This window comes from Numenius arquata, chromosome 6 (assembly GCF_964106895.1).
Source record: "Numenius arquata chromosome 6, bNumArq3.hap1.1, whole genome shotgun sequence".
In the NCBI taxonomy this organism is placed as follows: domain Eukaryota; kingdom Metazoa; phylum Chordata; class Aves; order Charadriiformes; family Scolopacidae; genus Numenius; species Numenius arquata.
Genome location: NC_133581.1, coordinates 25263608 through 25335456, shown reverse-complemented (window position 1 = coordinate 25335456; position 71849 = coordinate 25263608). Strand labels below are relative to the sequence as shown.

At 44.8% G+C, this 71849-nt stretch overlaps 1 protein-coding gene across 12 annotated transcripts; it reads right to left on the bottom strand.

Annotated features, from left to right (window-relative positions):
* Positions 1 to 18719: 18719 nt before the first annotated feature.
* Positions 18720 to 54743, bottom strand: WT1 (WT1 transcription factor). Of its 12 annotated transcripts, XM_074148839.1 has the most exons (12): positions 54106 to 54496; positions 49742 to 49864; positions 49394 to 49496; positions 43912 to 43989; positions 41994 to 42022; positions 37243 to 37252; positions 35425 to 35441; positions 33595 to 33686; positions 32067 to 32217; positions 25334 to 25423; positions 23605 to 23688; positions 20080 to 20201 (listed from the first exon to the last, which is right to left on the bottom strand). In XM_074148839.1, the coding sequence occupies exons 1-12, from the start codon at positions 54494 to 54496 to the stop codon at positions 20080 to 20082; spliced, it is 1290 nt and encodes a 429-aa protein (XP_074004940.1). The 12 variants fall into 12 exon arrangements, with proteins under 12 accessions (XP_074004938.1, XP_074004939.1, XP_074004935.1 ...); XM_074148834.1 differs by lacking the exons at positions 35425 to 35441; positions 37243 to 37252 and adding an exon at positions 40566 to 40584 and having other exon boundaries at positions 18852 to 20201; positions 23596 to 23688; positions 33595 to 33697; positions 41991 to 42022; XM_074148835.1 differs by lacking the exons at positions 35425 to 35441; positions 37243 to 37252 and adding an exon at positions 40566 to 40584 and having other exon boundaries at positions 33595 to 33697; positions 41991 to 42022.
* Positions 54744 to 71849: the final 17106 nt, after the last annotated feature.

Sequence of the window (71849 nt, the reverse complement as noted above, 5' to 3'; positions counted from 1 at the left end):
GAACAAGGAGAGCCTTTTGCACAAAAGTGCTACAGTAATAAAAATAATTTCTGAGTTTTTTCAGACAGTAAATTCTTGGTTTACTAAGGAGAAATATCCAGGTTTGAAAGACTTGATGACATTTCCTGAAATGTTATTAAATATTATTTATGTTGATAAACCAGAATTCACCAGAAGTTCATTAGTACCTTTTCAGGCTATGAAGATGCATTTGGTTTGTTATATGTGGAAAGGAACAGCAGACTTTTCCAGTGCCCCTCTTGTCCTACTGTTCCTTTCATATTTTTCTCCCACTCTCAGCTTCACTTTTTTTTCCATATTGCCTCTTAGAGTTTGAATAACTTCCCATCTGCCACATGCCAAATCTCCTTTAGATCCTTCCTTAAAACCTACTTCCTTCACATAGCCTACTTACGCTGATATTTTCACCAAGACATCTACATTCATTCCCCATCTGAACTATTGTCCCATAAATCATATTTGTCTTGCTCAGATTGTCAGCGCTAAACATAAAGCATGTCCCGGACATTCTAGCAGTCATTCCTAGTCTGCTGCCACATGAATGATAGCGGGGTCTTGTATCAATTTCTGTACATTTCCCAGCAGGACAGAGGAGAAAAAATAATTCAAAGAACTTCACAACAGCCCTCAAGGCTTGTCTGTATCACACAGCTGGGAACAAACATTTCTTCCTCCTGTGAACTACAACTCACAACATTATTATTTAACCAAAGGTTAAATGTAAGTAACAAATGTTTGATCCTATTACACCCGACAGTTCCTTACACATATACAGACATCTCAATAGATATTTAAACGTGCCTTTCTTCTTGATTCTGGAGGTGAATGTTTCAAATGACACAGTAACTGAATCTGAATAGAAAGCATAATTATTAGTCCTTAACAGTCAATAACAAGATATGAATTGCTGAAAATTTGATGAGAAAGATCTGTGAACAGTTTTGAAAATGAATTTTGTCAGGTCATATCTAGTCAACAGCTCTCTATTTCAATTGTGAAGATTAATGTTTTTTCCATGAAACTAATGCCAAAACTTTGACTCACTGGAAATAAAACATTAGTTTAAAGAGCTACTCATTATCATTTGTTTTACAGTAAAAAATAAATTTCATGAATTGAGATATAAACCATTTTGTCACATAACAGTATGTCGGAGAAGACATGGAAGGTGACCTGTGTACAAATAGTTCATCCATCGTTGCCAAGTTCCCAACTACTATAACACTTGCACAGTTAACATGGAAAGAGAGAAGTTTAACTTACTCAGACTTTTGACTTAGGTTAGCTTTCCTCTGTAAAATAGAAATTATAGTGCACACTTTTCAGGAGTATGGTGATGACTGACTGTTGTTTTCATTATCTCCAGAGTGTGGAACGCTGCCCTGTATGCTAACACCCGCTGGCCTAAGCACCAGCCTGGATACACACTCAGTGAGATCTTCTGGGCCACGACACCTTTATGCATGTGAGTAGAGATTTCTCATATGCAGAGAAGTTCTCAGAAAATATCCTAGCACAGGGCAAAGAGGTTGTACAGGTTGTAAGTACAAAGTAACGAGGATTTCTTGGAAGTACCTCTGTGCCTTCAGCATGTATGTGCCTTCAGCTTGTGTGAAAGACACTAACAGTAGATCCCAAGGTTATGTTCTTAACTGCAAAGACTTTATTCCCACAAGAGAAAGCAGCAAAACTTGGTAGGTTCCTGGCAGTTCTGGGAAATGATGGATGGGAATTGATGGTGTTCAGCATCTTGCAGTATAAATTCATGTTTGTTTGAAATCAAAATAAAAATCTTACTTTAGCATTGAAAATCTATATTGAATATCTAAATGAGACAAGAAAAAGAAAACAAAGGAATGATTTTTCTTTTTTAATATATAATGATATTGTCAGTGCTGGAGTATCAAAAAATCACACCAGGAATTCTTGCAAATTTTCCAAATCCTTAACTTCAACTTCTCCTTTATTTCTCAGAAAATCCTATGGACATCAGTTGTTATCCTGTCATGTACTCAGTAGGACATAGCTCGTTTTATACTGCATTTAAGGCTTTATTCTCTTTTTTGTTTGCGACACAGTGGTTTTGGTCAATTTTGCTCTCAGATCAGATTATTTTTTCAGATATTTTTTCTCTACAAAATATTTAGACTCATTCTTAACCTACTGAGATCTGGAACCAGTATTCCTGGCTTTAGAGATGCTCTAAAGTGACAAAGCTGGGAAAGCACTGGCAGATGGTGCCTTTGCAAGTGGGGACAGATGTTTTGCACAGGCTGAGAAGCTAAGGAATCCGCAGAATTCCTAAACCCCAGTGGGTTTAATGCTTCTTTCTCTCTCTAAAATACCAATACTTTGATGTGTGTCCCATTTCCTGGATTCACTAGCGCTGTGAATTTTGGGATCTTTGCAGACTGTTTAGGTTTCACTTTGAAAAGGTTGTGATTTGTCAGAGAACAGAGGAGTAGCTTCAGAAAACAATACATATTCCTTTTGGAAAACAATACATTTTCAATGTGCCCCCACTTGGCCACTTAAGAAAAAGAAGCATTCGCAGTTTCTAGCTACAATGGGTAAGTTGGGCATACATAAACCATTGTGGACTCTTATGCCTCTTGTTCCATGTCCAGAAGTGCTCAGTTTGCAAACGGGATCCTCATTTTTCTCTACTGCCAGCTTTCCAAGTTCAGTTGGATCTTAATATTTACAGGAGTGACTTTTCATGTTTTTCACATTATTGCAGAGACAGTCACTGTTCAGGTACATCTGTGAGAGCTCACCACCTTCATTTCAACCTCTCCAGTTCTAATTCAGGAATGCACTTCAGCAAATCCATCATTTTTAAGCAGTGTGTAGACTACACGCACATTCAACAGTTTTCTGAATGGGAATGTTTTCTTATAGATCACACAGCTGGAACCTACTAAATACTTATTGTCATGCAGCACAAGAAAGTATTATATCCAATCTTCTCAGGGTTAACTGTTCTAGGAATAAAATAAACAAAGAAATAAATAAAACCATTGTTTAGAAATAAAGTTGCTAGATACAACTGAAGTAACTGAACAAGTAATTTTACATTGCTGTTTTGAAAGTCAGGCTGGACTTGAACAGCTGAGTAAAAAACAGTAGTTACCTGAATGCAGACATTAAAAAACTGGGAGTTAAGAATTAATTTCAAAAAGACTGCCTCAAAGAGACAGTAAGATTTTGTTAAGTTACACTTGATGTTCTAATAGCCTGAGCAGTAGTGAGTGACACTGTTGTTAAGAAACCCGCACTGTTGGATACAGTGCACTTTTAAATCCCATCTGTGCTGTGTGTGAGGGAGAGATCTAATGCCTGGCCCTTAGAGAAGACGGTTTCAATCAAGGAAGATACTGTTTACATTTCAGAAGTCTGCATATTTTTACAAAAAACTCGTATTTTTACAAAAACCGTCATCATCTGATGCTAGCTCCACAGCATATGTAGTTATTCACCTCCTAATTAGAGCAAAGATTTTTAGGATCCATACTTCCATCTCTTTAAAAAGTGCCAATACTCAGACTTCAGGAAAGTCAAAGTATTGTGTGTCCAAGGGATATTGTACTGAGCACATTGCTCATTTCTAAATTCAATAAAATCTCCCGTGTTGAAGCTACTCAATACTGCCACAGGATTTCCAGTCTAGTAGTAAAGTTCAGAACTGTTATCCCAGCAGTCCGTTCTGGCTTGCTACATGACATAGAAAATATTTCTTGTGACTGATTAGCAATAGATTGTTTTTATAACAGTGTGTTTCTGTACACATGCCCTCCTCCAATATCCCTTCCCTGTTCCCAGGACAGACACCAACTCAGTAGTCACAGACTACTATATTACATCAGAGAGCCTCATTAAATCACTGTAGACACAATTATCTTTTGTATCCATCAAACCATGAAAGGTTACCTGAGTTACTAAAAAATTCCAGGCGTGTCTTCCTAATAAACAACAGTATAGTGATTAATTGCTAAAAGAATCTGGTGCTTTAGGATTAGCTTTTATTTGGAAAGTTTAACATACTCATTCACCAGACAACTGAACTCTCCACTTCTCACTTTCTCAGGTCACCTGCAAGTACTAAAGATTTATGTGAGCAAGAAATATTGTTACTTTTTAACATGGTGATGTTTTTTTAAGCAACATATCTCAGATAGAAATTTAGCCCCATGATGCATACAAAGAAAGAGACTTTGCCTTGAGAGAATTTGGTATGAACTGGGTCACAAAGGCAATTAAAAGTCGTAAACCAGATGTATTATGTCTGTTCTATCCTTTTCATTTGTGTCAACGGGTGAAATCGTAGCATGGTACGCCCTGGTTCATTTTGTCATTCTAAAGCTAGAAATGATGTAAACAAAAAAGCAGCTCTCATTTTTTTAGTACTGCGAAAGATAGTAATTTTATTCCGCTTAAATCAATGATAAATTCAAAGCTGAAAATGCATGTGTATTTTTTAAAGATTCTGATTCTATAAAGTGCATTCCATAGTCTGGATTTGCTTTAATTGTGATTAATTTGTTTTCTTTTATATCCCACAGTATCTATAGAGAGGATGAAACATATGTAAATAAATCACACCGTTAACACCGTGTTTTCATTCACCTGTGGAATCCTTCATAAGAATTACTAGTTCACTTAAAATGCACACTTTAACCTTCATGCAGCTGACCTGGGCTGAATATGGTTTCTGCTTCCATGGAAGATCAGTTTTAACACAGTGAAGTTCGTAAATCATGTATGTGGTTGCTCAGTAAGGAGTTACTCAAGTTAATTATATTTCTGTTGGTTTTGGCAAATAACTAGTGCTACAATATTTACTTTAATAAGCTGCAGTAAGCTCTCAGCCTCTTTAAAATCACACTCTCTAGAGTGCAAAACTGTAAACACTGCAGAATGAGGATTCCACTTGAAAATAGATACATTACTTATTTGTCAAACGTCTTGCAAATGGAGGAGGATTTGCTATTCTCACTAAGGTATCTTTATAGGTAACTGCTGGGAAACTGTTGCAATATCTTGGTGGTACTGAGCGGCTGATGCTGTGGCATCGTTCCTAAATAAATGCTGTCTTTGAGAGCCCACCCACTGGGGGAGAGGGAGTAAGAGTCTCTTCGGTCTCTTTGCTACCATTAGGTACAGATCAGGGTGGAGTTCATAAAACAAACTAGCTTATATATCCCCTTCTCTTCTCTAATCCCAAAGAGCCACTGTGTCTGGCTGCCCAGGAGATCTGAAATGCAGGATGCTGTGGCACAGAGGGGTTAACCCATTCCCTCAGGTTTCCTATATTCCCCGTGACACCAGTCCCTGAGGCAGAACTTATCAAAATGGGTAGCGATTTCCATGACTGCGCCTCAAAAAGTTCACGTTCATTAACCATCCCATTCTTTATTCAAATGCATTGTTTGGGTCATTTTTGTGCTCTCATCTTCACCTGTGGGACTTTCAGACTCATGCCTGAAACAGTTATCTGCGTTTTGTGGAGGGAAAAAAGGCCATGTGTTGTTACTAAATAGCTTACTTTCCATAGCCAGACAGAAATGTGCCTGTAATTTGCTTTATACTGCCAATACTTTTTGTGAGAGGAAATTGTTAGGGCACTGGAAGTTATTTATTTTCCACTATATTTTATTAGGTTATTTCCTGTTTTGCTTCCTGTTCCTTTACTCTGTCCAGTTTGGCAGATTGATTTTCTTCTTGCACTTTCCTTCCTCCCAGTCCTACTCACCATGTAGTTGTCCAAATCTTCTGGACATCAGTTGAATCTTAGAAAGTAGAGCTGGCCAAGGATTTAAATATTGAAAACATGGATAAAGCTTTTCAGTTAATTTAAACCTTCAGGCTTGCCATCAGAGTTACATCCAAATCTAGAAAATGGGCATTTTCCACTGTGATTTTTTTTTCTTTCAAATTTATTTTTCCTTTCAATTTATTTTGCCCAAACTTATGCTAGCCCCAGCTTTATCTTGTTCCTGTTCCCGCTAAAGTCAGTTAGACTGGCTCAATTATTCTACTTTCTGTTTTACGTTTTAGCATGTTCCCAAAGACCCAGGCACCTCGATAGTTTTTCAGCCTTTAGAGTGGGACTGGCAGAGGGCAGAAGAACTGGGAAATAACACAACATTCCTGGTACCAGCTGATGAGTGCTGGGCAAAATGGGACGTTTGTTTGGCATTACGTAAGCTTACCTGGTCTAAGACCTTTATTGCACAACACATTCACCCTCCTTCTCTGTTAATCTCAGTAAAGTATAATTATGTTAAAAACATTTACTTACAGGTGAGTACACTATTGAACTGTGGCTTCCAGGTCCAGCTCTGCCCTGCACTGCATATTTTATTGCTGTGTTAGGAAGTAAAAATTGTTCATTGCATGATGAAAACTAACCGGGTTTCTCTGAAAGTGAATTTTCCAAACTACTAGCTCACAAATTTCTAGTGAAATGCACTATGCTTCAGGAAACGAGTCCCTCTAAAGTTATGTGCCCCTCTAGACCGAGATAAATTGAACAACATCAGATGCATCTATACCTTGGGAAAAGAGATCATTAAGTTCAATTCACAGAGAAATAGCCCCAAGGGATCTTGGGCTTATTCAGGCTAGCCAAAGGCCATAGCCAGCACAGCAAAAATTCCAAAATTTGACATATTCAAGTTATTAATTTGAATTGCCAAATAGTCTTTAGACATATTGTTACAGAGCCCTGAACTTGAATTGCTCAGCGGTTAGTTTTACTCATCAGCTGCATCAACACATGTTCAAGGAAGGCAGAAGTGTTGTGTTATTCCTGCAGCATTTTGTGATTTCTCTCTTAAGACAAAACACTTGAATTTGTGGGTTTTTTTAACTAAAGCATGACTTTTATCATAACTCTTCAAAATAAACGAAACTATTACAGAACACTATTGATACAGTTCAATAGCACATAAGACAATTGGAGAAAAGAGATTTACCAGAAAGTTATTATTACAAACCCCAAATAAGGAAAACTAATTTATTTTAATTATATATTTAGTAGTAACTGTGCACAAGCCATCAAAACTGGAGCGGGAAACTCCTAACATTACTTTCCTAATCAGTTTCTAAAATGTTATCTAAGTTTCAGCATTTGTTAACTAAGCACAAATTTGATAGCATTGAGGGGAAGCAATACACTCAAAAGAGATTACACAGACAAGAATATGCTGATACTAAAGGCAGTGAAAAAATATTTTTTATGCCAAGAAAGAAAAAAACTTGGGGTATGACCTGGAAATTTGAACACTTGAAGAACAAGGGTTCAGCATTTTTTATTTTTCATTTTTGGCACACTCCGCTCACTCCAATTTACTGCTCATGTGTCTGGACACAGATTCAACTGTCTCCTGTATCCAAGGATAATGACCTACCGCTCCAGTGATTTAGTAAACCTCAACTCTGTGCAGCCACTCAATCAGTGATGGGCTAATCCCTTAATGGCCATTTGTGTCTTTCCAATGCATCCTGAAGAATACTGCAACACTCCGATTCTGCTGAACGGAATTATGTGCACTTCTTCCACCCTCGTTATCTTATCAGGTAGCTAATTCCCACAAATGATCATGCAGTTTCAAGTTTAAGATGAAATTGCAATTGAATCATAAATTTGTCACTCTCCAGACAGCTGCTAAGTCAGTAAAATCTTGATCAAGTGGGGATTAGTCACTGGATTGAACAATTAAGACCTGTGAGTGCATCTGGCCCTCTGTCAGAGACATGTTTATTGATAAAAAAAATAGTTTATGTAGAGGTTTAAAATGTTATTAATTCTTAAGTGGGGCATAATCCTTTAGCTAGTATATTGTGACACATAGCTAACTATCTCACTAAGGTCTTGTTCTGCTCAATCGACTATTCAAACAAAATTCATCTTTTGAAATAATGATAACTGTGAGCCTTTATAAATTACCAGAGCAGAGTACAGTAAGAGATGTCATTTACAAAAATTGTTTGCTTCTGTGGCTTTTTTTTTTCAGTCTGTAAGGAGAAGCAGCCTTTCAGATCATCACCTAGTTGTGCTTTTATTAAAATGTTCATATACATTAAGCAATATATTTCTTACGCAAGAAAAATATGTTTCCTGCAGAGAACGGACATATACGCACATCTCTGAGCCTTATTTTGAAAAAAATTAAGGCACAACGAGATACTGGAATGCTGTTTTGCGCTGCTAGTTATATAATGGAAACAAATAAAGGAGATGGATAAGCACTTCCCTCAAGTTAGTGACCCCTATCCAAAGTTTTCTTTAGTAGAGATTTTTCCCATTGTGGCACATATCCATGTTTTACCACTATCTATATTTGTTAGTTTATTGTAGGCAACAGTAGGTCTCCGAAATATGGATCTCTGTTCCATGGCTGTAAATTTTACACCTTGCATATTTTGAACATTGAGGTAGTTTCTTAACTACAGATGTAGATGGAGTGATATTCTGGCTACTTCTGTAGTTCTTCAGTTGTGGAGTTTTCATTGTGTTGACAATCAGCTGTGAAGAACTCAGCAGAGACTAAAAGCCTCATTTCAGGCATACCACTAACAGCAGCAATTTTTGTTCATCTTTGTTCTGACTGAGGCTTCAACTAGTAAATTAAAACTAAGTGATTTAAGGTATAATTCACTAACGATACCATGAGTGTGTGCATTCTTGTTACCTGACAGATTCCGTGCCTGCCAGGTCTGTAGTATGTAATCATTGACCAAGCTCTTCCAGTGCCACCAGTGTCAGTTTTTCTGATTTATCTGGTGTAATGAAAAAAAAAAAAAAAAAACAGCATTCCTGTATCCACAGATAAAAATGTGATTTGCTTGCCTGATGGAAATCTCCATGTTGTACTTGCTTGTTATTAAAATGATTCACTGGTATTACAGCAGACAAAGGAGAAAATTGAACTTGCATTTTTTGCAGCCCAAATGTTCTCATTCCATAGTGCTGAGTACAAGAGCAGATCTACCCCTTAGCTTTTCTCACAAGATACTGAAACAAAACATTCCATTTGGGGTTTGAAAGAAATATTTTGTTCAACTTGACATAGTGGTTTTTAGCATTTTATTTCCACAAAAAAGACCCAAAAGATTAAATATAAATTCGTCCCAATTAAATTGAAATTTGGGACAGATACCTAAGTTTGGCTGTCCATCTGAAAAATCAATTCATATCCTTAATTAACTTAGCAATGTGCTTTATACTGCAATGTTTCAGAGTTCAAAGTCACATCAATATCATAACAACACATTAACTCCACACAAGAAACTAAGATGAATTAACATTATGGAGGAAATTAGTTATCTCCTTATAGTAACATAGCAGTGATATTTTTTCTTGTACAGTTACACTGAGCAGCACCAAATGCAATATCACATGCAATAAACAATTATCGTAATATTTAGCTATGTTAAGTCTTCACAGAGCTCAGCTGGAAATAAAGGTTATATAATTTCAGCAGAGCATAATTACATTCTCTATCTTTAAAACACTCTTTACCCACCACTTGTTACCGACTCCATGTCTTATGCAGACTCTAAGTAAAGTGTAGAAACGAAACCAAGTACGGTCAAGAAAGTTCTCAAGGAACAGTTTAGCCAGGCAGGTACCTTTATTTGTGGTATGAATATTGGCTGGGTTTAGCAGTGGGATATGGTGGAAAAATTCAAGTCTAAATTAACCATCTTCTGTTTTTTGAGCAGAAACGCTCAAGAGAGTCCCAGCCATTTCACAGCCATAACATTTCTGCAGCCCATCTTGGACAAGGAGGCCTCAAACTGCGATTTCAATGGTTCGCTCATGCAATCCAAAACTATGCCCTTAGCAACACTTTTTGCAGAATCCCTGAAGCGCTTCATTCACACCCAACTGCAGGCTACAGCAGACAGGAGGGGAAGTTTTAGTCACTGTCTAGTCAAAGGTAATAACTGCCATGGGCAACAGCGTGCAGAGGTGGCCGAGTCCCTCCAGACTGCTCCTGGTTTGGACTGTGCTCAGCGCAGCATTGGCACTGATGGTTGGTTAGGTGGGTGTTTGGGGCTGGGCCACGAACACCTGCTGAAGCTGGAATGTGTTCATTTGTATTCACTATGGCAAATTCTCCCTCAGTATCACACCCTATGTTCTTTGTCAAATCACAGCTGAGGGGCCTCTTGCTCAAGGAACGCAGCCCAAATTCTTCTGACAACCAGGTTGGATTAGGGTGATTCACTTCATGAATCAGACAGAACATGCCCTACACCAGCCATTGCTCTTCCATGCTGCTCAGAAGCACAATTTTGTAAATACTCTAAAATCCTACTCTCTTGGGTCACAATCATTTCATTTTGCCCTTGCCTGTGGCTGATTAATGCAAATTAAATTTCATGCCAGTCAGCCGAAGCAATCCCCACAGTGCACAGAAATCCGGAGTTTCCACTAGAAGGCAAAAGTGTTTTCACCAGTTACTAATGTTTTCAGAAAAGGTCAGAATTCTAAATGCACTGATATCAAAGAGAAGAATTTAAAAATCCGATCACAATAATCTTTGATTTAAAAGTACAATTGAAAAATCCAGCTGGGCTACTTGTGATTTTTTCTCTGAGTTTAGTATATGTCTGAATAAAAAAAAAAAAAACAAAAAAACTTAACATGTAAAACAACAACCCTGCCTTTAAAGATAGATCTCTGCAAAAAGAGCCAGGAATGTACTAAGCTATTTCCAGCAAGTGGCCAAGCTAAACAACACGCAATGACAAAATTTCCCCTGATGAAAACCAATGTTATACATTTCATGACTATTCACTACGTTGCTCCTAAAGTGAGTTCATGTTTTGGGCCAGTATTTCAACTGGGTGTCAAGATTAGCTCACCCCTATCTCCTAACATTAAATACTCATGCAGGCAGAGAAGGGAAGTTAAAAGAAAAAAACAAACGCAAACCCTGCCCTGCCCTAGGCTTCTCTGTCACCTGAAATTTTATTCTACTTAAATAATATCCAAATCTTATAGTGATAAATGCAGGATCATGTGTCAGAGGTGCAGGAGTCCAACTGAACCACGTGATATACAGAATATAACCTAATACATAGACCTTCCTGTAGTCTTAATATCAATGTGACAGAACATCCCCTAACCGGATACTCATGTGGAATGACTGGGATACTAAATTTGGAATAATCAGTGGGTTTTGAACCTAATCCAGCAATTTTTGGTCAGGTAGAAGTCCTACTCATATTAACTTCAGGAACACGGGGCTTTTCCGAGTAAGAGTCTAAGATTGCAGATTCAGCAGAGGCGCATACTGTTAGAAGTGCATTACATTATATTTCATTTATTAACAAGGGAGATTAATGTTTTAACTGGTTGGTCTCAAAATTCATAGTTAATTGTGAAATTCAGAGTCTTTAGTGTTTTTCGGTTCCCTGTGGTACCCAGTTCCAATAAATACTCCAGTGCCATTAGAAATTACATTGCGTAAGTCTGCATTAAACAAAATGTTTCAAGATGTAAACCCTTAAAAAGAGCAGTATATGTTTTGCTGAAGCCATGCCCCCAAAAACGGTTTGGGTCAATCCAGTATTTTATATCATTTTGGACATGTAGACTGTACAAAACTTTTTGTAATCTAATTACATGAAACAAAATAGCACATCAAAGGAAAAAGATGAACTCTAGAGGCTCTTCACTAAGAAAAATTCCCTTTTTTTTTATTTGACTTTCTTTAATGAAGACTTTTAATGATCTCTGAAATGCTCAGGAAAATATTTGTTGTCTAAGCAAGTGTCACCTGTCTATCTATGGGGTTTATGAGGTTTTAAATGCTATGGCTCTAAAGCAAGTATCGCTGAATAGCTAAATAACATTACCAAGGTATCAGCAGCTTCAAGTTTGTCATTGTCGGCATGGAATATTCTCCTGTTAGGCTGACTGTCCTTAATTTAGCCCAAGCTCGTAATAAAATGTTTGGCTGGATGATCAGTGATTGATGTGGAGGGAGCCTGGGGACTTTGGTCCAGCTGCTACTGGCTGCGTTCTCTGGACGCACAGCCACAAAGCACAAAAGCCAAAGACTGGGAGGGCAGGAAGAGCAACCTGTCACCTCCCCACAGGGTGCAAGTCTACTTACTCTCCAGTTTGGATGTGAAGTACCAGTGGTAAAGGCCTGAAGTGAAAAGTACACGGCTGCTGCCTAGTCTGTCTGTGTTGTGTAGCTAAAAGCAAGGCTCTGTCACTTGGGGCAGGAATATTTCCCCATCAGTGTGTTCTTTCATTTTTTGCCTTTAATAGTTAATGATTTGCTAAGGAGACAATGGAAACGTTTTCAGTGTTTGATTCAGCTTTAGAAAAAAAAAAAAAGGAGATTCTGAAAGACTTAACTATGAGAGCTGTGTGTGGTAGACAAGAACTAAAGGGTTAAAAAAACTAATCGTGGGCAGCCATCAAGCAGCAGAGAGTAGCAAACATACTGGACACAAACAGGTGATAAAAGGCGATAAGAGAGATGACAAAATTAAGAATATAAAGAACACTGTTATAAAGATTTATAGATCAGCTAAAGCAGAGCAAAATAAATGATAACAAACACTGATAAAACAGAAATGGGGCATCAGCCATCTAAACACGCAGGAAACTTCAATGCTTCTGTATAGTACTATGACACTGCTTTGTTTACACCAGCATTGACCTTTTGCTCCCAAAGAAGTTTATTAACCATCTTGGTCTTTCTTTGTGTTGCTTTACTCATCAAGAGAAAGTTGTACAGGGTTGATTCTGATGAATGGCTTTTTCAGAAAGTCAAGTTATCCTTGACTAGATGCAGATGGCCTAGTAAAAAATGAATGCTGCCAGCAGACATTGTCTTTATCAGTAGTAAAAGTTCAGCAGGGACTAGACTTCCTCATCTCTGGCCAGAGAAACCCAGCCTTCTGTTTCAGCACCATATCACATATTGTCCTAATGAATTCTGGTAACACACTGCAGCCCAGATAAATATGCTTATATTAATGTTTTTTGGCAGTCTGGGGCATGGTACAGAATTGACACAAGTGTTTGGATTCTGCCTGCAGCAGACACTAGGAATTTATACAGCTTAGAAATATTAGACTGTTGTTAGGTTGTTTGTCCGGTGTGATGACCTTCAGTATTGCAAACTGCAGTTTGTCCTCCCCAGCCTGGCTTCGGAAAGGGGAACCCTGTAGCAAACCACGCTGAAGTCCCACGGCTCGGAGCAGGGTGAGGAAGCAGCTCAGTCACCCGGGGGTTTCATTCATTCTATTCATTCCGCAAGAGTGCAAAAACTAATTTGAGATTTATATTTCAGATGGTCCAGTGGACTTTCACCAGGGCAATGTCCATTGCAGGCAATTCAAATCCTGCTGCCACGTGACCTTTCCTTTCTTTGATTCTCTATTAATTCTTCCTTCTAATAACAGAAACATGCACCTCCACGCTTCCGAGGCAATGAGCGGTGAGTGATTTACAGCACACTTCAGAGCATGAAGCACCGTTCTAGGCAGCCTCAAGGACAGTAGGATCTTGGCCTTTGAAGAGTACCCCAGGCAACCAGGTGTTTAAAACTCTGTCATTCTCGATAGCTACCCAGACCCGCTTGGAGAAATGCTGTCATTCCAATAACGGCACAATGCCGTACTCAGGCTACTGAACTACACTCTGAGCTGTATTACATTCTAGTCTTCTAGCCTGCTGCTTTGTCAGTCCTGTAACTTTCTGTTGCAAGTTAGGAAATTCCTCCAGTTGCAGTGGGCGGCTTGGCTGCGTTGCGTTCCCGGAACCGTGGTTGTCCTAAAAGTGAGCTGGCTTTGGGCTGAGCCGTCTAGTGGCTGAGAGTGAAATCGCTCTCCCGCTCTAAATACAGGTCTTTGTCGGGCTGGAGTGCTTGCCATGCAGTAGATAAAAACTTCTTTATTTGCCTTTACAATGTACCTTTACTGTGCAGCTAGGACCATAACTTAACCTAAAAACCTCAGCGACACGGTTAAAAATGTCAGAGACCTTCCTGGGAGGAGACATTAAGCAGATGTGATTATTGTATAAGCAGAGCACGTGCACAAGGACACGCCATTTCCCAAGAAACTCTGGGGCAGGATTTTTTCTGGGCAGTGAGGTTACTTTTTTTTTGCAGTTATGTTTTCCAACATTTCATTTAAATGAATGGGAGTTCTGGGGCATGACTCAGATGAGAACGAGCCATTAAAAGAAACAGCCTGAGAATAAATACAGTTGTATTTCTCTCCTGCACCTCCATACTAAAGCCTCTCAGTGCCCTGTGTGTTTTTATAATCCCCTTGCACCGAAAGGGCTTTTTTTGATGCCAGGGAAGGGCAACTAGTTTTATATTATATTTATCTAGTCATTCAAGCGAGGATGACCAGCCAGGTCTTTCCAGGACTGCTCAGCTTATTTTTGCAGATTAAGATCTTGGTTCTGCCAGGGTTCATCAGGACATAACTACCCTGTTTCACGTAAAAAACAGTGATGCTATTAAATTATATTTACACCTATGGGATAGGCATTCAGGCACTAGGAACAGAAAAGCCCTGCCCGGGACTATACTTTCTCATTCCAGATTTTCAAAGCCTTTAAACACTTGTCTTTTAAAGCCTCATCTGTGTCTTGCAGCCTCCTCAGGGCAGAGTCTTCCTGCTACTCACCTAGCACAAGATCTGTCCGTGTTATGCGTGTCTTCTAGGAGAACAGACCATCCTCACTGCTCAGAGCCCTTTGAGATCTCAAAGCTAACATTTTTAGCAGCAGAAGCTGAGATGTGTGTTCGGATTGCAAACTATATAGAAAACTGTACTTTATTTATTTGATGCCGTGGCTTACTTTCAGCGGCCGTGCTGGTCTTGGTTCCCTCACCGCCATCATTTAAGAATGTGACTGTGCTGGTGGAGCCACGTCTGCTCCTCAGCGCAGATGTGGCCAAACGGAGCGCTTAGAACTAGGCTTCATCGTGCTGCTATTTGGAGCCGCAGAAGTTCTGCCAGCATTTTTTATGGGAATCGACACAGGCTGTGCTGACAGCGTGAAAGTATGCAAACCTTCGTGCAAGCAGAGAAGAACATAACCTTTGTATGTTTTGTCTTTGCCTCATTTGAATCATATTCTAGCCAACCCTGTTCTTTCCCATATTACAAGTAGTCTTTCATGAAAAAAGGAAAAAAAAATTTTTTTTTTCTTTCTCTTTTTTCTTTTGACATCTCTTTCTGTGCTTTGCATTGGTAACTTGCAAGAAGACAAGCTGCTTGGGTAGAAGTTCTTCAAAAAGCTGTTTTTTAGCAAGTCTGTCAGGGCATCTCGCTAGTGAAAGGAAGGGCAGCACTTAGGAGCAGTGCATGGAGAGCACACCCATTTCTCTCTGCCAGGCTCTTCTTCCTTTCAGGCTGCTCTGGCAGTTTCCCTTCATCCCTCACAGGACGCTGCCGACAGCCCTGGTGAGTCTCCCCCGAACACCAAGAGCCGCTCTGCTCCTCGACTGAGCAACTGGGGCTCCAAGCACTCTCCCAGGCTATTGGCCCACCACTGTCCTCTGGGTTTATCTCAACTCTACCCCCGGTTTTGTCACTGTATCCTTCAATCCCCTCTCTCCCCATAAAAGTGTCTAGCTGTCTCTTAAACTCACTTTACCATTTGCTTCTTTGACCTCACTTGGCAACTTATCCTTGTGTTTATTATTTGAGGTGGAATACTTCTGGCTACATTCCTGGTTTTACTCTTAATTGTCTAATTTTTAGAATGGTGTCAGCGGGGTTGGGATTTTGGTTTGGGCTTTTTTTAACTCATCACTCTTGTGACCAGGTCTTCTGTTTCATTAGGCTCCGTGTCATCAGGACTTCCAATAACTTAAAGAATCCTAATGAATTTTTTATTGGATCTTCCCAAATATTGCAGCTGGACTTTCGTGTCCATTAGTGCCATTCTGAACTGCATACACTGCCTTTAATTACTTTTTTGTTAATTGGGAGGGAGGGAGGGGGAAGGAGGATTTTCTCCAAGTGAGGAATTGTTCCCCAGCTGAAAAGCTGAGCGATTCTCCCTGCGCAGACTTGCCGCAGGGGGAAGGTACAAGCAGGACCGAGCAGTAGAACTTCTTCACGTCCTCTGGCAGCACACCTCTGCCTGCTGGTTGCCTTTGTGTACCCACCTCATGCTAGGCCCAGGCAGCTCTGAGGTGTGGGGCTGTAGGCGTCTTCTCAGAGCCCCCCGATCCACTCCAGAGCCTCGTCAGGCTTTTGGACAAGGTGCTGGGAGCAGCTTCCTTACCATATTGCATTTGCTGTCAAGTCACACTGATAACGGGAAAGGACTGGACGTGACGGGGTTTTCTCAGTGCCTGTCTGGGGAAAGGGAAGGAGGAAGAAACACTGGATTAAGTCACCTACCTGCATCTTCAGGAACTGCTCCCAGTTGCTGTCAGGTTGGTTGGTGGAGCAGTGAAAAGAATCCTACTGACATCCTGAAACAGATAGGCCTGGTTGGAGTGGCTTCTAAAATGAACAACTGGCCTAACCCATCACGGAAAGGGAAGCAAAGAGTGACTTCTTCGCAAGTCCCCCCCTTCCCTTACAGGAATGGGACCTGAATGAAGGATGGACTGCCTTCAGGTCGGCTGCCTAATTGCACCGTCGTACCCTCTCTTTGGTCAGTACAGTCTGAACGCTTAAAGAATATGACACCCACCAGAAGCGGATCATGTGGTTAAAATTCAGGCATGTTAGCTCTCGTGTTTTCCTAAAGTAGAAGGGACACTGCTGGATTCACCTACCTTGAAAAAATTGGTGCAAGTGAACCCTTGAATCCCAGCTGACAGCATCAGGGAGAGAGGAGATCACGTTCCCTTTTGTACCCAAAACATCTCGTACATCATGAAGTGACGAGAAAAAGTAAAAGTGTTGCCCATCTAATTGACACTCTCCATTCTGGGGGGCTATGGAAGCCACAGGACAGGAATAGTGTGCCCATCACAGCAAGACATTAACCATCAGCCAAAATAGCATCGGGCACTATTTTCAATTTAAGAACAGAGGGCAGAGGCATAAAGGATTTGCTCAATTAATCATGGGATTGAAAGTTTTCCAGAGAGCTAAGGATACTTGTAAGATATAATAGAGCGCAGCCCCCTCATCTTTCATATGGAGGTCACGCTCACAGAAACTCGGCCTGCTGAGCGGTTCCTGCTTGCTGCAAAATGAGGAATGGCATGCTGCAGGAACCAGCGTCTGGGGGCCGCTTCCGAGAAATGCAGGTAGTAAAGCACTTCAATAAAGGTGGCTTACCTTGCTGATAGAATCCTGAAAACAGGGACATGAAAGGGAGAGACATAAAATGCCTCTCGTGACAAAGACTGTAAAACAACTAGGAATAAAAATAATCTTGTAAACATTTAGCATTGTCTTCACTACGCTTGGCGGGCCGGGGGACGTAATGATCACCAACCAGCAGAGCAGCAGTAAGTACTTTCATTGAAAAAGTGGCGACAGCAAAAGCAAAAAGACATGCTCTGTCGTCACTCATCAGCCCAGGCTTCCTTTTGGGTAGCCATCTACCATTACTGTTTGGCATGCAATTCACTAAGCAGCAAAAGCACGGCTGTAGTTATTTACAGGCCATTGGAATTCTGGCCTGTGCTGCAGTGGAGTTTTGGTTGTATTTCACAAAAGATAGTTTTATTTATGTTTGACTAACGCAGGCACGACTGGAGGCTGATTTTTCTTTTTTTGGCTTTTACTATAAACACTCATGGCAGCTCTCTATTTTGGGCGCAGACTGGAAAACAGATTGTTTTGTAGTTGCAGGAGGCTGCTGGGTAAACCAGAGGACATTGTTATTGCGACTGAACTTTTCTCTCAAGAAAGCAGGAGGAGTTGCTTTATTTTTTAATTCTGTGCAGTTTTATGTACACCATTCGCTCCAAATATTTGATGTTTGCCACACTTGTTATGAGTTTCTCCAGAGAGATGCTGTCTTTTGGCAGCAAAAGATAAAGTTGACTGATACAAATGAGTCACAGTACCCCAACAGTAATTAACAGTGATGCAATACCCATGCGAAAAAGAGGACTTGAAGAATTAACTGTTGAGTTTTCTTGACGATGCAGCTGCACTTTAAGAGAGAAAGCTCAACCCATCATAGAACTCCATTGTGTACATTAGAGAAAAAAGCTTGGCAAGATACATTAAAGATTTTTGCTAAAGAGATACAAATATTTTGCAAGGTCAAAGGGCGCTGAGGCAGGCTGTACTTGCTTCCAAAGAAAAGCAGGCAGTATGACAAAGAAACAGTAATATTTTTTTATCTTCATTTTCACACTTCATCATCTAAGAAAGACTGTCTTTTTCAACCTGCTGAACTGATTTAAGCCACCCCAACTCTAAGTTAACTTTTACTTAAAAGTCAGTCTACGACATCCTAATCTAAGAAGTTATCTGTGCTTATGGCTTCAGCCCAGTTCTACAGAAGGCCAGTACTGCTATTTATAAACTGGATTTTGCTGTTCTACAAAGTTCTTAGACAAATCTTACAGGTTGAAAGAAAAGGAATAGTTTGGTAAGAAGACGAAAGATGGAAGCAACTGTGTTATAGCATAATATGAAACGTGACACTGTTTTCTGCTGCCAGTATGATTCCCAAGTGAGATGGATAAATTGTGGTCAAGACCTGGACAGGTTAACTAGTGGTCATCAGTGCTGGTGGTACCTTTATATACAAAAAAAAAAAAAAAGGATACTATTGGACACGGCATTTGAAATTTAATACCAGACATGAAACAAGACATCTGTTGGACTCTCATTTGTTTCTCTTTGAATGGGCTTTAATTGAAAGCTCAGTGAAAAATGCAGGTTACATTCTTAGTGTTATCAATAGTTTGTAACAGCAACAACATCAGAACAGTGATGCATCTAATATTTATACACTTTCTAATTTTAGATGTCTAAGAGCAATACATTATCAGATATATATATACACACAATTTCAAGCAATTAAAAGTAAATAATAAACCCCTCCTCCCCAAACCCTGAAACAATATATTTCCTTACACTAATAATGTCTTTTTCACATATACTTGACAAAGAGTCTTTTTAAGTTACTTATCTTAAGAGTAATCTGTTAATGGAGAACCTGGACCAGCCCCATTAAAAGTTCAGTTTTAAGTTTATACAGCTTGCTAGCCACATAACCAGTGTGGCTTTACATTGTAAACAAATCCCAAATGTCTACAATGATTGGAATTAGTTTTGTGTAAAGGAGATCTATGCATCTCATGATAGAATAAATTTAAAACAATACATTAAAAAGGGACAGAGAAAGGGAGAGAGTTATTTGACAAACAAAACAGTTTTGGGGGATCAATTGTGTGATTATTTAAAAAACAAGTTAACTTAATGGTAAGATTCTTGTTTTCTGTACAGAGAGGCTCTGGTTCGTCTAGCTTTAGCTGCTCTAGGAATACGTTCTTTAAAAAAAGGTTTGATTTGTGAAATTCAAAAGCAGAGCTTTGAACTTTAAAAGCTTGCCCTGTGGCAGTACGAGTATAAAGTTTACCAAAAGTATCTTCGGTGACTGTTCTGTCTCGTTTTGTGAGGACAGCTGTACTGGCATTTGGAAACCTCAGCGTATGCACAGACGCAGGAAGCGTAAAGCTTACCTTCAGCAGGGAGGCATCACCCTGCCCACTGCAGGGCTTAAAAAGGTACAACAATGCGTACCTAGAAGAGTTCAAGTGAAAATAAAACCAGAAAACTGGAGACAGACGTGGAAGGTAAGCGTAGTTTATAATGATCTTGAAACTGTGGCAATCTTGCTTACTTTTTTACAAAATTACAAATAAAAATCTCTTGAACTTATTGAATAGGAACCTATGTAAGTCCAAATGGAAGACAAGGCTGAGCAGAATCCTACGGTTTAGTTAACTTGTGTCAAATGGGATGCGGAGACAGCTGCAGCTTTCTGACAGAGGTGATCGAAGATGGCTGATAAAGTTTGCAGTAGCTCATAATGTCCCATCTGGTTTATTCACTTGTTTGAACTGTCTAAAGGGCCAACTGCAGCTTAGTCATGTTCCTCTGGTGCATGTTGTGGTGACGAACTAATTCATCAGACCTGGCAAATTTTTTTTGACAGCTGGGCCACCGGCAACTGAAAGGCTTTTCACCTGTTAACAAAACACCCTGTTATTAACTGGGCATACAGCTCGCCTGAGACACCGCTATTTGTTTTCTTTCTGCGGGGTTGTGAGGAGCCAGGCAGCGCCCCTGTCAGGAGGAAAGGCATCCCGGGCTGTCCTGACCGGGTGTGGGAGTGCCCTCAATTCCTGCTCACATCAGCGCTCGCTGCTTTCCTACATCTCCCGCAGCTGATACTTAGCAAAAGCCTTTTCCGATGACGGAGAACATTTTGCAGCGGTTCGCTCCTGAAGACAGGCCCTTACTGAACACCGGGTTGCCATGTCAGCTCTCGAATGAACTAGTTTAAAAGTCACTCCGGCATTCGCACAAGCTTCAGTCACACCCTGGGCTGTGGTGCAGACACACTGTTAGTCACTGTGAAAATTGTCAGTGACTATTTAGAGCTTGACCTCAAGTCAAGGAGAGTTTTTTCCAGCCAGTTCAATGAGTTTTGGCTGAAGTTCTTTGAAACTGGTGAGTGTAAGTGCATATGGTAGAAGCAACAGAGTTCAGCATGAAGTCTGCTGAGCCAGACTGAAAGTTTCCCACTACTATCTAAATAAAGTAGATTCACATCTATGAGAGATCTTAGAGACTCAAAATATTCAGTATTTTTCTAACATTCCAATGAGCATAATATTCACTAAAAATTACCCCAAGCAAAGCACATTCAATTTTAACAAGAAATGCCATCACCTTTTTACACTTTAATCTGGTCTCTTGATTTTCTGCAATGTTTAAGTGGAATTTCGGGCTGTGTTTCTGATGCCGCTGGAATGCTGATGGAATGCTTTCATTAGTTCAGAGCAGTGCCCAGTGGCTCATGTTTCTTTCAGAACTGCATTTTCCTTTTTTCCCCCAAAAATAAATGCAATATTTTAAAGTAGGTTCAGCTGTGGGGCTGGGCTCTTCAGTACTGTCTACACACCTCATACTCTCCAACTCAAGACACGCTGAGGTGGTACAAGCTCACCCAGACACCTTCTCCTCTTTGCTTCACACTTTGTGCTCTTCACAAACATCTAAATTCAGGCAAAAGGGGATCTGGGCTTGGCAGAAATGCGTGGGTTTGTTTGCAAAATCCCGTACAATATATTTAAGTGGAGGGAGGGTGTTTAAAATCTACTTTATCCATTTAACATACATGCTGGCAAAAGTGAGTGCATAAAACAAAATGGGACAAAACTGATCTGGTCAGAGGTACTGACAGAAATCACAGATTGTGTAAAGCGGTCTTCTTTCATCTCAGCAGCATTAGCAAAACCATCTTGTGAACTGATGCAAGCCATCTATTACTGGCCAGTTTTCCACATTTTGCTGTTTCACAAGCAATTCTGTTTGTCCTCTCGCAACAGGGGGCAGCAATCTCTATTAGTTCTGTGCTGGGCACAAATTACTTTGTACAGCTTCACTGTACAGATATAAGAAATCACATTTCCATCGCTAAAAAAATGTATATAGATGTCTAGAGTTTTCCTTTGACTCCTTTTTTTGCTTTCTACAGCAAAGATTGCTGACACAGTAAAATTGCTTGTGGAGACAGAAGCCCCTGAATTTGTAGCTCAACAAAGAGTTTGGCAGTTGACTTAAAATTAGGATGGAATTAGATGAAAGTCACCTGTGCTTTGCTTCATCAAGGTTTAACATGGAGCAAGTTAACTTGAGCTCAGTGTTTTGTTGCAAAATTTAGGGGGCGAAAGAAAGAAAGAGGAATGAAGCTACAGGGCAAGATGGAGATGAAAAATCCCCACCTACCACTTGGGATATGTGTATTTTACAGTCAAAGAGCGTGACACATCCAAAACCGCCGAGAGGAGCATCATGCCAGCAGCACGCAGCTGGGCTGCAGAGCTCGCACAGGCCCTGAGCCAGCAGCAGGCAGCAAAGCCCACGCAAAGGTCTGCGCTATGAGGTTATCAGTGCTCCAGCGAGGCTGCTTTCAGCAATGAGTACAGCGTGGGCTTGGATCATGTGGAGCAAGGAAGAGCTAAAATGGGGAGATGAGTTTCACTAGAAAAAAAAAAAGAGAGCAAGCTCTTCACTGCTTTAGCTAATCTGGGGTAAAAAAATGCTGGAGTTGTGAAAGTCTTGAATTGGCAGATCAGTTAGCAATGAAATGGGATGGGGAATGTAGTTTATCCTGACTTGCTGGCATATGACAACTACTTGCCATTTTGTCTCTACCAGAACGTACCTCTCTACCTCTTGCTGATTAAGAAAATACCTTTCTTCGTGGAAATGCACAGAGACCCAGACCCTGCAGCTCAGCATGAGACTATGGGGAGAACCCAGGAACGCAGCCATGGCCTTTACCATTTGCAGATTGCAAGCGCAGATATGGCCGTTACTCGAAGCGTTTATTTGGCCGGTGCCACAGAAAATGCCATTGTTCTCAGGTGAATTATTTCCTTTATTAAAATCTCTTTTTTATTTTTAAAAGTCTTAAATATGTGTTTTTATGGTCCAGAAGAGAAAAAAGAATCCTTAGCAGGGAGAAAAAGATTTTCAGGCTCCTTGTCCATCTGTACAGAGACTGAATTTAAAAGGTTAACACCAGTATAGAAAACACTGTGACATCTAATAACATGTCAAAGTGCTCGGTAAACAATCACTTGGTAAAAATACTGCATACGTTGTGGAAGAGAACAGAAAACGTCAGTTCATGGGAATAATTCTAACACTTAAAACTAAAATATAGAGGTTGCTGCAGTTGCTCCTTAATGGTGTTTACATTTACGTGAAGTCTGAGTAGACTAAAATGGCCTCCTATTTTTTTCCCTGTATTTATATGAAATACTACGGTTTCTACAAAAAGGTCCTTGAATATTTGAGTAAGCTTTTACTTTAGTGTCTGTCAGTGTGAGTTTGCAAAAGGCACTCCTTTTATCTTCTGGAGAGATTACAGTACAAGCAGCAACAGCAAGAGCTTTGCCATGCTATCCTGCATTAGGCTCAACTGACACTTAGGAGAAGCATGAGTAGGCATGAATACTTTAGATTACAGACATTCGGCTGAAGCTAGAATTAAAATTTCTATCTTGCAGGGTTTTTTCAGTAAAGGCAGTAGATCAACTTGACATTTGTGGGCTGAGACCGTGATGTTCAATTCATAATAGCTGACAAAATATATTTTGCCAAGCTGAAATTTCTTTAAACATAAAGAAAGCATAGTTTCCAAAATTACCTAAAGCCCTTTGTGAAAAGTGACTATGACACTCGGCGAATGTAGTCACACTGAAAAATCAGCACGCTCTGAAATTCTTTCTGTTGTTTTGAATATTTAACTCCTGGCTAAGAGACTTTCTAATCATGTAATTTACAACAACATTGATTTAGACTTAAAAAATAATGAAATATAAATGTGAAGAAAAGTTTACGCACTTGTTTTACCTGTATGAGTCCTGGTATGAGTCTTCAGATGATCAGATCTGGAGAACTTTCTCTGACAGGTTTTACACTGGAAGGGCTTCACACCTGAAAAGACAAAAGTCTACTCTTATATGCCAACACCTTTTGAAAGGGTGAACAAAATCAGCTATTTCTGAATTTTCAAAAGCCTGGATTTTTTTGTACTAGTTACTGTAACTGCTCCTCCCAGCTTCATGCCTACACATTACAGAAAGTCATTAATCGGGCCACCATCCCTTTGCAACCTCCTCTCCCGATGTCTGAGTCTGAAGCATCCGAACAGCACCATCATAAACAAACACCCACTTACACCGTTGGACTAAGGAGGCTCTGCAAACTTTCTTAATTCTGATCCTGAGACTTGGCACCACTGGCAACATGTATGAACAGTATGACATAAGAAGAATAGAGGTGTAGAGGCATATTTTTATTTACTCCCAATAGCCTTACCTTACTTTACACTTCTACTAGTTGCTTTACATACTACACATAAGTCTTGGGGACTGCTTAACGCAGATATGTTCTAGGACACAGTTGCTAAAAACATATCCCACCAGCTTTCAGAGACACTTCCTACATCTCTCAGTAGCACCATTTAAGTGGGACAGAACATCTTTAGCAAGGAAAGTAGTAGGCAGAAATCCACCACAGAGCAGCGAGTAAACCAATTGTCAGGCCACTCCCTGAGACCCGAGACCCAAATGCACTTTCTTGCTGTGACTCAGTCAGAGAAGTGCTCTGAAGCCCTTTCTCCCGTTCCATGCAGAGTGCCCTCATGGTTCCACTCCCAGACAGGAGGCTGAAGTCATCACCATCTCCTCTTCTGTGACTTTGAGAAGGGCAGTTGTCTCCCCTGTCAATCTAAACTAGACCGCCAAGAACTTCTGAAATTATTAAATGGGCTGTCTTGAAGTTTCCAGAAAATGGTGTATGCACAAAAAACAACATGCTGAATTTGGACTGAACTCACAAGTAGTTTTAGCTGTCTCGGAACATTCCACCCTGGAAATGAGTCTCTGAGAAAGATACACAAGTGTAGCTAGGACCCAGACCCGTTCAGGACCACTGCTGCCCTCTGCCCTGCGTGTGAACCGCTGTACCCTTTCCAGGCTATTTGTGCGATCCGACCAGCCAGATCTTTGACATTTCTCTCCTTGCTACTACTAGAATCCTTCTCTAGTTGGCAGAATTCAAAAAAGGCTCAAATCTAAGCTTAAGTGGTTTGCTGAATGATAGCCTTGAGCATAATAGCTAGTGGGGCACTTCTTCTCCAGCTCTGCTTTCCGCATATCAGTGCACAGTAATTCCACCTGCAGTGTTCACCTGTGAGCGCTCCCACATGAATGTCGGAATACCAACACTAGTGTTTAGCAGGTTACTCACTGGCAACTTTTTCTTGCAGATCTGTTCAGTTTTTTTAAATGATATGTTCCCTCTATTGGGGATACACTTTGACTAAGAAAGCTGTTTCAAACAGATGGCGGCAGGATGAAAGGGTCGTCTATACAACCTTAGCAGTGCCTAAAATGCCAATAAAAAAAAAAAACAGCTACAGTCCTCTCCTGAAGCTAACTTCAAGAATTGGGTACTACAGGTAGCATGTATGAGCAGACACAACAGCAGAAAAATACAAGTTTAGAAGTATACTTTTTGGATCGCAATTCACACATAAAGATGAACTCTTATGAGCAGAGATGTGTGGTCAACAAACCTGTGTGTCGTCTTTGGTGCCGTTTGAGTTGGTCTGAACGAGAAAATCTCCGTTCACAGTCCTTAAAATCACACTGATAAGGTTTTTCACCTGTAAAGTACCAACAGTTTATCAGAAAATGCAACTAAATGAGGGAACACATCAATCAGAATCAGAATATGAAACGTGTTACACTGAAAGACTTCTCTGCTGTCTGAAGCAGTCCAGCGGCACACCAGGACTCATTTGCTATAAAACCATACAACTGTGCTGGAATCAGTGGGGAAAGGCTGGCACAATTCTACTGCATTGACACTGATGTTGAATCTGCTCCTTCTAAAAAAATAGATCATTAGGTTAAAGCTACAAAAAATTTCAGGTTGCATGAAATATTCTTATTGCCTTTTGCTGGAAAAGAACAGAAATCTCTTGTTTTGTATTTCTCAAAAAACCAATATTAAGTCCTTTCCACCTGTTTCAGTAATATAAAATTTGTACAAGGGAACAACTTGTAGTTTGCTCTAAATTGGATTTGAAGCAAAATCAAATCCAACAACACCCATGTAGGTGGTAGTTTTAACCATAATAAATGGATTAGCAAAATTCAACCACAGAAATATACATTCTTTGCAAAACACAAATGATGTTTCTTCCACAAAGCAACATTAAATAGAGTTTCTCCAGTAGGTGCGCACCTCCCGCAGGCAATCCTATGAATTATTGCAAAGCCACATGTAAATATAAACTCTTCCTCCACCTCCCATACAGTTCAGCAGAAGTCCCCAGGATGGGTTTTCTCTGGGACAAAAAGTGAGATTCTGACTTTCAAAAAAATTGAAATCCTTACAAGCTAGCTTCTCAAATGAACATGGTTTTCAATGCAAAGGACTTCACCAGCCACTTAAACATGCAAAAAGAAATGCAGCACTCGAGGAGCTTGAGGAAGGAGGGAATCGCTGCTGGCATATGGCATATCACAGAGCTGGTGAAATTTGGCCAGCACAAAAAAACCTAATCCTTATGCTGTTACAGCAGGACCTGCATGATCTTTCAGATCTGATTTGCATCTAGTCTAAGGCCCCTTTGCACAACACTGGAATCCTGCAAGAGCCTTAGATATAACTACTTTTATACCTACATGAGGTCTGTTTACAGTCCCACAGCCCTGCGCAGAGACCTCAGCACAAGAAGTAATGAAAAGCCGGGAGAATCTTGGGTTTTATCTGGAAGGTACACACGAGACCAGCTGGCACCTGCTTTGTCTACGGTGGAAAGCTGAGATGTAAAACAAAGGTCTGGTAGGAAGGACCTAAAGAAAAACATCAGCTGAAGTGGGTAGTGAGTTTAATTTCTCTAAGTATATTTTTAAGCACGCATCACTTCCATAAATCTTCATTGCAAGTGTCTGCATTTCTGATTTCATTATGATGAGGAAATGTATTCCGGTTGCACTGGTATTCTGAGATACCACTGCAAACAAGTTGAGTTTAAAGCAGAAGCATTTTGATCTAGGTAACACCGTGTAAGTAGCATATTAAGAAGAGCATTCCAAATTCATACTGGTGTGGCTACAATCAAAATTTCACAAAAGCAACTAAATCTGCAAGAACAAGCTAACTTCCTGTGACAGTCACCCAAAGGAGTTCACTGATTCGCAAACCTAGGTGTGGACAATTTCCATGTCTGCTCTGCTTAATTTATTAGCATAAGGGATTAAAGTTGCCACAGGTGTTTGAAATAGTTCCCTACACTTTGACCGCAAGGACTCCCTGGGGGGTGCCTGCTTTTCAGAAACCACTTACTTCCAAGGAATTCAGCCCTTTGGCAGATTTAAGAGGGGGAATGTCAGCAGAGCAGAATGCAGTGACAGGATGATTGTCTGCTAATTGCAATATAAACGCAGAACATGGCTAAGGAGGTATTTGAATAAAACAGTATAGCAGACCTGGTGGCATGCACAGGAAAGTATTTCTTTAAATACGTTAAAATATAATCTTGACTAAATTAAGGACAAATTTAACCAATGCATATATTAAAGGAATCAATCCAAGATGCTTACACAGAGATATGATGGCACCACATAGAAAACAAAAAGCAAACAAACATACAGAGGCACAATATTTAGACAAATCCTAATTTCCCTTTCCTTCTACATCTTCAATATCAGCTAGTGCCAAGCAAAATGGCTGCCAAAGCCAACTGTCACATACCTGTTCACTCCCATAAGGTTCATCAGAACAGGATGACAGAAATGTCCCAGATTAGAAAAAGTCCGTTAGTACCTCATTAAATCACTATACTGAGAGGGGTTAGAGCAGTGTCTAGTTTCCCCAGGCCTATTAAAGACTCTCCAGTAAAAGGCTAAAGCCTCTTAATGTATGAAAAATACCCCATAATGCTGTCACCTTCCCAAGTGACCACATAGAATTTCAAAACAAAACAGGAGATGAAGACGAAGCTTCACCAGTCCTTCCACCTGTGACTCGGAGGCTTTTACATTTTATTACTGGAAGAGGACACACAAAAGAGTCTAAACTCGGTGCATAATGAAACAGTCAAGATGGGAGAGGATAGAGGGAATAGTAGTCCTCTAGTATTTAGGAAAATATTTAGAAAAACTAAAGCTCAACAATCACAGAACAAGTATGAAACGGCCTTTGCACATATTTCAATAAATGCTTCTAATAAAAAGAATCTATGTATGTGCTCAAAAATAGTTAACTTAAACTGGAGGAAGCACGGGCACATTTTCTCTGGAACAAATTCGTTTGCATGGGAAAACAGAAATTCCTACTGGAGTAGCAGTTGCACGTAATGTTCATGAACATTCCATTTAATTAAGGAGTGCTGGAAGAGCAAAAGCCCATCGCTAACAAGAAAACATGAGGAGAGGAGGCTGATTCTGAAACCGGAGTATGAATGCAAGTATGAATGAGAATCTGAGGGCTTTTCCACACTCCCTTCACCAATTTAAACCCATTTTCTTGTATACCCACTTAATTAGATGAGCACAACCACATAATCACAACTTTACTTCACTAATACAACATTTTTCTATTCAATATAATTTGCTTTAGCAATCTTAGAGAAAATGTGTGTTTCTTTATTTAGTAGAGAGCCTTTATAGGTAACAGCTCCTGTCATCTTCACACTGGAGTTCAGATGTGAGATGTCATCGCTGGTTTGTAACTAATCTTATATTTTAGACACATAAGTATTCTTACTTTATGCCATAGAAACAAAAGCCTAAAAGCAGTCCATGCTGGGCGAGGCCAAATGTCCATCCAGCCCAGCAGTCTCCTACCATGACTCACAGAAGATGCCTGCAGGAGAGCAGAAGATAGCGAGGATACAGCAGTACTTTCCCTGGCCACTCTCCTAGTATCCAGCAGTTGATGAGTTAGCAACTTTCTAAGCCAAAGCTGGCTTTCTATTTAACACCCATTAATGGAGTTTCTTTCCATGAATTTGTCCAGCTGTTTCTTGAACCCACGCAAGCTTTCAGCTCCCACAGTATTCTGCAGAATGGTATTCCATGGCTTAGGTACGAAGGTCAGTATTTCAAAGCAACGTTAATGAAAGAGTGCTATCCTAGAAGTTACCACACTGGACTCCTCTTAAGGGGGGAGCCTGTGCAATTCCCAGCTCAGGCACAATTACACCCATTTATCAGTTTATCATCTCTCTATACAGAGGACACAGCTCTGCCTTTCAAAGGCGTTGTAGTGATGAACTGCACTAATGACTGCAAAGCATTTAGCAGCACGGTGGCACGTGTCATAGTAAAAGGATATTTGCTTTTGTCAAAGCAAAGAAATCATTGTTAGATGATAAGCATAAAAATCATTATTACATCCCCTGAGCTTCAGGAATTCACCATGAAGACCTGAGTCCCCTACCACATAGAGGACAACCTTCCTGATTCTCATACTTCCTTGTAGAAGCTCATACCTGCAGTTGAAAATATTTAGGCTGAAGAATATCCCTGGCAAACAGGCAGAGAATATTTTTCTCTGCAAAGGTGCTCAGCTTTCCGTTAGGATAAACCCAGTTTTTCCAATGTGTGGCACAGAACCTTGTCTCTGGCAAGAATGCTGATGTTTTCACCATAAGTGAAATTTATGGAGGTCTAGACATCAATTTGTTTCTGCAAAGAAATCTCTGAAGTCTGCCACTGGATGACAACTCACATTATTTGCTGTACTGTTGAAAAGTTATATGTATTTTTGTATTTCCTTTCAAAGGCCTTTCTACTGCAGCAAAATACACCAAGATAAGAAAAAAGCTTTTTTGGCTGTACATGTTTCAATAAAGGCATTGTTAACAATGGATAAGCAGTCTTGGAGGGTACAAAATGTCAACATATTTTCAACTAAGTCTATGTTGAAACATTGGTAAAAACTGATTACAGAATCCAACTTTGTGTTTCAGGACCCTGCTTGATTTTGCAATGCTGCAACCGCTGAAGAATGGAAGATGTGACGAGCCAGTCCTCTGTAAGTATCTATTATAGAAGGAAAAGATAATCAAGTGCCAGTGTTATTCTGAAAAGATACTATCTGGTGGTGTTATATTAGATATATGTAGCAGCTTGTTTTCAAATCGTATGTTCATAATCAAAAACATTGACCTACCACTACACTAAGAAAGGCTGAAGATCTTCAAACCCTTGAGTGAATCCAGAACCACCTTACAGGAGGACTAGTAAAATTTTATGTTGGCTGTAGAGAGATATATCAAACACAACCAAATTATCCTCCACTTGAGCAGACATCTGACAGCTCTCCTGACTTTACACCGGCTTGTCGGGATTCCTCCCCATCGAAACATTGAAGCAGAAAAAAGAAGAAACACATCCCTTTGTTTAGTAAGAATATTAGGTGTTATCTTTACCAACTACTTCCAGTCTAATATGCTAATTTCTCCAGTCCAATTTCTGTATTTAGTAGAGAACTCTAGAACGGAGTTTTGGAGTTCATTTGTTTACAGACAGAAAGATGATGAGAGAGCCTAAGAGACAGCCACGTAATTATCAACATAAACCAATAGCCTCACTCGAGTCATACTGGCCCCTTAAGGTATTCCCTAACATATAAAAACAAGCAGGTGAAGAAAAGAAAGAAGGTGCAGAGAAGTGTGAACTGTAGCTGTCGTAATTGTTATCAACAAGACACACACGTTCTTCATAGCGACGGTTTCCTTCACCCTCTTCCACTATAGCATAAACCAGAGGAGGTGTATGTATGACCCCAAAGGCAATGGGAGAAGTCTCTCTAGGGATGCTAGATGGCCATAGACCTATCCTCTATGTCTTTTGGGGCTTTTGTGATTCTACATGCCTAGATTATATGTGGTATATTTCTGAAAATCTTCTCCAGTTAAGGAAAAAAAAAATATATATATGTAAACTGAAGTCTTTGTGATGCATACAGAAATAATATTGCAAAAGCCAAGCAACAAAATGGAATAAGATACAGGACCAGAACAAACAAATTATGACTGCTAAAATACAGGATAAATAAATTTAGGAATGAAAGAAATAGTTATTATGAGAAAAATTCAGAATTGTTTAGGTATACTTGAGAAAAATACTTCAATTAATGGACCCCAAAAGATCTTTCGTGTTTCCAATTTATTTACAGAAAATAGAATAGCATTTCTGTAGACCTTAATCTCTAAAGACTAAATTTTAGTCTAAAATTATCTTGAATATGTAATCTGAGCAACACTGAAGGTATCTATCTGAATATTTTGCAACTTGCCCAAAGCAAAAATGATTTGTAATGTTCATTTCTCACCTATAAAGTATTTTACACAATTAACTAATGTCACCACATGGTCTCCAAAAGGACAAGTTTGCAACAATTTTTTATGAGATGTTAGACAACCTGCTAGGTCACAGCAGGATGGACTGCCTTCCTGTTGTCTGTTTCAGCCCTTTGACCTTCCATCATATTAACAGCTAACTGAACATCCATATTTACAGATTTTTTCCACATATTTCTAGATTAGCACAGAAGAACTGCCTCCATAAAATGATGACAGGCAATCAAAAGAACGCATAAGGATCATATCTAAAGGCATATCATAATTTTGCTTTTCCAACAGTGTAAATCTCCCAATAGGGGAAATAATTCTGTTTACTCTTTGGCAGGGTTCAACAGGGCATTTGATTTCCACGTTTTGAGATGCAGTTTACATTGCCTGAACTCAGAGAGAAGCCAGATCTTAGCCCACAAATGACTGGCTTTGGGCTCAATTCCTCATGGAAAGATCCCACAGCAAGGAAGCCCATTTGCCAACCCCTGCCTCTACCCCCAACCAGAAAAGGCTTATACAGGAGGACAAGAGGTTACTAAATGTCTAGGTTCCTCTTGTAGAGGAAACTTCTCTAATAGTTAACAATTAAGATTTAGAACAAGCTTTGATGTTCCAAAATGAAGGAAAAAAAAAAAAAAAAAAAAGGAAAAATTCACGGCCCTGAAGGATGCTCTATACCAGTAAGAGAGGGAAGGGGGTGATCTACTTGCTGTCAGTGTTGCTCTGTGTTTTTCTTCGCTAGATTCAGAGTGTCTTCAGCATCCAAAAGAAGGATTCCCCAGATGACAGAGCACGTACATACTCATCTGACAGATTCTCGCTGCCCCTGACCTGGCAGATCATTTCTTGCACCTTATGCTATTTTAAAATCGCCCTACCCACTCTGCTGTCCAGTGCTGTAACGTGATTTATACCAATCCATGTTGACACTTACCAGTGTGCTTTCTGCTGTGCATCTGTAAATGGGACAACTTAAAGTATCGCTTGTTGCAGCCAGGGTAGGCACACATGAAGGGACGTTTCTCATTTGTCTCACTCGCTGACCGGACAATAGTTGGAGCTACTCCTGGCACCCGCCGGACATCCTACAACGACAGAGACTTGCCAATGCAATGTGTATGTTCTCAAGCTTTTACTTAACATATTCAAAGACAAACAATCAGAGGCACTTCTCCAGGATAAAGAGATACTCAAATATACTATACTGCAAACAGGCAATTTTCTTTCATTCTACATTAATGAAGTACAACCTTAGTATACATTAATCTGTTCTTTGCAGAATATTAAAAATTATTTGAAGGTGAAATACAGTGAACTCTACTTATTAAATTCTCTCACCAATATTTATATGCAAGATTAAATGGGCCACGTTCTGACCTCATGTTTAATCACACGATCTGGAAGAACACTCAATGGCATATGAAATAAGTTTTAAGCTTATACCAGTGTAAGAGATAAGAGCATGCGCCAGAGTAGCATTCAACTCTTTATTTTAAATATTTGTATGAAGTTAAAGGACAGAGAAATTAATGTATTGAGTTAATACAATTTGATTAGAAACAAAACAAAAAAGACCGTGTAGGTGGAGCTGGTTCAGCCTTAATGCATTTTGGCCACTGTCACAATATTCCATCAAAGATGATCTTCGCCTTTTGGGATAATTAACTTCCTTAAACAATGTCAACTGCTTACTTTTATTCACTCAAAAAAAAAAGCTGGCTCGTGAGCCTATTTCTGAGAGCTTGCCCCTGAAAAATGGCTTGTTAACTATACGAAAAGGAAAAGGAGAAAAGATGCTATCTAAGAACCTTGATGTATGTTGACAACACAGAGCAACACAGAAGAGGCAGATAGTAGCTAATGACTTTGCCATCAGTTTTAAGAAGATTATCTTTTACAGTGGTATTTATCGATCATATGACTGTTTTAGAAAGGGAGGAAATTAACTCCCGTGAATGCTAAGTTCCTTCCAAATATTCACTAATTACTTAGTCATTAGGAAACAATCACTTATTATATTTTGTTTTAAGGAAGCATATTTGAATTAGCAAAGTTTTAGAAATCCGTAAAAGGAAAATGTCATCTAACACTTTCTTATATATAGTTATCAGATGTAGTCCAATGTAACCACAGAAGCTTCACACGGCCAAAGGGATCGGAGCTAGAGGTTGGAAACTGGATCATATATTTTGGACCATCCTGTGAAGCTGGTAAGGAATATTGCCTCACAGATATGCTTTAGAAGAAGGAATAAACAATTTTAAACAACTGTGTCAGAAAGAAATCTTACATTATACTTCATTGGCTTCAGTGAAGTCCAGACACTTCTGTAAAGCATTTCTTGATAACACAGGGAAACCGCAAATCAAGGATGGATTTATAAATACCAGTGAAGTAGTAAATGAACATTATAAGCAGGCAGCAGTTTTACTTTGTTTTGAAGAATGCTCTGCTATACTCACTTGTATGCCTCTAAAAACTCCATGGGTGTGTATTCTGTATTGGGCCCCACAGCTGTATAACATGGGAGCGCTGTGGTTCTCATTTTCATATCCTGCTGTATGGCTGTAATTAAAGAGGGGAATAACGGAAAAATAAAATATTTTTCAGCACTCAGCTCCATGTGAGAGGTTGCATTTCTTAAGTCAGTGATAACATATGCAGAGTTCACTTTTATAGCCAGGATATCCAAGTTCAAATGAAATTCACCAAAGGAAGCCTGCTCTGCCTTCATATGGATCTGCTCCCGCTGGCACAATGCACTGACTCCATACGTACATCTATTAGTATCCATTAAGACAGCCCGGAGAAAAAAAAAAAAAAAAAAAAAAGTCATGATTTGAACTGTGTTGTATTTCCACAAAGATTTTAGGTAAGAGGAAAAAATCCACATAGCAGCATAACTGTGTCATGTGCACATGTACACGTTATTTATCAGTTAAATGTGGGGCTGCCTATTGCTAATATCTTTTGGAATGAGCAAAATGCCTCAAGTTTCACATTAAGTGCAGTGGATTTTTGTCAGCACCTCATGACTCAGATATTACCAGATACTACCAAGAAAGTGATGACATTTATAAGAATAGCAGTCATGTCCTCATAAACAGAGATTACAAATCAGTGTCCAAACTATTTATCCCACATATCAGCTTGCAGGATGCGCTACAGATTAACCCTTTATAAAAATAAAATAAAAACCCAAAACCAGCCTATCCCTACTAGGTATAAATTTTCAAGATCGCTCATGGAGCATCATCACAATAATTTTAAAAATTTGTAACCCTTCTTGTGTTTTGGGGGTGTCACAACCATATGTTTTATCTAATTATATTCTTCAGAGTCCTGTGTTCTCCTGTCCAGAATGTTAGAAACATTTCTGTGTTTCCCGTTTCCAACCTTCTTAATGTCAAAATTATGTAAATAAATTTTAGGTTTTATTTTTAAATGAGTATATTACATTAGTGTGTACATTGCCACATGTATTAATATACATTGGCAACGGCAAGTGTTCATGTTTTGCACTGCACTAGAAATTAGAAAGCCCAGAACAAAGCCCAGGGGCACAGAGCTAGGGACAAAGATGGATACAGAGGATGTTATCCCAGTCTTTGCCAAATGCTTGCAATAGCAATTTGAAGGGGTCCCTGAGGCCCAGACTCTCATTTCGCTGGTCCTTCCTCTCTCTTCACTCAAAGTTCATGTGCAGAGTAGAATTACAAGGAAGTTTTAAACCTCTTAAGTGATTTGCAGAACAGCCAGTGGAACTGGAATGCGGGAGATGTCTAAATGGTTTGTGAACCTCGCTAAAGAGGAGGGGAGCGGTATCTGTGAGCGGCTCTTACTGCAGCGTGTGGTTGCATTCCTCGTTACTCGTCCCCATAGCGGCTTGCAGGCTGCCAGCCGGCAGATGTGTTCCTTCAGATCAATTCCTTTGCTGCTTCAAATACTAGTCTTGAATCCTGGCTCCGCCTGGCTGTTCAGATCAAAGCCTACACCTTTTAGGAAGGTACACTCTGCTTATTCCAATTTTAAGTGGGAAACAGGTGATCATAATGAAAGAAGTTATAGGGTGGCAGCAAGAAAGTACCTCTGATCTGTAGTAATATCGGTAATAGTAGATACAGGAAGATACCATTGTCTGATTTAAACGGATTAAGCTCTTCTCTAGATATGTACCACGTCCAACTAAATAGGGTCTCCTCTCTGCTCAGGGCCCAGATGTGGCCTTTTGTTCCCAGATACAAGTAACAAATTACCATTTGCTATTACCTTTTGCTCAACAGGTTCCCCACCAGCACTGGATTTTCCTCTCTATTTAAAGGCAGCAAAAGCACCCAACCCATGGTGATACCCATGTTGATCACAAATTAAACACTGCATTTTAAAACAGGAATTAAATGAGAACTACCATTTATAAGGAGGAAGTTCTGCAGTAGAAGCTATTGCTGAACTGTAAGGTAGCAGCAAATCAAGGGTAAATATGAACTTCAGCATTAGTCACCCTGAGTAACCGTTGTAACCTCTCACTCACACCTGCACTAGCAACCCTACACATTACAACAGACAAGAGGCACAAAGTTAGATAAGAAGAATTCCCTGGACAGAACTGACAGAAACTTTAGAAGGAGGAACAGGAATACACAGTAAAAGCTTATACCACACAAACACAGCCAAAGCTTCCCTCCAAATTCACATGGTTTCCATCTTTCAGTGATAACCTTTTTTGTAAAGACCAGTCAGTTCTGAAATAATTCCCCCCGGGAATAAGAAGCAGAACAAAGACCCTAAGGAATGGCTCTATGAATGGCAGGTATCCACCAGATGATCTCCATCCCAATTTTTATTGCACAGTTGGGAAGCCTTCCTCAACATCCAGTCTTTTTAATATTTCCTCCCGTTATTTCTAGTTATACTTCACTAAAACTATATATACAACTGCAAAGCCTTGAGGATGAAAACCTGTTTTCCGAGCCTCTTGACCCATAATATACTAAGTAATGAATAGCCATCTACTTAACCAGATCCCTAGGAAAGATGCTTTAATAACCAGGAAGCCTAGTTCCCATTTGAAATTGGGCACATTTCCATCAACATTGGCTGGTACTCAGCATGGTCATAGGGATGATAACAGCAAAACGGATCACGTGAGAGTTCTTGGTTAAAACACTATTTATTAACTATGAAGTGCTAAGGAATAATCTGACCTTCAGGGAGATAGAAATGAACAGGTGAATGTTCTTTCCAGTCAGTGGAGAAACTGGAACACTGAAGGAGGAGTTTGCACAAACCTTCCCTACGCCGCTGCTCTCTTGAACTTCAACCTTCACTCTGCACCAATAGTAAACTCATTGTGAATTATAAGATTTTTTTTTTCAGCCTCTTTACTCAATGCATCCACAACGTATGCCACAAAACGTATACTGCAGTTTGCACAGTTGGCTTGCTTCACATTGCTGCAATTTATATACTAAAATAGAAGCACTGATAGAAGAACCGATGTGAACCTAAACACGTTACTGAAACTCAAACACCTCCTTTATCGCACACAAGAGATAATGATCAGATGCAATGCTACATACGTAGGCAATACAAGTTGCTTTCATCAGGCAGCAATACTGATGAGTTTATACCTGCAGTACATTAACAAATGGAAATCTTAAGAGGGTAGGAGATTCCTTAACTTTTGTCTTTTCTAGTCAGGCCCTCTATGTTTGGGCAAAGAGACAATGCCTTATATGCTTAGGCCACCAAATCTCCAAGTTTAACAATGAAAAGACTCCGGGGAGACCTCATAGCAGCCTTCCAATATCTGAAGGGAGCCTACAGGAGAGCCGGAGAGGGACTCTTTGTCAGGAAACGTAGTGACAGGACAAGGGGTAATGGTTTTAAATTGGAAGAGGGGAGATTTAGATTAGATATTAGGAGGAAATTCTTTACTGTAAGGGTGGTGAAGCACTGGAACAGGTTGCCCAGGAAAGTTGTGGATGCCCCATCCCTGGAAGTGTTTAAGGCCAGGCTGGATGGGGTTTTGAGCAACCTGCTCTAGTGGGAGGTGTCCCTGCCCATGGCAGGGGGGTTGGAACTAGATGGTCTTTAAGGTCCCTTCCAACTCTAACCATTCTATGATTCTATGATTCTAGGAAAAATTATCCTGGTGATAGACTCTCAGGACTAGCTAACAGCCTAGATCTCCACCAAAGCACCGCAACGTGTACACTGTACACCCCAGATCAACTAACAATGTATGCATTACAAATTGAAAAGACAACTCATTAGAGGTTACACTGCGCTGTTCAGATGAACAGTGATAATCCGAGGTAGGTAAACATTGATACCTCAGGAGAGAGAGGCTTCTGGGACCAGGACCCCCACGTTCACTCCCAGCAGGATGGGCTACTCAGGCAACACCACCGCAGGCTGGAGAACTGCCAAGGGAGCTGCTGGCCCCCGGGCTGCAAGTGTGCTGGGAGCACAGCTGAGAGCACGGCCACAGCTCTGCCTTCCCAGCTCCAAGGGCTGAGCAGCCCCCGGGAGAAGTTCAGCTAAGGCCAGGGGGATAGTAAGGGGGTGAAGAGTTGGATTAACCAAAGAAGAAAAGGAGAAAAAAGCTCCCCAGTAAGGCCCAGAGTTCTAGTTAGGATCCCTCCTAGATCTGATCCCTCCACAAGTCCTAAAAGGAGTCAAAACTAAGCAAGGACAGACACAGCCCAACTGGCCTGCCAGGATCCAGCAGAAATTTTTGTTCGAGGAAGGACTGAAGGATTTGGCCTCACAGCCTAGTTCTGCCTTCACTTGCAAATATACAACTCCCTTTCACTTCAGTGGGAACTGCACAAAGGCAGAACTGGACTATAAATATTTAGAATTCGAGTTAGTTGGTGAAAAAAAAGGACTCAGTATATTTTGTTCTCTGGTTCTAGGCAGCCAGAAACAGACCTGGAAACGCAGCCATAAAATGTAACTCTAGATAACCGGGAAACAAAGACTGATCCTTACGCAACATAAAACGCTAAGCAAGCGCTGGGTGCTGTAGAGTATTTAGAAGCGCTTGCATTTACCATTAGCCCCGCAAATCCTTAACACTCGGAGAGTAGCTCTTTTAAAATGATTAATCTCCAAGTTGTACAGATCATACAAAGATTAATAAAAATGAAGGTTTTACAGATGAGAATGTGTGATGAAAAACAGAGCAGCTTTAGAGAGTTCTATCAATCTAAGTGGTTATAAAAAAAAACTCATAAAAGATGACATTCTAATCTGAATATTTTAAAAAATAATCAAGCTGCAATTTCTCTCTCACACCATTTTTACTTTGTTAAATTGAAATTGTCTGTCTAATGTATAAAGCAGTTACAACTTAATCTGAGGAGTTAAGCTTTTTATTATTATTTCATAAACCAAAAAAGGGAAGCTTTAGGGCACACTGAGGAGAGTTAGAAAATTTCAGATGAAACATGAATACACATTGATTCATGAGATTCAGACTTGGAAGAATAAAAAAAGCCAGAAAGCAAGATTACATAAAACAGGCACCACATTAAGACTCAATTTAATTGTGTTTCAATGCAGGAACAGGAATTTTAGGGTTTAGAAACAGAGCCAAAAATGAGGCAAAGTGAGGGTGTGGGCTAGTCCCGTTGATAACAGAACATAAAGGAAGAGAAGTAGAGTTAATTCCCTCTGCTAAAATATTTACCATCCTAGCACCCTGGGAAAAATATGTATGGAGACAGCAAAAAGATTCTGATTAGTTATATAGAAGATCATGTTTCGGCCTGTTTTTTGTCTAATACTGTTACGGAGGGTGGAGTATAAAGCTGCATTTTTATCTGCAGTTTCCAAGGCAAAGGAATATTAAAAAAAATGTGATTTCACGGATTACAGCCCTTCTGCCATCTTCAATGAGAAAACCAGCTGGTTGATGAAAGGAAGGCACCGGATTTTCAGGGGACCCTACTCTCTCTGACTTCAATAGTCTTTGGTTTGGGTTTTTTTACCATTGACCTGAGTGGAATCAGGATTTCACCCTACACTACACTTCAAAATGAGACCCTCAGCTACCGGTGGGAAAGGGGAAATTCAGTATTAGAGACAATAGGTCATTGTCCTTTTCCAATTCATAATGATTGCAGAACTGAACCCAAGTAGGAAGTTTTGCACCTCCAAATTTTACTAGCAATACCACCAAAGCTAGACAGAAAAACCTTTACAATTCACTCCTAGACAAAATAAGTTTCCACTGTCTTATTTTATCAGTGTTCTACACAGAGCAAATTTTCCTTCCAGTGAACCTGAGCAAACAGCAATAAATACAAATTTCTGTGGAACACGCTGACTATTTAACACCTGAGCAAAACCAAAAGGGAAAAAAAAAAAAAAAATTTGTCTGGTTATATACTCAATTTCAGATGACTGTTGGAAATATGGATGAAACTTTTTATTCAAGCTGCTGAAGAGACAGCTACGCAATATTTCTGTTGAGTCTTGCTGTTGGGTATGTGGCTACGCTCCTTGTCCACTGTAGCATATCGTTTCCTGCTTGGTATAAGTTATTTCCATGTCACTTTTATACAGAACTCATCAAAATGCCAAGGAGGGTTTGGTAGTCATGAAGTCTACCTCTACAACAACACTATGAAGGGAAGCAGTATTTTCCAAAATGGACAAATAAGAAAGCAACACAAAAATATTAAGGATGGAAACTGAAGGGAAAGGTGTCCACTAATGTGGGACATCCATTTTAAGATGTCTGGGACCTGAATTCTCAGGGTGATAAGCAAAGGATCCACTGACTTTCCCACAACAGTATAAATCTGATCTCAGCTGCTCCAAACAAAATACCACAAAATGAGGAACAAACCACCAGCAAACAGTCTGAAGAGATAAAATCCAGTCCCACAGTGATGTTCACTGCCTTAAGCATGAAGTTTTCCTTCCAGATCCTGGAAGCTGCCAGTTTGTGACAGCTCTCGCAGACAAGCCAACCCTCCCTCTTGTTTACCCAAAGTTCAGAAGGTGACAGACAAGTCCCTGGACAAACAGGCAACACGTAAGCAATGCACTAGCTCACAAGGCTCCAAATGTGGACTGTTCTTCCCTCACACAAGTTATAAGCACAACCTGAGCTCAATCTTTGGCATGCGGAACTTAAGTGAAAATCTACAACACAGATTCAAATCGTTTGGACTATATAGTAGCAGTAGTGGGTTGTATTCGTCTCCAGGGACAACTCCTTGCAGAAAGAAGCTTATTTGGGGCTGTCAGACTTCCTTTTGGTTTGCCAGTAAGTAGAAATACCTAGAATTCAACTTTTAGGACCTACTTCATGTTCTGGAGTAGTCTGGCTGCAGCCTTTTCTATCTGCTTCCCCGTTTACACCTCTCTCCCCTTCCCCTGCCAGTCTATCACATTCTTGTACTCTGCCAGAAGACACCTCTGTTCACCTTCTGTGTCTCTGTCCACCATTTAGCAATGGCTGGTCAGGAACTCTATTCCGTACCTTTTACTGCCCCCCTCTGCTTGACACTCAGGCCATGCCTTCTGGAGTTCCCTAACAATTATAGCTACTGAAAGCACTCAAAAGACTAAGACCCACAGAGACAAAGAAACTTCTTGCCCTCAGTTGCAATATCTGACATTCATAGAATCATAGAATGGTTTGGGTTGGAAGGGACCTTAAAGATCATCGAGTTCCAACCCCCCTGCCACAGGCAGGGACACCTCCCACTAGACCAGGTTGCTCAAAGCCCCATCCAGCCTGGCCTTGAACACCTCCAGGGATGGGGCATCCACAGCTTCCCTGGGCAACCAGTGCATCAGCACCCTCACAGTAAAGAATTTCTTCCTAAAATCTAATCTAAATCTCCCCTCTTTCAGTTTAAAACCGTTACCCCTCGTCCTATCACTCCAATCCCTGATAAAGAGTCCCTCCCCATCTCTCCTGTAGGCACTCTTTAGGTACTGGAAGGCTGCTATAAGGTGTCCCTGGAGCCTTCTCTTCTCCAAGCTGAACAACCCCAACTCTCTCAGCCTGTCTTCATAGGAGAGGTGCTCGACAGAGGAAAAAAACATTCAGGGAAAAAAAAAAGTCTTCTAAGGCTTTAAAGCCATGGGCTGAAGCAGGCTCTGAGCAGATAAAATCATTTGATAGTTTAGACGCCTGGCTCTTGCTTCTGATCACACACAAACAAGACTGTTCATAAGCTTGCAACTCAACAGGAATGATTTTCACAATGACTGAAAAGGACACAGCTTTGGCCATCTGACAGTGTTTCTTGCCAAATTTCAAACTTTTAATCTGGAGTGAGGAGATTCTGGAGCTGATCAGACAAATACGGGCAAGGATGTAAACAGCTAAAACCAGAATGCTCTCAGATGAACTGCCAGATAACTTAAGCATAGAAGCTGCTCACTAACTCCACCTGAACTGCATGGCAACAGATTAATTTCAGTATATTAAACTTACGCTGAACGTGAACCTAGAAAGCAAGCTACTGAACTGGTCTACTGTCAAGTATAAAGTGTATGACCCATAAGTTTTATATAATTGTAGAGTTCTCTAACAATTTGCAGAACTTACTGGTAATGCTTTCTTCCTTCTTATAATGTACAAAAGTCTTACCGAAGCCAGGAAGAAGTGCTGGGGAGAACCCAAGGCAAGGAGCTAAACAAGGACTGTCATCGTTGGACACAATCTAGAAGCTCCGTATTTCAACAGAAAGATTGATTCCAAAATTCTTAAATTACAACTATAAGATTGAGAAAAGCATCTGAAATACTAAACGCCTGGGAATCCCTTATGAACAGTTCATATATTTTAAAGATGTAAATCTTGGGAAGAATACCTTATGTTCATGGCAACTGAGATTGGAGGTACTGTGTATTGTAACTCTCAGCCAGAAAAGACAGATAACTATTTTGGCTCATATTACCAGTGATGAGGCTATGTCTAGCACTGATTTTCCACAGATTCTACAATCTTGGCCTACACCAAAACTTTCAGCTTTGTTTTACCATAGATCATTCATCTTGATTTCTTTTTTTCCCCCCCTTTCATGCATCCTAGGTCACATACTTTACACTGCTAACAGTCTGACTCCTGGACAAGTAAGAAGCCATTTATTTTGTTCAGTACTCCTTTAATACTTCTATTGTGCCTTTTTTTTTTTTTTTTTTCAGTGAATTCCCCAAAGAATAACCTCTTCCTTGCTTTAATAACTTGGACCTCAGTCAAGGTTGATGTGTTTCTCCATTTTGCAGGATATTTTCTTCAGAAGAGACAAAACAGTGTCTAATATTGCAATGGCTGATCTTTAAAGGGTACAGTTTAAAGAGGAAATCAAAAACACTTATGGAAAAAAAAAGTAGGAAATAACCTTTAAAAAGAGAGGATTGGCAGCAAAGGCACTGAACTGTACACAATTGTAGGATCTGAGGATCTTCCTAACCACAAGAGAATTCCTTGACAGATCTCTCTAGGCTCAATTCTCTAGTTCATTCTGATTAGATAGTTTACTATGCTACTATCTTCTCTCTCTAACCTTCAAACACCATTTGTGAATGAGCTAGGAGCAGACCCATAATATTTTTTCCTTTATCACGCTACAGCACTGTACACAAAGTCCATCTTGAACAAGGTTTTCACATTTACGGACAACTACATGAAAGCATAGATCTCTGTGGGTTTTTCTAGATCTCTCCTGTTGTTCACTTGAGGCTGTTAGTGTTCGCCTAGACACTGATGACATCTCAAAGCAAGTTGGTAATACCTACTAAGGTAGTTTTGATACCTAGTTTTCATGGCCAATCATCTACTCAAGAGCAGAGCAGGCAATCTTTGGCTTTATCTTGGCTAAGATCAAAAGCTGGGGGTTTTGTTCATGGTAGTGGTCGTAGATGAAGTAAGGTGAAGTTATGGCAATGCAGCGGGTCTCGGTCCTACCTCGTGCTCCCCTGGGTGCCTTACAGGACAACACACCCGGAGCCAGACCACCGGAGGCAGCGGGCACAGGCTGCCCAGCGGCCCGGCACCGGCACCCACACCTTCACACCGCCTTACTCGCTCCTTCTCCTCTTCTTCCCCGGCATCCCGCCCTCGCCCCCGGGGCCGGCCCCGGCAGGGCGGGAGCCCGGCTGCCAGCTGAGGGAGGCCCGGCGGGGGAGATGCTCGCCGGGGCCGCTGTACTTCCACCCCGCGGCCGCCACCCCGGCGGGGCCCCGCGGCGCCTCGGGGCCTTCCTGCCCGCCCAGCGGCAGGAAGCCCCGCGGGGGAGGCGGGCCGGAGCCTCTTCCCGGCAGGTGGGAGGGCGACAATGGCCGGGAGGAAGGAAGCCGGGAGGCGGCAGGGCCGGGACACAGGACGCAGGGCCTGGCGAAGGGAGGGAAAGGGAAGAGGGACGGTAGGAAGGGGCGACAGCTCGAGGAGGAGAGCGCGGAGGGGACGCAGCTGCCCCCCGGCACCGACAGTGGGACGGGGACCGGGATCCGGCCCGGGCCAAAGCGTGGCGGCTGCAGCCCCCCCCGGAGAGCTTTGCCTTTTAAATCCCTGCCGCTTAACTTAATAAACCTGAACCAGGCACCACCCTCGCACTTAACTTAGGTCATTACAAATGTTTAAAAAACCACGTTTTTTTAAACTGCAGCCAGACGATGAGCCACTGTCGGAACGGTGGCTTTTTCGTGCTACTGACCGGATTCGAGTCGTCAAATCCAACAGAAAGTTAGCTGGGTAATACAGCTACACTTGGGCAAAAGATTTAGAAAAGAGTAAAGCGCCTTACCCCTTCAGCGTGGATCCCAAGTTCATTTGATTCCATGTCATGCATTCAAGCTGTGAGGTCATTTGGTATAAATTGTCGCTGTTGTGAAAATACGTAGAATTAGAACTAAAATTACTGCGATCGAGTTAAAACCGACACGTCAAGACAGCAACGTTTTCTTTGTTATTGTTTTTAAATATACTACAGTAGAAAGTTAATTTATTTTATATAATCCCTTTTACCGATGTATTATGAATTTTAAAAAGTAAATAAAAGTAAGTAAAAGAAAAGAATGGCTGTGGATTGAAAAGTCTCTTAATCTACAAATCTGTCAATCTGTAAATAGCTGGAAGTGGAGACAGAAAAATTTTTCTTTACAGAAAAGTAATATCCGATATTGACACTTGGAAATTAATGAAACGAATATAGGCAGCCTGGCGGGCTAACGGAGCGGATTATTTGTTTTAAAAAGGCAAATCTGTTAACTGTTTTAACCAGGAGTGTGAGAGACCACGTGGTTAATGGAGTGAAGCAGCTATCGTGACTCGTGATGGATGTTACTCCATAGAGGGGCTTGACAAGCAGGAGAAAAATGGAGTGGCTGAGCGATAAACGAAGCTCACCGCTGGAATATGCTCTTTCCCCGCCGCTACACCACCCAAACCAGCACCACCGAAGTATCCCGACCATCGCTTTCCAGTTTAAAAACGGCAAACCCGGGGAGCGCGGCCGCTGGTACGCGGCGGCGGGCGGGGGGGAGAGGGGGGCAACCGGCGAGCCTCCTCCCACCCCCGTCCGCCGGCGAAAGGAGCTGGCCCCGGGGGGCGAACAAGGCGGGAGCCCCGGGGCCTTTCACCCGGGCTCGGTGATTGATGCCGCTCACAATAAACGCAAGTCTCCCTGTTGATTAATTACACCTAAATTCGCTGGACTTACGCGGTGAATTTATATCATCCTCTTATTAGAAGAGGGTATTTTTTTTTCCTTCGTGGCAGGTAGAAGGGACTTAAAAAAGTCAGATTCCAGTGGGAAGCTTTTGCATATAAAAACAAATTAAGTGACTTCAATCTCGAAGTATGTGCAATATCATTTGTCAGTATCGCTGGACACTATTATTCATTAGTGTGTCTGAAGTGCTATTATGCTACTACAATGTCCTGCATATCAGCTCAGGAATTGTTAAACTCTCCTGCAGTTTCCCCATTTGCAATAGTAGTCCGTGCTGGTCTGTGCCAACTACGTTTTGCAATTCCACGAATTCTTCCTGTAATGCTGCTGTAATTAATTCCTCCAGGACCCTGATTTTTATTAGAAGTGCCCGCCCGATGCATTTACAGCAGGAGATTTCCCTTTAACTTTCTTTCGCTTGACAGTTCATTTATAAGAGCCTCCCCCACAATATCCACTTTTTCCCCTCCTTTGCTTTTTCATAAAGCAATACACTTACTCATCTTGTCACTAGCTCGCAGCCACTGTATTGCATGCCGCCTTTGGGTGACAGTGCCCAAACCAAACCGCTCCGAAACCAGCCCAGGGTCCGGCGGCGAGGTGAAGCCGCCGCTCCCCGGCTTCGCCTCCCCTTCGAAAGCTCCCTCCTGCCCTCCCCGAATTCCAGCCGCGCTTCCCTCCTGCCTCTCCAGCTCCGTCAACAGCGGAACGGCGGAGCCCGAGCTGGCTTCAGCCTTTGGAGGGAGCCCGGGCTGGCTTTCGGGCAGGCCGGGCGTCGTGTAAAGCCCTCGGAGGAAGAGGGCGAGCGAAACGCTGCTCTTTCTGCCTAATCCCGCTCTGCCGCCCCCGGTCCCGCAGGCTCGGGGCGGCCCCAGCAGAGACCCGCAGCCTTCGCCCCCGCCCTGCCCTCCCGCTGCGGTTGCGGTGGGGCGGGAGCCTGGGGAACGAGTGCCGGGGGGAGCAGGCGCCCAGCTCGGCACCCCACGCCAGCCCGGGCTAGGAGCCCACGCCAGACCTGGTCGCCCCACGGCGCGGGAGCCGAGTGGGGTGGCGTTTCAGCTGCGCGACTTAGGGAGAAGGAGACGTTTGACTTGAGGCTCTGAGAGTGGATTCCCGCGGGGTGCGCTGCGGTCTCTCGGCACACCCTTGGCGGGGGGGGGGAGCTATGCCCCACGGAGGGGCACCCCCTCACACGAGCTGTAGAGGGGGATCTGTGTGATCTCTGCTGCCGGCAGCGTCCAAGGGGAGAAATTTCTGTGGCGATGCTGAGACCGCCACCCTGCGAGGTTTACGTCTCGAAAAACCCGGGATTGCCCAAACTTTGGCTAAATCGTGCGAAAGTGGCCCCGGGGCGGGAGGCGGGCGGGCACCGCGGGCTCCGCGCCCCGGCAAGCCCGGAGGCAGGAACGGCCGCGCCGGCCGCCGTTTGCCCGGGAACCACCCGGGCACGGACACAGGGTTAAACATCTGGCATCTGACGTGTGACAGAGAACAGGACATCCCTAACTCCATTTACGCCTCGCCACGGTTTATTATTGACAGTACCGTGAGGTGATCTCATGGAATTAACAGCTCCTCTCAAAATCTCGGCGTTGGACGAGGTTTGAATGATGAGAAGGAAAGCGGGGTCTCCGGGGATATGCCTGCCCTGATTCCAATCTGAATCCTTGGCCCTCCGAACGGCCACAAAGACGACACTAAAAATAACTTATTTTCATTACAGAGATACTTTTAAAGAGAAAGGAGAGGAAAGGGGGGGAACATTTCTGCAACGGGGATTAATGTAAGTTGGAGTGGAATAAAAGGAAGTCAACGCTGAGCAAAAAGGGAACTTAAAAGGAAACCAGTAGTAGATCATATAGAGTTTGTTTTGGCCTGCATCGCAGTATTACCGAGTTCTTGACCTCTGCACAGAAACAGCTATAATCTGAACCGAGACTCCTCCACTTTTAAAGTCTTTGTAAGTGTGACTCACAGTAAATTTTCAACATCGAGCGTGTTTACTACATTAAACAGCGCGAGGTAGAAAAGTTCACATCACCGTTTTAATGGCCCCACAAATGCTAGTCATCTAATGCACACTCGCAATCGGCGCGGGTTTGTCACCCGTGTCCAGCCATCAACAACAGGCGCAGTGTTCCTTGGCGGAGGAGCGAGCTGCGCTGTAAACACAGAGCGAGCAGTTGCCGAGGCGAGAGATTTCAGAGATACTTCTGCTTCCAGTACAAGAATTACGATCTTTTAACCGTTTCTTTCAAGCTGTTGCCTTCCCGGCTGCCTTTGCCCGTGCGAGGAGCGATAGACGCGACGAACGCCGTCACGCCGGGGATGAGCACCTTCCGCTCCGCGCTCCGCGCAGCGCTCAAAAGGCGCGCAGGGAGGCGCGCAGCGGGCATGGGCATGGCCCTGGGCAGCCTCATCGCCCCGCGTCCCTGCCCGTCCCGGCGCTCGGATGTGACAACTGAGCCAGCAGCTGTCAGAGCAGAGCTGGCACACTTGACCTGAACTGCGAAAAGTAAAATAAACCTTCGCAAAGGAGGTACGGAATAAACATGATCTTAAAAAAAATAAAATAATAAAGATTCCGCCAGATCAATATAAATATTTCGGTCGGTTTTCAGGCCGTTGGAAATGTGGCTAATGAGTCACGCCAGTTTCTGCACGGTAACTACTCGCTCACTTTCTTACAACACTTTCTAGGAAGAACACTTGTGCAGCAGGAAAATTGCTTTTTCCAGATGCTTTAGAACACGTGCAGGAGGGACGAGGGGAGGCCGTACCGAACTCACCCACCTGTTTGGGCTTTGATGCTGGGGCAGGCTTTGTGCAACTGGAGCTGCCCTCCACATGGAGCAAGCTCTGCCCTGACTTGCACCCCCACACGTCAATATTGGCTCGTGTGAGGTGTAAGGACTTAAATCCTTATCCTACAGAAGTAAGGAGTAAACTTCCCGGGAGGCAAAGCAGGATCAAAGCTAAGATGGGGAAGAAACCGGTCCCGCAGAGCAGCGCTGCCCGCTCGCTCCGGGTCCCGAAGCGCTGGGCGGGAGGCGGCGGCGCTAAGGCGATGCCAGGCTGCGCCCACCCCCTTTCCCGATGCTTCCTCGGGAGCGGCACATGGAGGAGAGCCGCACAAGCAGCGTGTTTCCTATCGGAATCACACCTCCCAGGACCGGGCTCGCTCCATTAAACGTACAAACGCGGCAGGGAGGAGCGCCCGCCGTGCCGGCGTCGCCGCCGGCAGCCCCGACACCGGGGGCGGCAAGGCGAGCCCCGAGGCTCGGCGGGGCCGGGGGAGAGCGGCGGCTGCCCGAGGCGGCTTTGGGGCTGCCCTCCCCAAGCTTCCCCACCAGCCATATTTATAGATTTCCCTGCGAGGCGAGCAATCTCAGCGCAGGAGTTCGCCCCGCCAATTATTCTGCAAGCTAATCTCTCTGGATAGGCTTCTTTCCTTCCTTCATTACCTCATTCCCTCCTTCCCTTGACGTCAACTCACGTTCATTAGCGAAGTGGCTTCTGGAAGTGACAGAATTTTGTTGTCCCACGTCCAGTGTTGATTAATCAGAGATGATATAACCGGCCTACAAGGGGAGCCGCTCGCGGCTTCCTTCGCCGAGGCATATTGTTTTGTGTGCGAGAGTTACTAAGCAACTCCAAGATACGGGGACTGGCTCCAAGTTCACAAAAAGTTGAAGAATAAATTTTGGGGGAACTTCTTTGCTCGCTAAACACGTTGTAAAACTGCGAGAGACACGCCCGGCCCCCGTTGCCAGACCGAAGGAAAGGGGAAGCCGCGCTCGCAACGGACCCGTCCGTTGGCGAAGAGAGCCCCTGCTTGCGGCAAAGCTCCGGAGGCGCCTTCCTCCCAGCAAGGAGATCCCATGGCTTTATTGCCCCCTTCTCAATAAATAACCTCTCTGCAGGCCAGTCCCCGTGCCTCCTGGGAGCCATCGGAAGGGCTCTTGGGCTGTAAGACGAAGCCCCCGGAGGGAGCTGAGCTTTAATTGCCTGCCCGATCCCCGTACCGCCATCGCCAGCGGAGGAGCGCACCCGGGCAAACCCCCAAACCCTTCGCACCGGCCCGCTCCGTCCGAGACAGGCCTGTCCCAAGGAGGTCCTGGCTGCCCGGTTCCCGTTTCCCGACGGCGGCCGGCACCTGCCGCCGGAGAGGGGCTCCGCCGGGGGGGTGTGGGGTGTGTCTCGGCCCCCCGCAAACTCCCCACTCCCCGCAAACCCCGAGGTGGCCCGGAAAGCTCCGAAACACGGCGGGGCCCGGGGTGGGGGGCGCGGCGGCTTTTTTTGGTTTCGTTGGGGTTTTTTTTGTGTGTGTTTGTTTTTTCTGTTGGTTTTGTTTGCTTGGTTTGGGTTTGGGTTTTTTGGGGGGGGTTGTTGTTTGTTTGTTTTTTTCTTTACGTGTGAATATCGTTTTTCTTTTGAAAAAGGGAAACAAATAAATCAGTTTCCTTGCAGAAAGAGAAAGCTGATTGAAGGGCATGCGGGGGAGAGCAACGACCCGCGCAGGAGGCCAGGCAAAGCTGCCTTTCGGCGGAGATACCTGTTGTAGGGGGTCCGGAGGAGCAGGGCCTGGCTGCCCGTGCAGCTGTCGGTGGGGGTGTGACAGCCGTATACCGGGGGAGGCACCGAGTACTGCTGGTCCCCTGTGGAGAAAACGGCAGTTACCCCCTGCGGCCACCGGCCGTGTCCCTCTCCCCCCGCCCCGCCCCGGGCTGCAGAGGGGGCTGCGGGGACCCGTCCTCCAGCGTTTGGGCAGCTCTAGCTCTGTGCCAGGCCGGGGGCGGAGGGGGGGGGACACGACACTCGGGACAGCGGTGCGACACCGGAGCCTCTCCGGGCTGCCAGCGGCCTTTGAGAGGGGTCCCCGCGGCCGGGAGGCTGAAATTACCTAGCGGGGGCTGCTGGCTGATGGGGTCCTCGTGTTTGAAGGAGTGGTTTGTAAACTGAGCGGCGTGGTGAGACGGCGTGTGGCCGTAGCTGGGGGTCCCGTCGAAGGCCACAGTGCTGTAACCTGCCGAAGAGAACGCAGCAGGGTTAGGAAGAGCCTTCTTGAGCCCGCTCGGCCACCCCGCGAAGCCTCTCCCAGCAGGCGTCGAGAGAGAGAGGACCCCACGGACGCCGGCCCCCACCGCCACGCACCCACGGCACCGCCGCCGGCTGCCGAAATACTTCGCAGTTACCGATTCCCCCACCCCGGTGCTGCTGCCCACGTTGGGGAAAAAGACACCGCAAGGCTGTGCCCCCACTCCCCAGTACACGCACTTGGCGAGGCTGCGGGCTCAGGGCGGTGCGGTGGGACGCCCGCACCTTCCCCCCCCCCGCCCCGTCCGCCCCCCCCGGGCAGAGGCGAGCCGGGCAGCCCGCTCCGAGGGGCGGAAAGTCGGAAGTCTCGTTCGTGTTTAAAGAGAACAGATCGGCTTCGGTAATAAAAAGGATGTTTTCATTAATTGTTGCTCATATTAAAGAGGAAGATTCCCATCTGCTCAGTGTACTCCTCTGCCGTTTCCAATTTAGAAGTTACCCTTTAATCTTTCTTTTTCTTTTCTTTCTTTTTTTTTTTTTTTTTTTTTTTTAAGAGCAGCTTTCTGAAGAGTCTGCAATAAAGAGGCGGAATGTTTCATGAAAAAATAAAACTCCTCCTTTCAGCGAAAATTGCTCTCCAAAATAATAAACAGCCTATTTTGTTTCCTACACGGAGCAGATTCAGATGGAAAGAGACCACCTCTGCTGACCCCGGGCCGACACGAAATCGTAAATCAGGTGCTTGGACACCAACTTTCATTAATGACTTGGAGCTGGCTAAACAACTTCAGCTAAAAAAGTAATTACAAAGTAATATTATCTCAGAGGCTTCTCGGCTCATCAGCATTTACCCCGAGAACCAAGCTCCTCCGAGAGCCACTCTTCCAAAAAAAAAAAAAAAAAAAAAAAACCACCTCAAAACAAAACCAAACCAAACCAAAAAGTGCGACGCGGGCTGGGAAAAGAAACCAAACCTCTCTCTTAACCTGCTTATTCCAGCACGGGCATCCTTCGCAGCCCTGTCTGGATGTGACACGTGGCCGGAGGGTGATTTTTGTGGGTCGAGAGGGAGCACTCGGGGCTGTTTTCAGGCTCCTCTCTCAGTTCCCTTCCATGCCGGGGACTCGGCGCTGCGCGGTCTCTGCTTCACCACCGCCGACCGATGATCACAGGGGGTTTCAGAGAGAATAAAATGGGGAGGCAACAAAGGGATCCGGTTGTTACTTCTCCATTTTATTCTCTCTGCAGACAGCCCGGATCCAGCGACATTACAGGACTTAATTAACCTGTAAGGGTTGCGCGGGAGATACGGAGCAACGGGAAGGGGAAAAAAAAAATGTCCAGGAGACTGAAACCTTCACCTTCGCGATGATTTTAAGCCGTCCCTGAGACTGCGAGGCTGGGACAGAACTAGGACTGGCCTGTCCCCGGCCAAATCTCCCTCGCATCCCCCTAGCCGTCGGAGCAGAGCTCCTTTCGTGGCGATGCGAGCAGCGTTGACAGGCCGGTACCTTACGGGCTCCCATCCCACAGCTGTTTCTCGCTCCTTATCTCCTCCCTTAGCCCTCAGGGTAGAGGCTCAACCTTCAACTCCCTTCTCCCCATTTCCCTCTGCCTCTTTTTTAACTTTCAGAAAACACTGACACTTTCTACGTTACTTTTGGCCCGGCACAGGCTTTCGGTGACCTTCAAAACTCAGCTCGGAGCAGAACGAGGTTTTGGCCGCATTTTCCGGTGTTGCCTGACCCAAAGCTTCAGGAATGTGATAAGAAAGTTGAGTTCTGAACCGAGCTGCCGATAGTGAGGTCTCTTTAATTAGGGCGTTATCAGAGCCAGGCCTGATTAAAATGTGCTGAAAATAATTGAAAGTTGTACATCTGCTGGAGAACGGGGCCCTCTGGAAGCATCCAGTTGTTGGAGGAGCCCAGCTGGATGAAAGAGGAGAAGGAGAAGAGGAAAACTGGGCAGAGGTTTCAAAGCCTTAGTTCCCTAACCTTCACCCCATCCCAGACTTGGCAGTAATGTCACCGCAGAGCCAAGGTAGCATCTTTCCCACGGTCGGAGGAACCGGCTAAAAAAAAAAAAAAAATAAAAAAAAAAAAAGGAGTTCAACCTTGAGGAGAACCAAAGCAAGAACATTTTATCCACCCACGGAAGAAAAAAAAAAAAAAAAAAAAAAAAAGAAGAAGAAAGCAAACACCCTTTGTTGAATTCCTTTTTGCCGAAGGAGCTCGCTGCGTGTCACCGAAAATAGTCGTGGCTAAGCCCCAGTGCTGCCCGTGCGGGGACACAGCCCCGATCTGAAGGGACACCCCCGCGGGCGCAGGGACCGTCCCCGCGGCGAGGCCGCTCGGCCCGCGGAGCACGGGAGGGAGCAGGGACACGGCCCCTCTTCCCCGGCACGGCGCCTTCCTCCAGGCTCTTGCGGGGTCTCGATCCGCCTCACCGGGGACGGGGCGAGGCCACGGGGCGCCGGCTCACCGGGCGCCCACTGTTTTGTCCCTCGCCCACCCAGGGCCGAGTTTATTTCCCTCACCCTCCTCTCCGCTTTCTCGTCGCTATTTCTGCCCAGAGATTACAAATCCTCTCCGATGTCTAAAATCCTTTCAGATGTCTTAAAAAGAAAAAAAAAATACCCTGGTCCGGCAAGCTCTGTGCCGGGGCGAGCGCAGGCCGCCCCTCGGCACTCAGAGCCTGAGGCCCCCGCCGGGCGCGCAGTGGCCCCGGGGCCTTGCCGCCGGCCCGGCCCGGCGCCGCCGAGCCTCCCCCCGAGCTCCGGGGATGCTGCCCGTCTCTCCCAGCCGGGCTCGGTCTCCGATTAGAGCCCGGCGCTGGGCAGACAGCGAGACCCGGGGGGCGAAGGCAGCGGAGCGGTTGGCACCGGGACTGCGACCCAGCACTGCTCGGTGGCCTCCCCTCCGCCGCCATCGCCTCTCCTTAATGCAAACGTCGCCCCAGGCCACCTCGCCGGCCTCGGGCCACCCCTCGGCGGCTAGCACAGCCCGCGCCCGTCCGACCTCGGCCTCCGCACTGGCCTCCCGCCGTGCCTCCCTTCACCAGCCAGAGAGCCGGGGACACCCCGGGTCCTCCCGGGGCAGCCTCCGGCCCCTCTCTGTAGGTACCGCGGTTGCCCCCGCGGCGCATAGCTAGCCCGAGCTGCGGGCTGGGCGCGGGCGACCCCACGCTAAAAGCGGCGAGACCCCGGCGAGTCGGCCCGCTCCGGCCGGGCCGCGCGCTCTCCGCCGCTCCCGCTCCCCCGTCCCTCGAGTCTCGGGGCCGCGACGGCCCGACCCCCCCCCTCGGCCACACTCCCCCGGGGCCGGGAGCGCGGGGCAAGAGCTCAACGACACGGGGGCAGATGAAGGAGGGGGGTAACAAGACCCGAAAAGGCTCGGGCTTGCCCAAGGGCTCCGCACGCTCGCCCCCTCTCCTTTCTTCCTCGCGTTCGCACCGGCAGATGTTTACACTGCAGCCACTGGAAGAGAAACGATTAGACGACGATCCGCCACACGCCAGCGCTGCCCCGTCGCCCGGCCGTGCAGCGGCAGCCCACGGGGATGTCTCAGGGCGGTGCAAACACCGAGGTCCGCAGCGAGCTACAGCGCAGCCGGTCCCGGCCGCGGAGATGCTGAAAAGAAAGTACGAGGCGCCCCTGTTTATGTACCCCGGCCTGGGGGCTTTCAGCGCTCCCCAGGTTAATTCGACAAGGGGCTTGGAAACGCTAAAGAGCAGGCAGCGGTTTTCGGATTCAGGAGGAGGTTTGGAGGTACATTTCTCACCCTGCGCCCCTCCGCCTCCCTCCCCCTGCTCCCCCCAGCTCTGTAAAGGGAACTGTCTCGGGGCACCGGCCCCATCTCCGTTCCAGGACTTTGAGCCGTCCCCGGCCCGAACAAACCTTTGCGAGGCGACAGGCTGCTCCAACCCGCGGACTGTGGGCCGGGGTGGGGGTCTCCAGCCCGCCTGGCAGAGCCGCCTGCTACAGCCCGCTGCCCCACAGGAGGGGTGGGGGCAAGCAACTCGTGGCTCCTAAAACTCCCCGGAGCGACGTGGCTGCCGCACAGGGAGGGAAAGGAGGCAGGGAAGGGCCGGCTCGCCGAACCCTGCCCGGCTGCCGCTGGGGAGAAAGGCTGGGCTCGGTGTTTACATCAAGCGCGGCCCGGCGAGGCTCAGCGGACGCCTTACGGGGCCCGGCCCCCCCGAGCCCAGGGCGCTCGGCAGCGCTGCCCTTACCCTGGTTGCGGATCGCTTGCTGGCTCTCCAAGCAGTTGGGCAGGTAGGGCCCGTTGGGGAACATCCTAGCCTGGCCGGAGGGCGGCTGGCTGGGCGGCGGGGCGCCGAAGGGCCCGTAGCGGCAAGCCCCGGCCGTGCCGGTGAACTGGCCGGAGAAGTGGACGGTGAAGGCGCTCAGGTATTGCTCCTCGTGGGGGTCCGACCCGTTCCAGCTCGGCTCCTGCTTGATGAAGGAGTGCGGCCCCAGCGAGCCGTAGGAGGCCCCCGGGGGGAAGTCCAGGACGGGAGCCCACTGCGCCGCGCTGCTCACCGGCATGGTGCAGTTGCTGTTGCCCGGCAGGGAGGGCACGGAGGGCAGCAGCGCGTTGAGGTCTCGGACGTCGGAGCCCATCTGCTCGCAGACCTTCTGCCTGCCGCCGGGCAGCCAGTCTCCCCCCGGGCCGCACTTGTTCCAGGACACCTGGCCCCTGCCCGCCAAGCCGGAGGCCGGCTCCGGCTGCAGGCACCAGGCTGGCGAGCTCAGCCCTTTGGGGGAAGTTTGCTCCGCCACGCAGCTCCCCGGGTCCAGCCCTGCGGGAGCCGGCAACAGCGACAGGGAAAGGTTGTTCTCCAGGATCGCCTCCGGGCTTGCACCCGCTCGCAGCGCAGGGGCAGGGCGGGGTGTGCGTGTGGCCGGTGTGTCCCCGTGCGGCTCTGTGTCTGTCTCGGCTGGGCGTGTGTCCGTCTGTCCGTGCTAGGGGGGCACAGCCGCCTCGCACGCCTCACCTCGGATGCCTGCTCACCCTCAACTTTGCAAAGCTCAAATAGAGGCGCTTGCAGGGGAGGAGGAGTCAGCCACGCCGATCCTCCATTCACACAACCTCCGCCGAGGGGCTGCCCACAGCCCGCTCGGCTGAACCCAGCCGGACCAGACACGCGGGGGAAGGGAAGGGGGGTGGGCGAGGAGAGCCGGGGATGGAGGGGGAGAGGTTACTGTGGGAGAATATATCTCCCCTACACATCACTCCCACCCTTCTTCTGGTGCAAGCGCCACTAAATCTCACCCTAACGTCCCTTCGCTTTAGGAGAGACTTGCGAGACTGTTAGAGGGATCCAGGTGGACAGTAAGTACGTGCTGGATGACTTCCCCCGCCAGCTCCGTGCGTGTCCGTGGGGACTCCCGAGGGCGGCGGGGTCGCAGGCCCTGGGGACGGCGTGGAGAAGCCTCCGCCCTTGCAAGAGCCAGGGGAAGTGACCCAGCCCGGGGCGGGCGGACCCTGTCCCTGCGAGAGGAAAGCGTCTTTCCAGGTGCCTCTCCCGCTAAGGGAGGAACCCGCGTCTCCCTGAGCTCCTGCGGGGTGTGGGCTGTCTGCCCGGGACCCCGCATATCGGGTGTTCTCTGTACTCAAGGAGCCGGCCGTGCCAGGATACCGAGGGCTCCGCCGGCGAGGGGAGGGGAGGTCGCCCTGGGCAAGGGGACCGGGGCCGGCGTGCGCCCGGTCCCGGCCCCGTCCCTCCACCCTGCCCGTGTGAGAGAGGGAAGGAAGCGGCTGGGCGGGCGGGGGAGGATCGTAGGGCTGTAAGTCATCTGCTTTTAGGAGATTCACCTGGCACTGCTCCTGGGGAGCTCCGGGCTCTCTCTTTCCTCCCCAGCCTCCTGGACAGCAGCTCCTCAGCGTGCATCCCGCGGGCGGCGGCGGGAGAGCCCCCGAAGGCATCTCATACTTTATCCCCGGACGGTCCTTCCGGGCGACACGGCGGGTCTCGGGTCAGCCCTGGCAGCGAGGGATGCCACGATTTCGGCGACGTGGGACCGGCAGGAAGCCCCGGGGCGGGCGGCAGAGTCCCGCGGGACACAGCGGTACCCGGGACCTGGGGCAGAGACGACCCGCCGCCTCCCCCACGGGAGAGGCTCTCACCAAACGCGAGAAGAGGGATCCCGCCGTCCTCCTTCAAAACTACTAATTAATAACCACGCGGGGCGGGTTGGGAGTGGGTTGCTTCTACGAGCGCGCGTGGGACAGCTCCCGGGAGCTGCGCCCCGACGCAGTGTACGCGGGGGAAGCACCGCGACCCGCGGGACCTTGCGCAACTTTCATCGGCCGCTGTTAAAACCGCGGCAGCGACCGCGGCCGCTGAGGCCGTGGCTCGGCGCACACCCCGCAGCTCGCAGCCCGCACCCGCCCCGCCCGCCTCACCCTCCCTCCGCCGCTAAAATGACTAAAAAAAAACCCGCCATGAACGGTTACCTGCCGCTGGAAAGAGCCAGCCCGTTGTCTTCCCGGTGACAATTTACACTTCGGTATTTCCTTTCCCCCACGGCATTAAAGGTTACGGCAAGCACCGCCAATCTTGAAACGATGTTTTAAAATTCAATGAATAAATGCTACAACAAAATAAATTAAAATAGCTCGTTATTAGAGTAGCCAAGTATAATTTCATTTTCTTTTTAAACTCTTTAACCGAACCCGTCGGGTTTTGTTATTAGTGAAGTGACTTTAATTTTCAAAAACTATCTTCAGAAAATTCCCTTTTAAAATCTCTCTTTTGATGCGTAAATCTATTTATTACGGAAATCGACGTGTAACGTAAGAGCGAAAGATTTGTTGATTATCTTTGCCGATATTAAAGATCCTCTAAGTTCACAGGATCCGCCGGTTCTTATGAGCGCACACGACACTAAACCACTCTCGGACGGCATTTGTGAGCGCAGCCCATGCCCGTGATGGGGGGGGAGTGCGCTGCCCCCGTTGACACCGCCGGTCCCCGAGGCGTGCTCCCCCGCTTTCACCGCGCCGGGGCTCCCCGCACACCGCAGTCACCCCCGCTCTGACGGCACCGGGGCTCCCCGCACACCGCAGTCACTCCCCGCCCCCGTACCCGCAGGGGCCTTGCGGGGAGGTGCGGAGTCGGGAGCGGGGCTGCTGCTGGGTTTGCTCACTTCTGTGATGGCCCCACACCTGAGATTGGTCTCTTTCATCTCCGGCTCTACAATCGACAACGTACACACAGAAATACAAGTCTTTGGCCAGCATAAGCGGAGTATTTAATTTCCTGCGAAAACTAGACCTCTCTTGGTACAAACAGAAAAAGCCTTTCCGCAGTGGACTATTTTTCGAACTAGTGTGTGGGTTTTGGTTTTGGTTGATTGTTTTGGGTTTTTTTTCTTGGTTTGTTGTTTTGGGTTTTTTTTCCCTCCTTTTTTTTTTTTTTTTTTTTTTTAAATAACCTAGCTTGATAAATCTTCTTGAAAGGGAAAGATATTTTCTTGATCCCCTAGGTCTGGGTTATTCCACCTGGGAGGAAGAACGGCCGGAGCCCGTCCGACTCCTCGCCTCTCTCCCACTTCCCAGCCGCAAAACAAGAAGACCCCCTTGGCCATCACCTCAGCCTCCCTCCCCGCGGCTGCCGGCAGAGCTTGCAGCGAGACTGGGGAAAGCCGTGCTGGGCCAAGGGGGTGCTCCGGGACCGCCGGCTCAGCCCGTCGCAGCGCCCTGCACCGGTACCTGCGCCCCCTCGAGCCGCCCCAGCCGGTGCGGGGCAAAGAGCGGGCTCGGCGCAAACGGGGCGGGGACGTCCCGGGAGAAACCCTCAGCGGTGCAGCCCAAGGAGGAGGGAAGTCCGGACCCTTCTACCCCGGGACGGAATGGGGACTTTTGGGAAGCGGCCAGCGCCGCCTTCCGCAGCCGTTCCCCTCAAGGTAGCACCCGGGAGAGAGAAAAATCTCCCGCTCCGCACTTTTCTAGCCCAGGCCGGGAGCGCCGGCAGCAGGTCCCCCTCGGGAAAGCCCTGGCGTGCCGAGAGGAGCTGCTTCCCCGTGCAGGGGACATTTGCTCGCCTCTTCCTCGCAGATCCCGACCACGATTCCCGTCGCACGCTGGGGTAAACCACCTCACGCTCCACCAACCGGGCGCCCGCGTCCAGGCCTCGGTGCCCAGCTGAAAGCAATGGCCGGAGATACGGCAGTTCAAGGACCGCATCTCCTTTGCCGGTGTCCAGACCCGGGCGGTCCGGAACTTTTTGCCCTCTCCCCTTCGTAGAATCATAGAATGGTTCGGGTTGGAAGGGACCTTAAAGATCATCGACTTCCCACCCCCCTGCCCTGGGCAGGGACACCTCCCCGCAGACCAGGTTGCTCAAAGCCCCATCCAGCCTGGTCTTGAACACGGCCCAATCCAAATATCTGCCAGGCAGCAACCAGGCTCTATGGCTTTGCCCGCTGTTACGTAGCTATGGTAATTCCTGATAATGCTCAATCTTCGATTGTACTCGAAGACATACTCCACAGGATCAAACAACAGATATTTCCTGGACAAGGATTATTCTGCTGAGAGTCCCACTCGATCCCGGGCAAAACGGGCTCGGGAACCTGCTCCAACCTGAGCAGCGCTGAAGCACCTCCCCAACCTGCGTTTCCCCGTTCCGTTTTCTCCCCTGCCATGCGAACCAATTAATGGGCCGGTAATTCTTACTACACTTTACTAAACTCCATAAACGATCTCCTCACGGCTCGGAGGTGGGGGAGACTGACTTAAACAGAGATAAATCCCCGGCCCTTCCAGCCCCGCTCAAGCCGTTCACAGCACGCAGGGGGATCTGTCTCCTTTCACTCGGGGGGCTGATCAGAGTTTGATTATTTAAGTGCCAAGAGCGGCAGAAACAAAGCCGCGAAGCATCTCCAGGAGCGCAGGGCGCCGAGGGGCAGGAACTCATCACGGCGGGCCCGATCCTGCATTCCTCCCCGTGCCCCGCCGAGCACGGCGGGCACCGCGGCAGACGGGAGCCCCCGGCAAGACGGGACCGGCCTTCCCTATCTGGGCTGACGGGGGCACTGGCACGCTTTCGAGCTGGGGAGAGGACATTTTGTTTATCCTTTGAAGCGGAAAAAAAGCCTTTTTTGATGGCACAAGGAGGGAAAGGTGCGTAGCCTCTCCCCGGCTCTCCGCTGAGCGGAGCAGGGCTCAGCGTCTCGCCGCCTGGGGGACCTGCACCTTTCCCTCCTCCCCGGCTCCTTCTTCCGCCACCTGGGGCGGCGCGGCCCGGGGCTCCGCCACCCCAACGCTCCCTACTCCGAGCGCGTCCCCCGGCCGGTGCGCGCCGCTGCGGGCCCCGCCGGCACCGGGGAGGGGAGCGGCGGCGGCGGGGCCAGCCGCCGGCCCCCGGGTCGCCTCCCCAGCGCCTCGACCGCCGTGCCCGGCCGGTGGGGCTCAGGCCATTATTTTACCGTAAATCTTTGAAACGCTGGAACTAATTACGGAGAGGATATGTCTCAATTTGTTCCGCATTAGCGCCGCGCCGGGACGCAGGCACCGAGCACGGGAAATTGATGAGCCCAACCCAAGCCCAGCCCCGCGGCACCCCGCCGGGACTGCCGCCCGGCCCTGACCCCGCGTTCAACCCGCCGAACCGCCCCGCTCCGCCTCCTCCCGCACCTGCGGGACCCGCCGCGCCGCCTCGGCCGCCCCCGGGCCGCTCACACCCCCCGCCCCCGGGCAGTGCCCGCTGCGGTGCCGGAGGGGTGCGAGGTGGGGCTTAAGCCGAGTACGAGGTACTACGGGGGCTCTGCTAAATTTATTAGCACACCGCTACGGCGAGGCGCGGTATAAATCACGGAGCTGTATAGGGCAATAAAGTATCCCTGTGCATCCTGCCCTCGCCGGGGTTCTGGTGAATAGGAGTTCATAGGCAGCTGGGTATCAGTAACATCTTTCAGATCCGGCATATGTGACATTTAAAAAGTCTTAGATATACAATGGGATATACTTATGGAGCAGCTAAAACTATTATATAGGATTTTTATAGGTATTTGGTGCTTACGTACAAAAGAAACTGGGGGAAAAAACGCTCTTAGATAATATGCTCAGTTCTTGGCATGATCTCTAATGGTTTTGAAAGCAATAAAATTATTATTCTGGGAGGGGAAAATAAAAAAATATATTCTAACACTTAGTACGTTATAAAGGGATGTATGGTAACTGACATCTAAGGAATTAATTTCTCCCTGGTTGTAGAATGCAGATCCCACTATAAAGGCATACTGAATTCTAAATGTAACAATAAAGAAAGAAATCAGTAACAGTACCCATCATGGACACAAACCTGAAGAATTCTTTTAGCCACCTGAAACATCATCTTTGAATATGAGTACACATCAGAAACGTAAACCAAACACTTATACGTTCAAAAGTGTTTGGAAAGCTTCAGTTGAAGTCGACCTACTGTCCCCAGCCACACACCGCAGTATTTCTGGCACTTCATGGGTAAGGAAAGACGGTTTGTAACTGATGCCACCAGCAGCCTCAGGAGTCACTAACCATTGGGTATTACAGGACTGGGACAGAAGATGAATTGTCCTTTATTCGTTTCTTCAGTAGGCTGGCCATGAACACGTTTTCCTAAACATTAACCATCCATGTCTCTATCTTTCAACTTCATTCTTGAAAAAACACACTTTAACAATGCAAGCAAAGTCTCACTTTGCTCTTGCAAAGCCCTTTGGTAGTCCTGTGCAAAGATACTCTCTTGACCAGTCCTCCTCAGTGGGAAACTAGTGGGGCTCCAGCAAGGCTGGTCTGTCTGTCTTCAGCTGAGGATCTAAACCCTTTTCACCAGATTTTGTTCTCACCCTACACACTTCAGAGGAATTCATGCATATAAGCACTTGATGAAGGGTACTTTAGAGCAAGAGTCGTCCCACTGAAATCAGTGCTGAAGGACTTTACTCCACCATGCTCTAACGCCTCCCACCGCACAGTGAGGAAAACCAAGCATATCCTCTTTGCTTATGGATGTTCAGTGAGTGCAAAAGACAATGTGTCTAGTGCCTAAAGCAGATGAGGAAAAAAAGCTCTTGGATTCTGTTCAATGCCTTCTGCATAGTCCAGAGAAATGGAAGAGGTGACAGTAGTTTTGCCATTATGTGGGGGGACTCCAGCAGCATTTGTGGAGTGCTTTGAGACCTTGGGTAAGCAGAGAAATGCAGCTGGTTGTTGCCTTATGCAGCACAGCTCCATGTGATCTGCCAGGGATGTGACCTGTGAGGGGGTGGCAGGGCTGGAGCTGGAGAGCTATTGCAACACGGCAAGTCCCTACTCCCAGCCCCATTACCACAGCATATGCCAATGGTTCCTTCCCAGCCTGGGGAGAGATTTCATTGCCCTCAGCCCCCCGGCACAGCCCTTTAGCTTCCTAAGTAACTGATGAGCATACTCAGTCCTTCATTTAACTGCAGATAAAGGTATGTGTCTCTTCTCTCTGTGGACTATATGTACTGATACGTGTGGATTGCAGCAATACACAAAAGGCAAACAAGCTCATTTTTCTCATCTAGTTGGCTGGAAGAAACAGGCAGCAAAAATGTAGCTCCAACCAAAACAAGAGCTTTCCCAATTCTTTATTCTGAGGCTTCCCACCTAATACATTTTTTCCTTTCAAAACAAAAGCTTTACAGCCAGTCTCTCTCTTGTGTGTATTCTGTGCTCTTGCATGGGATGTCTGGTCTGGCTGCAAGGGTGAATGGTCACCTGAGAACTCCATGGCTTCAGGGCCTCAGCCCAAGAGAGATCTGCTGCAGGCAGCATCAAAAGTCCTGCTGCCCTCCACAGAATCGAGTACAACCTAACTGGGCTGTGCCGGTGCCTGCACGGTTCTCATCAGCATGTCACTGCAGGGTTCATCTGTTTTCACATTTGTGACTGTCACTGCTCAGCAGCAGCCTCTGCTGAGCCCACTGCAACTGACAGACTTGTCTCGCAAAGCTCCTGCTGAGAGCGAGATACACAGGGACAATTAGAGATGAAGCTTGCAGGGAGAGGCGGGGGAAGAAAGGAGAGGAGGGAGGGAGCCTGTGTGTTGAACTTGCCTTAGAAGTAAAATTTCTTCATGAGATAAAGGAGATTCCTTTCCCTTCAGATTTTACATATGTTTGATTCTGCTAAATTTGTCTGAGTACTGCTATGACACAGGAATTAAAAGCACTGAGCCTTTGCCATAGCCATTGAATAATGGACTCTTAAACTGATCAAATCTACCACTTTTTTTTTCCTGCCTATTACATGAAAGCAGAGTTCAATAAAGTACAGATCAGAAGTAAGACCTATTGTTGTGATGTCTTGACAAATCTTTCTTGAAATACTTAATATGTTAGTTGAAAAGAAAGCAGCAAAACAAGGCACAAAGAAACCCTGTCAACTTGTTATTCACGTTTTTTAAATGAAACAATGGAAGGAGCAACTAAATAAGTGTGATTCCTTTCTCTAGATTGCACTATCATAGATTAATAGCTCTATGAACAGATTTGCAAGTAGCACCATCATGCTAATCAAGATATTCAAAAAGTTTATGAGCAGTTGCTTAGAAAAAACAAGATAAAGCCTATGGAAATCTGATACTGGTCAATGGTGCATTTATTCAAAACATAATACTGACTTCAAGTCTCCATAAATCCTTTGCAAATGAAACTTCCATTGTGATCACTGTTCCAGATCTAAATGATTTATATTTTTTTCTTTGGTAGACATTAGATATATCTTAGAATGTACAAGTTATGTACCTATTGATACAGACTTAATCATGCCCCCATGAGATAATAAATATTACATTCAAATAAGAAGATAATTCAAAGAAGGAGTACCCCTATAAGAAGATTTTTTTGATTTATTAGTAGATTAACTTACATGAAAAAACTCAGATTTCTGTGTGATTTGTTTAAAAATTTGGGGCTTCCAGACTTCCAAACAGTTAGCTCTTGGGACCAGAGCAGATGTCAGATTGTGTGCAGTTTCAAAACCGAGTTCTTAGCAATGTTTATTTCATTGCTTCACCCTGAACCGCAGCAGCCTTTGCAACTTCTATGTGCATTTGGGAAAATGGGTTCTACCGCTTTGAGCAGCTGCTAGAAAACAAGGAATATACTGAAAGGCCAAGCAGAAGACACCCACCAGGAAAACAGTCTGTCAGTTCAGTTTTCTAACTCCATGATCTGAGCTTCTCAATTTGTAGAAGCCTTGTGGTCTTCACTATCTCTGGGTTTCTGGGTTTTTGCATGCTTCTCTCCTAATTGTTCAAATCCAAGTGGATTCTCAATTATCAACTTACTCTCAAAACGTCTGGGCAGAAGTCAAAATAAGTTCAGCAAATTGGTTGGATATCAGCTAAAAACACACTTAATTTTTCATCAGATAAACTTCTCTCAGAGGAACTACGTGAGTCAGCTTTAGCCAGACGCGAGATCTATAATGAAACGATTCCATGTATGGGTAACAAGAACACCTTGTAATAACTACATGTGACCTCTCTGGCCAAATAAGGATTTCAGAATATTTCACAATTGCAATATGCTCCATCTATTGATAATATCCATCCAGATATTGTAAAGGTTTGGGCCCAGATTTATGAGGACATACGCAAAGGCATATGTAATTGCCACCTAATGCATCTTCAGAGATCATGTCCTTTTGGACAGCTGAATCCAACCTTGCAGTCTCCCGCATTTAGCATCAAAGGAGCAGGATCAATCCATAACCACAGTAAACACATCTGCACACACAAACTCAGAGGAGGTAGGTTTTCTTCAAGGACTGGAATATTATTTAATAATTCTAACCAAAAGAGAAGCCATAGGCCGGTCAGCACACAAGGGATGCTCTGGGCTGCCCAGCAAATGCAAGGAATCCAAAGAACCTCTAACACAGTTAAAAGATGGGAAGCACTATCCACTCCTGGATGCCAAGTTATTAGGTGACTACAGAGCTATGCTTTGTGGAGCACTGTGAGGTTCTGAATAGTCTTGTACAACTTTTCCCAAATCACAGAAGTCCCCTGGGAAATTCAGTAATCAAACAAGATCTCGCGGTCAGGAAGCTTTTCTTCATCCAGCCAATTTTATTTCCCCTTCATCATTCCATCTATTACTCATTACATCCTCCTGCCAAACTCGACATAATTCTTCTTTCTCTCTCTCATGCTTACATGTTTCAGCTACATATAGACCGTTATGTCCTTTCATCCCAGCTTTTTCTACCCCTTTTTCAGGCTGCACGTATTTAGTCCTTTTCATTTTTCCTGCTGTCCTCCTCTGAGCTCCCTCCAACAGCATCTCTACAGAATAGAAGCCCTCTGAGCTGAACTAAATATTCTGCAAACAATTACATTTGGCAGTGTCTAAATGTAAGGACACACAAACCAATGACTAAATTACCTTAAACAACTGAGTGAGAGTCCAAAGCCATAAAATTGTCAAATCAGGATAGGGAACTTTGGATGACACTACAAGATCAACTTCACAGGAAGCCCTCAAGTAATGATGTCTTTGAAATATTCCCTGGTCTGCTTTATGGTCCTTGTCTCAAGGAATGTGTCATTAAGTACATATTTGCAGTGATTTTTATGTACAAAATATTTTATAAGCATTCTGTCACTGCAACATTAGGAAGATATTGGTAAGTGCATATTATCCTTACAATCTTATAATATATTCTTGAAACACAACTTAATTATTGTTCCAAGATACTGAAGTTCACGTAAAGGCAACTTTTTACCCAATTAAATAACTCACTGCTGAGCAACTCATGCTTAAAACATTAGAACATCACTGTGTTACACAGTTACAATACTTTGCTTCTGTCATCATATCCTTCTTCACAGAAATAGCTTCCACAGCCTTTCACTGAGAGAAACATGCAGTTCTTCTCCAGCAACAAGGCAAGGTCATTCCTCAAACCAGAGCATATTACCAATTATACTTCATCTACATAACTTACAATTTTATAAGCTCAGGTTGAAAGAGCTCAAGTCTAGTCATCTGAAGATGGTGAACATGGTCATTCCTCTTCAAAATCTGGGAGCACTATATATTTGACATGGGGTTTACATCTAGTTAGGAAAGACAGTTATCTAGATATTCATTTTCCCTAAACTTTATCAGCTTTATCACTAGACATTGATAATGGTGTATGCTTGTGTAAGGTGCCAAAACTGATGCAGAGCTATGTTATCACTCCCTGAACTCTGAGTCTGATTTTCCTTTTAGAGCAGAAGAGACAGGTAAACTCACTGGAACTTCAAAGCGCTCATCAGCCCTAAGGAATGATGAGGGACAGGTACTGGTACTGAGGCATGCAATGCAGTGTGTTAAACCACCTGCGTGCAACACACAGATTCTTTTTTAATCCATGGAAGTTTTCAGGTTTAGAGTGAGCCCTGATGCTTTTTCTGGGCCCTTGCCTGAAGCATGTGCTAGGACCCCTCAAACAGCACAGTCCATTTGGGGTCACCGAAACTTTCACCATGCCTGGGAGAAGGATTATGGCCGCAGAATTAAGACAACTACCATGTGCCCTGCAGCAGCTCTCAATGCCTGAGCAAGAAACAACTGGCCATCTTTCAAAATAGAAAGGGCAACTGGCAGATTTAAAGGATCATGAATACACAATAGGAAGGAGACATCTAAGTGAAGCACCTGCATCTATTTGCTCAGCCTGCACCTCCGTGGAGCAGAAATGGCACATAATGTGCTTGGCCCAAACCGAGCCCAAATATTTGCACTAGAACTACACTCTTACAGGATGGCTTCTGTCTTTACATAAAGCTACTCTTTGCATCTGCCTCCAGTTTCTGTGCTTTTTCTCCTTCCCTCAAATTTGTCCTTGTTGCAAAAGAGAAGGATGCACTCAATTTTGGTCTTTCTTAGGAGCTGCGCAACACAGAACATTTGCAGATTATTTTCATGCCAAAGACACAAAGTTGCTCTGATCACCTGGCGTGCATTTACCAGGGGAAAGGGAGAGAAAGGAATCTTAGCCCTCCTCCCCCTTCCTCTGCCTTTAACACCGCCTGATGCAGCGTATGGCTCTGCCTCACCTCACGCACTCCTGGACTCTCGGCTGTTCTCTGATTTTTCTCACTGTGAACTGGGGTCACGTTCTTTCTTGATCATGGCCAGAAAAAAATAGGTGGCATGAGGTATGCAAGGTATCAGGCCCTATGACTGCGGGCAAATCTCTGAGTGCTTATGTGGATTATGTTGGAAGCGTATTCCTAGAGATACTGTTCATGTTTATAAAGTCTTTTGGGGTGAGTGTTGCTCAATGGAAAAGCAGCATAGAAATTTAACAAAAGCCATGCTGCAAAATGTAAAAACAAAACAAAAAAGTAATTCTCCCACAGGAACAGAAAGGCATTTCATACATGTCCAATGAGACATTAAAAATAATTATGTGGAAGAGTAATAGCTCCCTTGGTTGTTTTAATATATTTTTGTCTACAAACAAGAAACGTTCTCTAAACTGCTGCCTTGGCTTGGCTTGAAAGGTCTCTCAAACAAAAGCCCTTCAAGTGACCCTTAGATTATTAAAGCTCAGTAACAATGAATGTGGATCTCAGTTCAAACAAAGACTGCAAAAATAAAAAGACAGCAGTTTTGGACTTGAAAATGAGTATGCCTCAATAAACTAGAAACACACAGAATGTATTTTTGATCAATAGTCATACCTTCTCTGAACAAACCCGAAAACTTTTGTCTAAAGTTTTCAACATTGTTTTTCTCTCAAACAGTAACTGCAAATAGCCTCATTTGTAGTACAAATGGAAAGGCTGGATGCTGTGTCTGACTTTAAACTTCAGAGAGCTCATTCAGAGAGCAATTCAGATCATCAAGGGTTTTTTTTGATTCTATTCTTAATGATTTTTCCTCCAAAAGTCGCTAAATGTCATTAGTATCATCGGAAAATTTGTGGTGAACAAAAAATGCCAGCAATGCCAAATTACAAAGCTTAAACACTCTGATCTGTGTCTCCCATGAGAAAGATACAAAGGTTGAGATGTTCAATGACAGACATTAATGTCAGATGCCAAGGCAGGAAAAGCAAACACAGGGGTGGGGAGAGATATATAGGTCCCATAGAATATCTTGTTTTGAAAGTCATATGTCATTTAAATGGCCTTTAAAACTGAAGAAGTTAATCAAGAATATATTTTTGTGTAGTTTGCTGGCAGAGTGTACATTGCTGTACTTGAGGCACACCTTTTTGGTATCTGCTTCATTGCTGTGAGCACCAACAGCTGTGCCCAGCACTCCCTCTAAGCATAGGTGAAAAAAAAGAAATTGCCAAAGCAAGTGGATCCCACGAAATGTCAAAAGGACCGCAGTTCCTTCAGCTCCTCTGTGTCTACCAGACTTATTCTTGCAGCCAGTGGAAGAATTGAAGTAGGGACTGTAGCTATAGCTGGGAGAAGGGGACAATCTCCCGAAAGGACAGCGGTCCTCTGTCCTTTCCACCTAGCTCACCAGGCAGCCCACCAGCCCTTCATCAGTTGCTCTGGCTTTCCATGTGTGCTCTGGCCTTTCTTTCTCCCTCCTTTCTCCTTCCCTTTGAAGCAGCAGCCTAGCTCTCCCATCTCTGTGGTACACCCATCACAGTTGTATCATGAGCTCCATTTGCTATTATCAACACAGTGGCATCAAGCAGACAAGCGTTTAACCAGTTAGCTGAGCTAGACCATGTCATACTAAAACTCTCTCAGATGTTTTCATTCTGGAAATTCATCACCACTGGGAGTATCGGTAGAGCCAAACAGGTGGATAAAAATGCAACACATTTTCCCCAGACACCCCTCTGTACATTTACAAAGGCAGTCAACGGATGTGTAGAAATGTTTCCTCTCATTTGCCGTGGCCAACCAACTTTACCACTTTTTTGTCAAATTTCTGAACAGGAGACTCAAATGGGCTTGATATTTGTAATAGGGAAAGTACAGACAAAATTGTGCATCTGCTATAACAGCTTGGAAATGGTAGCATCACTTCTCCACATGGGGATGCTTAATGACTGGAACTGGATTAGTGTCCTTGCTGACCAAAGCTTTCTATTCAACCTATTTTATTCAGAGCAGTAAATTAGCTACCTTTGTGCTATGCCTGATTCCTGCCCAGGGGGTGAGGGAGATGTTTGTTCTGCACAACCATGGCAACAAAGTTGGCAATTAGCATCAAGTTCGGCTATTCCTGTGAACTCTATTTACCAGGCGCCGAGCAGCCAGCAGTGTGATAATGACACATTTAATGCCATGATGCATGTAATACCATCAAGACTAGATTTGAATGCAGTAAGAAAAAAAGACACTATAACCTACACTATAACCTACCTATTTGAATACGGTAATAAAAAAAGACACTATAACCTACCGATCTACCTCTTTCTCACTCTCTCCCATGTTTCATGACATTTGTATTTTCTCTTAGATTTAGTGAGCATCTCTCCTTCCTGCCTTAACAATCATCTCTTTGCTCTCGCATTGCAAAGCCTAATGTGCCAAAGCTCACCTGTGGCATGGAGTGATCACACAGCTCACAGAAAGTATAGCTTCTCATAGTACACTTCACACAACGCATTAAATAAAATACAGGACAAAAATTAATAGGTATGTGCAGGGGAATCTGTTTCTGAATGAGATCTGGAAACAAAGACAGGTGAAAAGAAGACATTTACTGAATAGATTAATAGTTTATAATGTCATTACTGATGTACTTCAAAGCATTGATTTACTTTTTATGAGAATTCATAATCCCTAAACACAGAAACTCTCTGTTCTGTGTTTACACAGTACTTTGAACAGTATGGCACTGGTCTGCCACCAGGGTTCCTAGGTGTTTTAGCAGTGCAAATAAAGAATAGCAGCAGATGAAAAGTGATTATTAGAAAATGTTAATTCTTAACAGCTTAGCTTAACATCTAGTACTAAGAAACCAGGGCCTGGGTTTCCACACAATTCTTCTCAGAGCTATTGATCACTTTTGCCAGTTGCATCTTTTTTTATAGTTCAAACAACTCTTCTTACTATAAGTTAGATAGATGATGACAATGTTGATGGCCTCCTGCAGTTATCTTTTTATTATTATTCTTTCTATATAACAGTATAGTAATAAGCTCCTTGGTCAGAAAAGAAACCCTAATCGCATTGTGTCTCTGCCAACACCAAGATCACATAAGGACTTGCAGCGCATTACAAAATGCTGGTCATAATTGTAACATGAATTAGGAGAAGGAAGATGAATTTGAGAGGAACTGGGTCTGGTGAATGAAATATTTATGAATTTTAGAGTCATGTTTTTTTTTCTCAAGGATGGACAATCAATTAATGTTCACAGCTGCTATGCTCACAAAGAGGAAAACTAACTACCTTTAGTGTTAAATATGACATGGCAACACATCCCAGAAGACTCCATCCTGGTATTAATTTCTATCTGTCAACAAAAAAGCCCAAACAGAAGCATGATGTTGTCCCGGTTCCGTCAGGGATAGGGTTAATTCTCCCCAGGATCTAGCAGGAACACGGGTATTCCATGGCCTGTGAGCCATGCCCAGGGGGTAGCCGGGACCTGGCCAGGGGAGGGGACAGTGGTATCATAACCTTGTTATTGTTGTTGTTTTCCTCTTTCCTTCGCTGTTCTGTTAAACTGCCTTTGTCCTAACCCACCGATTTTGCCTTTTTCTTCCAATTCTCCCCTCACAGCTGTGGAGAGGGGGGGACCGAGAGAGCAGCTGCCTGGTTCTTTGTTGCTGTCTGGAGCTAAACCATGACAGATACCAGTTCAAGAAAATGGCAAACTAGGACTTGTCATTTCAAAAGGCTATAGTTTATGTTATAGTTAAGGTGTACTTAGCCATTTCTTTATAATGTTTGATCTTCCATATTAAGTAAAGCTACCCAACATCTGAAACCATGCTAAGGTGAGGAGAAAAACACTTTTGGACCAATAACATAATCTTTTAAGAAGTCAGCAAAGTCTCAAAGATACCATGTATTTCTCCCACGAAGACAGCAACATTTGGGTGGTGCATCAAATGTGGAGGGAAAGAAGAGGGAGAAAAAATTCTGTGAAGCCACCATAAACCAGGCAGGACTAGCTGTGCCATGCTTTGCTTGTAAAATATATAAAGAAATAAATCCATTGCTATTTTTTAAAAACAAAATATGCATAAACTGACAGAAGAGTACTAACATGTTTAAAGTATCATTTCATACGCATATTTAGTTTAATCCAAGCAGTTAACAAGTCTTGGAAAACAAAGCAAAAATATTTTATCTTGGTTCAAGCTAAGCATTTGAAGGCAGGTTCCCTTAGGAAACAAGGCTTTTATGATTGCACTGCCAGTCCATCTGTCTCTTGAATAACTTCTCAACCTCAGACCTGTTTCAGCCAAATTCTTTAGAGACGTGACATTTCCAGCAATGCTAAGTGCGCACAAACTTCAAGAAACTGGCAGCTCAACAGAAACAAAGGGACTTAAACCAGTGCCCCCACTACAGAAGCACTGCCGCGTGAGCTCAGCAGTTATTTGCACAGTTTGTCTCCCCCCTGGCCAGTTACTCATCAGAACTAGCTACGATATGAGCTACGATTGCCCAGCTATTATCTGGGGAGAAGTAAAGGAAGTGAAGGTAGTGGGAGGGGAGGGAGCGATGGGGGACACGTAGGGAGCAGGGGCTGAGGGGTTGGCAAAGAGCTCCGAGGCAACGACTCAAATGCAGGCAGCCAGGATTCATTAGTTCCACTGTCACAGAATAACTTCTTTCTCAGTTTTTCAGTTCAGCCAAGCAACTAGTAAAGGAGTTATTTGCACATCTCAGTTGATATTGGTCTTGCAAATCCTCTATTTGCTGGCATTTCAGGTCCTGCTTCCAACCATGGGGGCTTGTGCAGGGAGAAGATTTGATATATCCTCAGCAAGCTGAACTCAGCCTTTACGTTGATGAGGGAAGGAAAAGATGCATAATGACATTGACCTAGAGGTGCAACAAACATCAGGTTGCTTTAAATACTCCAGAGAAGAGCTTCCATCCTTCCAAAAGTGGGTATTTTCTGCTTCTTTTCATCTGCACCATTGTGCCCTATAAACCAACCTTTTACTCTGCTTGGGAATAGTAGAATGTGTGAGTAAGGACAGAGTTTACCAACTGTTGAATTAGCTGGGATTGATTTAACCATTTAGGCCTTTACTTGTGCTTAGGGAAATGTGCTGAACTTTGAAGAAGTTGTTTGATGCTGTTTTTTCTAAGCAGGATGTAAACCGATTCTCTTTAACTTCCTATAAAGGACCCCATAAAAAGTTGTCCTGTGACATACACAAAAGGAGGCCAGGAAAAGAAAAGGCCCAGCTGACAAAACCCACTCCAGCCAGATGTATTTGTGAGCTATATATCAATTCCTTGCTCTGTCAAAAACTGACTAGATGATATAAAAGTGCCCAGGTCACTCTAGAATACATAGTCTTACAAGAAAAAATGCAGTCTTCTCATTCTCTGTTTTAAGCTCTTCCCACGTGAGAAGACCTGTGACACCAGCTGCATTGCTATGGTACCCTCCATTCCTCAATGTCATCAAGCAACACCAAAAAATCACGTGAAACAGCTTCAATTTTGGTCTAGGTAGAGCAGACCCAGTGGTTAACAGGGGGCTTGACAGGGGCAGAAGCAGAATTACCACCAAAGAAGGGAGTTTTAGTGCCTATCAGGTCAGTAGCTGTCACTTAAAACTCCAGTTGTTATTTCTAACAAAACCATCGCCTAAAGTAGTGGTACAAACCTTTGGAAAGCCTTTTCTGGTTCCAATTTTGTTTAAGTGCTGAGACCTAACTCCTTCGTGGTTTGTTCCCAATACCAGCAGCAGTTGGGATTCCCAAAGAGCAAGTTCAATATCCATGGGAAGGAGAAGTTTGGACTGATCTTCAGTGTCTTGCTAGCTACAGGTAGGAGCAGTAGTACTT

What these genes read in the sequence shown, in the direction of transcription:
- WT1 (XM_074148834.1), bottom strand. Translation starts at nt 54,496, where the DNA reads ATGGGCTCCGACGTCCGAGACCTCAACGCGCTGCTGCCCTCCGTGCCC. An exon ending in TTGGGATCCACGCTGAAGGG is followed by an intron (nt 42,023 to 43,911) that starts GTAAGGCGCTTT and finishes TTTCTGGCTGAG; the next exon opens with AGTTACAATACACAGTACCT. An exon ending in GAGTTTTTAGAGGCATACAA is followed by an intron (nt 32,218 to 33,594) that starts GTGAGTATAGCA and finishes CTGTCGTTGTAG; the next exon opens with GATGTCCGGCGGGTGCCAGG.